The sequence below is a fragment of the Tamandua tetradactyla genome (assembly GCF_023851605.1).
Source record: "Tamandua tetradactyla isolate mTamTet1 chromosome 18 unlocalized genomic scaffold, mTamTet1.pri SUPER_18_unloc_1, whole genome shotgun sequence".
Lineage (NCBI taxonomy): Eukaryota > Metazoa > Chordata > Mammalia > Pilosa > Myrmecophagidae > Tamandua > Tamandua tetradactyla.
In genome coordinates, this window is record NW_027518250.1 from 699,901 (window position 1) to 771,989 (window position 72,089).

The 72,089-nt window shown below is 37.5% G+C and overlaps 1 pseudogene; it reads left to right on the forward strand.

The window, feature by feature from the left end:
• The first annotated feature begins 1,024 nt into the window (after nucleotides 1–1,024).
• LOC143672836 (eukaryotic peptide chain release factor subunit 1-like) lies at nucleotides 1,025–44,973 on the forward strand (annotated as a pseudogene).
• Nucleotides 44,974–72,089: the final 27,116 nt, after the last annotated feature.

Consider the following 72,089-nt stretch of genomic DNA (forward strand, 5'->3'; position numbering starts at 1 on the left):
AAAAAATTTCTCATGAGGAGCTTGGTGTCCTCTAACACATAAAGCTGAAAAGTTGGGCACTCAGAGCAGCACACCACGACAAAATGCAAATGGTATGTACACAATAAGCCTTTTGGGGAGCTCCTGAAAGCACAAATAAGTTACAGAAGTAAGTGGCCCAAACGCCAAGCCTTCAGGGTTACAATGTTGCTTTTCATCCCTGAGAACAACTAAAGTCTCTAGGGTAGTTCCTTATAGTCAATTGACCAAGGAAGTAAAAATTTGGGCCAGGTTCTGCATGATGTATAGTTGTAACTTGAAAGTGGGTAGTTAAAGGATTGCTAGAGCTATTTTGGGGCATCTATATAGGACAGCTTTGAATGGAATTTCTCCAAGTGTGCAGAACTTTTAGCAGTACACCTGATACATTTTGCTTTTAAAGAGAAATTGCCATAACTGTTTGAGGGGGAAAATAAGAGAAGTCAAAGCAACAGCAACATGGGTAGACTCAGAACATTGAGACCTATGGTTTATGGTGGATATTAACTTTAGAACATTAAGTTGAGAAGCATCCACTTTGTTATCATTCTTTTAAAGATAGAGTGAAAACATGCTGTTTGTGCTGTAATCATTACCCAAATAATGAAAGAACAGGCAGTCTCTTTGTCTGCACATACTGTTAGAGAATAACCATAAACAAAATATGTATTTCTGTACACACCCTGCTTTACTGAGGAAATAAATATGGTACTGAGCTAGCATCCAGGGCTCTTGTCCTTTGAGACATGAGTCCCCTGCTCTTATCTTAACAGACTCTTCTGTGTGACTGTCTTTATTTTCCAGTTTCATGGGGCCTTCCTCAACCCCTCATACTGAGCTGGTCTCAGCAAGTGGTGCCCAATATGGGCACAAAGAAGAAGGTTCCCTGGAGCAAAAATTGAAATTGTCACAACATTAAACCCCAAGTGAATTTAGAGGCCTCTCGCATCCAGGAAACAGAAATTAAAAGGCACAGACACTCCCAGGTAAAATGACCAGGGTAATAATGGTGAATAATGATAATGCTACTAAATATCAACCCTATAAGGAACAAGAAACAGGCTCAGCTTTTATAACTTTCACAAGTAATAGAGAAATACTGTTCCTGGTTTCCCACTCTTGGCAGCTTAGAGGTAGGTGACTGGGAGAGATTTGAAAAAGAGCTTAAAAATTACACGTACAGAGTGTGTTACTTCCTGTAGCTGTTTGGCCCACTTGGACTACAATCAAGTCAATCCTTGAGCCTTTGCAAACTGAGGATGAGAAGGAAGATGAAGAAGTAATTGACAACTTAGACAAACTAAAGGAGAACCTAGATTATTCTCTAAACCTCCCTTCTGCGCTCCCATGAATATTAAAGATTTTAAAGATGATGAACTCCCTTTCCCAGCTCCTCATTTTCCTTCTATGGAAGCAGGTAAACATCAATTAACACCTGTTCAACAGAAAATTTTGTAAGCTCTTGGGGAAGGTAATTTAGATGATCTTCAGATGGCTTTCCCTGTAACAATCCATGAAAAAACTGTTCAAAGCATAGATGCTAAGATTCTTGATGGGATTTATGAACTCAGGAATGAGACTTTTCCTTTTAAGATGTTAAAGGAACTAAAGGCAGTAGAGCAATACAGACCTACTTCTCCCTTTATTGTTCGATTGATACAAGGATTAGCTGAGGGCTCTCGCTTGCCTGTGGCTGACTGGGATAATCTAGCAAAAATCACTCTTGGGCCAGGAGAATATGTACAATTTAGAACTTGGTGCAGAGAACATGCAGATACTTTAGCTAACCAAAATTTAGCACAGAATATTCCAATTTTTTAGAACAGGTAGCAGGGAGAGGTCCCTGGGGAAGAAATGAAGCTCAATTAACCATGACAGATCAGGCCATTGACCAAGTTTGTAAATGCTGTGTTTAGGCATGGGAAAGAATTGAAAGCAAAAGGGAGCATAAAGTCTCTTTTCAAAAAATAGTTCAAGGAGGTAAAGAGCTTTATACTGAATTCATAGCTTGATTACAAGAAGCTATAACAAAACAAATTAGTAAGTGAGAAGCAGCAGATGTTATTCTACAACTTTGTGCTTATGAAAATGCAAATAAACACTGTCAAAGCTATAGCTATAATGAAAGAGAAAGTGGTTTGAATAGGCTATATTAAGCTTTGTCAGGATGTTGGGGCAGAAAGTCATAAAATGGAAATGATGGCTGAGACTCAGGCTAGTATGATGACTAAAGCAGCAGCAGGGTTAAAACTAAGTGTTCCCTTCTAGGGAAAATGTTATAATAGTGGAAAACCTGGCCATGTTAGGAAGGATTGCAGAAAGAAAACAAACAAGGGATTTGCTACAGAAGATAAGACAAAAGTTCTAAACCATCTGGATTATGTCTCATGTGCCAGGAGGAAAATCATTGGTCTACTCAATGTAAATCTATATTTCATAAGGATGGTAGATTACTGTGGGGAAAATACCTGCAGGGCACACTCCCAGCAATGAACAAAAACAGTGTATCTTCATTCAAGTCAATGATCAAAAGGTGTCACTGCTCAGCCAGTACTTCAACATACCCTGGGCTTATCCCCAGCCACTGTGGGAAGCACAGCAACAGACCTCCCTGTGCTGACCCTGTTACATTATTCCCCAGGGAAGCACCTCTTTGTGTTAAAACAGGCATTGTCAGTCCTTTGCCATCAGGAACTGTAAGCCTTATATTAAGAAGGAGTTGTCTCAACTCCCAGTGGATGAGATTTTGTACAGGCATTATTGATTCTGATTATGAAAGAGAAATCTGGGTTATGATGTCATCATGCACACTGTGGAAAGCTTCACCAGGTGAAGGTGTTATCCAACTTCTTATTATCCCTTATGTGCCTGTGGGTAAGAGTGATTGGGTACATAGTAGTTATGACATTGCAAGTATGGGAAAGGCTGGAGTGTTTTTAAATGAAAAAAAATTTAGAATGTAAACCCTTATGTGAAATAACTATTCAGAATAAGAAATTTAAAGGTATTATTGACACTGGGGCTAGTGTTTCTATTATTAATACTAAACATTGGCTGTCTTCTTGGGCACTACAAGAAGCACCAGTGTCCTTATTAGGACTGGGAACTCCAAGAACTGAAACAAAGTGTTAATACTTTTCATAGCCAGGGCCCTGATGGACAACCAGCTAAGTTGCAGCCATATGTTGCTGACTTAATTATTAACCTATGGGACCCTGATTTGTTGGAACAATGGCAAGCTGAGATATATATTCCTAAAGCTAATAATTGCAGTGAGTAGTGCCAACATATAATGCAAAAACAAGGGTATATTCCTGGATTAGGGTTAGGAAAATATCATCACAATATAGTGGACCTTATTTCTCTCCCCTCTTATAAAAACCAGAAGGGCCTGGGTTATTCACTTTTTCCATTGTGGCCACTGATCTCGCTAGCCTCTTAAATCTTCTCTGTCCATTGCCACTTAGCTGTACTTCCTCCACTCCTGTATGGATTGAGCAGTGGCCTTTGTCAGCTGAAAAATTAGAGGCACTTCAGTTACTAGTTAAGGAACAATAAGACAAAGGATATATCGAGGAGTCCTTTAGCCCATGGAATTCTCCAGTTTTTCCTGTTAAAAAGAAATCAGGGAAAGGGGGGTTATTGACTGAATTCAGGGCTGTAAATGCAGTAATTCAGCCCATGAGTGCCCTACAGTCAGGGTTGCCCTCACCTACAATTATTCCAAAAAAATGGCCAATAATAGTTATAGATTTAAAGGATTGCTTTTTTACTATACCTTTAGCTGTCCAAGATAGGGAGAAATTTGCCTTTTCCACCCCTTCTCTTATCAATAAAGAACCTATGAAGAGATTTCAATGAAAAGTTCTACCCCAAGGGATGTTGAACAGTACTACTTTGTGTCAGATCAGAGCTAGGTCACTAGAGTTTTGACTCCAAGAAGACAACAATATTCTCAATGTTATATAATCCATTATATTGATAACATTCTCTGTGTGGCAAAAACAACTGAGTTAATATCATTATGTAAGGATTTAGAGAAGCATCTAACAAATTCTGGGCTTAAAATAGCTCCTGAAAAATTTCAAACAGTCACTCCTATGTCCTATTTAGTATGTGAGGTAAATAGAACAACTGGAAAACCACAAAAGGTGCAAATTAGAAGAGACTCTATAAAAACTCTAAATGATCTACAGATGCTTTTAGGAGATATTAATTGGCTTAAACCAAAAGTGGGTATTGCTATTTATGAATTGTCTGTTCTCTTTGCTTTACCCTAAAGACATTCAAGCTTTAATATTCCTCATTCCTGAGTAAGGAAGCCAAAAAGGAGAAAGACGTAGTTGAGCAGAAAATTCAAAAAGCCCAGTTAGAACACATTCACCCTAATGGTTCACTGCAATTTGCAGTCATTCCCTCCAATCATTCTCCAATGGGATTAATCATGAAAGGTGATGGATAGTGGAATGGGTTTTTCTTCCTAATAATGTGGTAAAATCCTAATCTCTATATCTTGATCTTATTACATAAATAATTCTTAAGGACAGAGAATATATGGTTCATTATTACAAAAGAATCCTTCTCAAGTGATACTTCCTCTGACAAGGAGAGAAGTTAATGCTTGCTTTCAGAACCATTTGTTATGGCAAATTGTTTTGCTGACTTTGTGGGAAAAAATTGACAATCATTTACCCAATAATCCTGTCATACATTTTCTTAAAAGAACTCAATACATATTACCCAATAAAACAAAATAAATCCACATGTAGATTTTCCTATTATTTTTCACTGATGGGTCTGGACATGGCACTGTAGGATATTCAGGGTTTAAATCAAAGAAAAATTTGATCCGAGGACATTCAGCACAACAAGCTGAACTCCTAGCAGTGATTACTGTCTTCAGTTAATTTCCCAGCCAGTTAATATTTTATGATTCTTCATATGTGGTGTTTATGGTGCAATTAATTGAAACTGCTGTTATCAAGCAAAACCGAAATCCTACTTTATTTCAGCTATTTCAAAAATTGCAATCTGTTGTGTACCTTCATATCCATCCCTTTTATATCACTCACATTTGGTCTCATATGACTCTTCCTGTCCCTTCAGCCCAGGGAAATTCATTAGCTGATAAACTAATTACACTAGTTTTAAGTGATGCCATACATTTTTATAATTTGACACATCTAAATGTTGCTAAACTTACAGCCCATTGTCCATTAACTTGGACTCAAGCAAAAAATGTAGTCCAAACTTGTTCTTCTTGTCAAATCTTGAACAACCCAATACAAACTGAAACAGGAGTTAACCCTACAGGGTTAAAACCAAATTCTTTGTGGCAAATTGATGTTACTTATTTTGCTGCATTTGGAAAACTAAATTATGTCCATGTAACTGTGGATACCTTTTCTGGCTACACATGAGCTACAGCACAAACAGGGGAAACATCATGACATGTTAAACAACATCTTCTAGCTTGTTTTGTTATGGGACTCCTGCAGAACTATCAAAACTGATAAAGCCCCCACTTACTCAAGTGCAGCTCTTAAACCATTCTTGCAAAACAGGAACATTTCACATTGTTCCAGCATTCATTATAATCCTCAAGGACAAGACATAGTTGAAACAACCAACCAGGCATTGAAGGTTATGCTTAGAAAATAAAAAGGGGGAGATAAAGAAATGCCTCATACTCATTTACACAAAGCTTTATTTACCTAAATTTTTTTAAACTCAAAAATTGATGCTACTGCTGTGGAAAAACAATATAAGCATAATGAACAAATACCCACAATGCTAAGGACACCTCATAGATCTGGTGGAATGATCCTTTGACTAATATTTGGAATATGGGTAAACAGTTAACATGGAGATGAGGGTTTGCTTGTGTCTTACCAGAAACAGGAGAGAAATCTGCTTGAGTGCCTAGATAAAGAATAAAACTGTACCATGAGTGACAGGAAAAAGAGGAAATTCTGGGTCAAAGGATAATTCTGTCCCTGATTCTGGAACAAGACCCCTCCAGCCATCCAGATGGAAGGACTAAGTTTGACCACTACACAACTAAAACTGACTCCAGGCACTAGAAGTACAAGTCCACCAACATGGGGATAAATTCAGAATCTATGCCAAGATGCTGAACAGCAGCTAAAGAATCAAGGAAGCCTGTAACAGTCCCTAACATGCTTATCTCTATGGTTATAATCAGTGTGACTGTAAGTTTCCTACCTGTTGTTGCTGCAACTAATAATACCTATTTGGTTGATATTCCCAACCCTGCTCTGTTACACCCTGTTTCTTGAAAAGAAAGCCCTCATTTAATTTATATCAATGATTCCTCTTGGATGCTGGGACCTGAGGATTCTTGGCTCCCACCACATCCTGATGAAAATGGAACACTATTTAATTTGTCTTTAGGTTTTTCCATATGGCCTATGTGTGTGGGTCTGGTGGAGGGTTGTATTAACTTGTCATCCCAAGCATGGCTATCTGTTACTCCTAAACATGGCAATGTTTTAGTAGCTCAGTCATATATGCTGTCTGGTTTGACCTTAAAGATTTCTCTGAGTAATTTAACTAAGAATCCTTCTGATAGACCACCTTGTACTTCTAGCCATGTATGGACACCTGAAAGTGAACACATACATTGGAAAAAAATGTAGATGATCTCTTGGGGTGTGGTTACTTAATGGTTCCTATGGAATTGTTTTGGGCTGGTCTCCTAAAAGGTATACAGCCCAGAATTGCAACCACACATCAAAATGTTCTTCAAAATAGAAGCTTTAAGGTGGCATGTGTCACAATATAGCCATATTGTAATCTCCACACATGCAGATCACCCCATTACTGGCATGGTATGGGTATGGTTCCTCCATTACCTCAACTGAAAAATAGGCCTGCACAATCTTCTTTATGTATAATTCCTTTAAGCCTACAGTCTATAAAACTTAAGAATGGAAAATATTTTCATGATGAACTATACAATTTTTCCATCAAAAGTAGCAAAGCCATTTATTTACCAAGCTGTGTTTGGGATCCTTTTGTATTCATAACAGGAGAGTTCAATCTCAATGAAAGTTCTTCAGAGGTAACTTGTAATTCTTGCAAATTGTATACTGGCCTTAATAATACCGTATTCAATTCTAATAGTAGTCATATGATCTTGAGAAGACATGTTGGATTATGGATTCCTGTGAATCACACATGGCCATGGGAATCCTCACCAGATATGCCTGCATTATTATCTGTATTGCATCAAGTTATTAGAAGGACCAATTTATAGGGTTACTAATTGCAGTTGTTTTGGGTATTATAGTTTGAACACTGTTGCAGCAGCAGCAGCTGTTGCCTTACAACAAAGTATTTACACTACTAAATTTGTAAAAAAGTAGCATACAAATGCATGTCTTGCATTGGGAGAGCAAACTAAAATTGAAAAAGAAATTAATGATTGATTGGTTGATGCTGAAAATGCTGTAATGTTATTAGGAGAGGAAATGGGATTATTAAAGCTACAAATGCATTTGAAATGTAACTGGAATATATCTAGTTTTGGGTAGCTCTGTGTGTATATAGTGCTTCTGATATTTTCTGGGAAAAATTCACCATCATATAACTGGATATTATGATAATTTAAGCTTGGATGTTTCTTACCTCCAAGAATTGGTCTCTGATATACAACATGCCTATATAGAACTACTGTCCTTCTCAGAGACTATCAACAGCATAGCAGATGGGCTTCAGACTCTTAGTCCACCTATGTGGATTAAAGGATGGGGATGTGGGTTACTAAATAATATCATAATATTATTTATTTTTCTCCTTTTAACCTGCACAGTCTTCTGATGTGTGCAAAATGCCCTTGAATGAATATTGCAGAGAGAGGTCACCAAAAATGCTTTCCTGAGTCTTCAAAAACAAAAAGGGGGAAATGCAGGGAAAATAAGAGATGAAGTCAAAGCAAGACTCACAACACTAAGTCCTGTCATTTATGATGGACTATTAACTTTAGAACACTAAAGTTAGGCAAAGTTGAGAAACATCCACTTGGTTATCATTCTAGTAAAGATAGAGCAAAAAATGCTCGTTGTCCGGTAATCATTACCTCAATAATGAAGGAAGAGGCACTCTCTCTGTCTGCATGTACTATTAGGGAGTAAGCATAAATAAAAAATACTACTGTGTACTCACTGCTTTACTGAGGAAATAAATATGGTGCTGAACAAGCATCCACACTCTTGTCTTTGAGACATGAGTCCTCTACTCTCATCTTAACAGACTCTTCTGTGTAACTGTGTTTATTTTTCAGATTCATGACGCCTTCTTCAACCCCTCATACTGAGCTGGTTTCAGCAAGTTTTGCCCAACATGGGCACAAAGAAGAAGATTCGCTGGAGCAAAAATTGAAATTGTTACATCAAGAATCCCTAAGTGGATTTAGAGGCCTCTTGCCTCTGCGAAGCAGAAACTAAAAGGCACAGACACTCTCAGGTAAAATGAGCAGGGCAAAAATGGTGGATAATGATAACACTACTAAATATCACCCCTATTTCTGTATTATTAAAATATTACTTAAAGCAGGAAAAACAAGAGCCAGTGAGGCTCAGCTTTTAGAACTATTAATAGTTCTAAATAGAGAAATATTGTTCCTGGTTTCCCACTCTTGGCAGCTTAGGGGTAGGTGACTGGGAGAGATTTGAAAAAGAGCTTAAAAATTATATGTACACGGTGTGTCACTTCCTGTAGCCATTTGGCCCACTTGGACTATAATCAACTCAATCCTTGAGCCTTTGCAAACTGAAAATGAGAAGGAATGTGAAGAAGTAATTGACAACTTAGACAAACTAATGGAGAACATGGATGATTCTCTAAACCTCTCTTCTGCCTCCCCCCATGAAAATTAAGGATATTAGAGATGATGAACTCCCTTTCCCAGCTCCTCATTTTCCTTCTATGGAAGCAGGTAAACATCAATTAACACCTGTTCAACAGGGAATTTTGTAAGCTCTTGGGGAAAATGATTTAGATGATCTTCAGATGGCTTTCCCTGTAACAATCCATGAAAAAATTGCTCAAAGTGTAGATGCTAAGAATCTTGATGGGATTTATGAACTCAGGCATGAGCCTTTTCCTTTTAAGACTTTAAAGGAACTAAGAGCAGTAGAGCAATACAGACCTACTTCTCCCTTTACTGTTGGATTGATATAAGGATTAGCTGAGGGCTCTCACTTGCCCATGGCTGACTGGGATAATCTAGCAAAAATCACTCTTGTGTCAGGAGAGTATGTATAATTTAGAACTTAGTGGGGAGAACATACACATGTTTTAGCTAACCAAAATTTAGCACAAAATATTCTAATTTCTTTAGAACAGGTAGCAGGGAGAGGTCCCCGGGGAAGAATTGAAGCTCAATTAACCATGACAGATCAGGCCATTGATCAAGTTTGTAAATGCTGTGTTAAGGCATGGGAAAGAATTGAAAACAAAGGGGAGCATAAAGTCTCTTTTCAAAAAATGGTTCAATGAGGTAAAGAGCCTTATACTGAATTCATAGCTTGATTGTAAGAGAGCTGTGATTGTGTGCTTTCAGTCTCACAGAAGAACAATATGTAAATGTGAAATGTGCATTCTGATATGAATAAAAATTCATCTTCTGCCCCAGATCACCCAGATATGAATAGAATTTCATCTATTACCCCAGACTTGGAGGAACAATGTGGAAGTTTCATAGAGGATGTAGATTCTAAAGAAAGTAGTAATCAAATGAGATAAGGAAATTTTCACCCAATATGATTATCTTTCTTTTTCTCCAATGTGTCTAAAAGACAATTGAAAAATCACTAGGAGGAGAGACATTTGAGAATATTCCCCTGTTCTCCCACTGGTGTAAATAAATATTTTTTTCCTTTTTGGTCTATTTTGTATGTCACACATTATCTGAACCCAGATTTGGGGAAGGCTTATATACAATTTGGCACCCAACATGGGGCCCCATGTCTGAATGATGTGCTGCTTGGTGGAATTCTGGACCCCCAATGAAAAACATTTATGAGTCTTACCTCTATGACTGGTAGAGAAACTTTTCTCCAAGAGCTGGATGAGAGAATTTATTTCCTGGGGTCTCTAGGATGCCAGAAGTAACTGACTGTGGAGGAAAACAGGTCTTGTGTGTGAGTGCAGATTGCAGATTCTATATACAAATATACATATTTGTATGGGCCTCGTTTGATTTGTTATTCAGTGATACATGAATTCCTACCAAAATGTAAGTGGAAAACTACATTTGGAAATTCATTTCTGGAAAGGAAAATCTCCTGGTATAAAGGGAAAATCACTGAATTTAGTGCCTATGTTTAGATTTGATTATTGAGGTGTGCAGTAGCACACAAACTCCTGCCACAGCTGTTTTTGGAGGATATAGCCCTGGCATAGGAAAAGGTATTGAAACTTGATACTTACATTTTGGACTCATTTCTTGCTTTTTAGTGTTTCTGGCTTGTGTTTTATTTTGTCTTGTTTTGTTCAAAAGTTGCCTAAAGAGTATTTTAAAAAGAAAAATATAAGTACAATCTGAGTGAGAAATCTTGGGAAAAAAGGAGGTTAATCCTTTAAATTTCATTCTAGAGAATTGGGAGCAATTTGGGGGCAAGTGTTTGACAGAGAAAAGCATGAAACTTTTGTGTAAATTTGCCTTAATATAAAATAAAGGATAAACAAAAGTGACCAATTAGGAGGCCAACAGATTATAATACTATTTTGCAGCTAAATTTATTTGTAAGGGAATGAACAAATGGGACAAAACTCCATATATTCTGTGTTTATGGCTATAGCTCAGAATGGAAAACTGCAGGGAAAATTTGGGGGGCATGGCATTTTACCTACCAGCCAAGCTCCTAGTCTATTCTGCAGAGATGCTGAACATTCAGCTGTAGAGGAGATAAAGGAAAGTGTCAGCACCCAAGCTAGAAAAATGCTGGTTGAGATTTTCAGCCCACAGATGATTAAGACTTTTGAACTACAGATTGAAAAAGTGGTGACCAAGAGAACCCATTGGCTTCCTGATACAGAAAGTAAGAGCTAAAGCTCCTGTGCAGTTCCTTCTGACTCCTGCACTTCCCCTCATCCTCCTGTTAATCTGCCACCTTTGCACTCCCCTTTTCCTTCTCACCTAAGTCTGTGACTTTAGACACTCCCTCCTCTTCCTCTCCTTCTGTCTCCTTATTAAAAGCCTAAGTCCAGTGAAAGAAAGAAGTAAAATGATGTAAAATACATTGATATTGGAACAAAATAAAAACTGTCCCATTGCTTTGAGTTTCCAGCTTGTTATCTGCTCTGTGGAGTTTGGGTATTACCATCCCACAGTCACATGAGACAATTCTTATAAAAATCTTATTATATTTACATATATATTGGTTCTGTTTCTTTAGAGAATACTGACTAATTTGTAGGGTAGATTGTGGTGTTTTGAAGCTGTATGTATCCCAGAAAAACATGTTCTTAAAGTTAATCCATTCCTGTGTGTGTGAAACCATTGTAAGCAGGACATTTACCCACCTCAATCAGGATGGGACATAATCCTATTACTTGCAGCCAGTATAAATGAAATTAATTCAGACAGTGAGAGAGAAAGCAAAAGACAGAGCAACCAGAGGTTTAAATAAAAAGAACCCAGAGGAGAAGTGAGATACCAGGAAACACCACCATGTGCAATGTCATGTGCTATGCTAAGGACCAGGATTGTTGTCAGCCAGTCTCAGAGTGCCAGAATCTTGTGGAATAATCATTGTCTTGTTGAGAACTTAATTTGGACATGTTCTTGGCATCAAATCTGGCTTAAATTCCTTTTGTTTAAGCCAAACTATTACATGATATATGCTTAAAGCATCCTAGGAAACCAAAACATATTTGAAGAATGCATACAACTAAAATATTACACCCACACTATATTTATCTAAAATGAATAAATAAGAAGTTATGAAATCAATTACTTTCCATCAATGCATGAAATAACAAATGTGCCTGTGATAGTAAGAACCTGTTATACACCAGAGAAAAACATAAATTATATACCAGAGAAAAACATGTTCTTAAATTTAATCCACTCCTGTGGGTATGGACGCATTGTAAGTAGGATTTTTTTGTGAGTATTATCTTTACTAAAGATGTCACCCACCTCATTCATATTGGGTTTTAAATCTCTTTACTGAAGCCCTTTATAAGAAGATGGAATTCAGAGAAAAAGACAGAAACATTTATTTCTAAATGATATAATATGATACTTGCTTTTTTGTTTCTGGCTTTTTTTGCCTCACCAAATGTCCCACATGTTCAGTCACATCATCACATGCCTCACAACTTTGTTTCTTTTTGTAGCTGCACAATGTTCAATCATTTGTATAGACCATTGTTCATCAATCTTCTTCTCAGGCAGTGCATCTTTCAGCCAACTCCATCTACGGGGCCTCATGTATAATGTCCAAAGTTAACAGTCTATCAACACTCTAAATTCTCAATAATTTCATTGTTCCCAAGAGAAAGATAGCCAATAAACACACCCTCACCAAATAGAAAATTCAACCCCCCTAAACCTTGCCCCTCCCTGCATTATATATCCTTGATATTGCTGTGGCACTGTTGATGTTTTCCTGTTAAACATAGCTCATAGCATACAATTTTCTTCCTATACCCTGAAATCATACACTCTTTGTACAAGATTCATATCTTTACAGTAGTTCATACAAGAGGTCATTTATATTTGTAATACTAATCTGTGGGACACATTGGTCTATATAACCCCTTTTAATCATGTTCACTTTCAATATGGTAATATTTATAGACCTACCAGTGAACTACCTTCACTCCTGTCTATTCCCTTACAGACAAATCCATGATCATCATGGAATATTTTTACATATTTCTCACAGTTTTTATATATGAAATAATAAAAACATGATCTGAGAAAAACAACCAAATTGCTCTAATACAACTCTGCTTGACAAAGATATATTATTTCTGAAAATACTTGTAATACCATTGGATTCCATAACTTATATGTCTCAGGAGGAAATTTCAAATTGAAGCAGAGATTGGGGCCATAAAATGGGTGGCTATGAAAATGGTCCATCAGGAAATTTTTTACCTAAAAAGGCTAGAGATTAAAAAAGTAGAAGTCACAAATGTGTTTTCACAGTGAACTTCCAGATCAGGTATAGATGCTTCAGGTTTGGGAGCTGACCCTGTTTAGGTAAGAAAAAGGATGCAGAACTGATGGCAACTCACAAAGCATGTTAAGCCATGTTTATTGAACAGTTGTAATGTTGATGAAAATAAGGGAGTTACTTCAGTACCATATGCAGATTGCAAATAATATTGTTTTCTTTTCATTCTCTTAACTACTACTACAGGATCAATAGTAATGATTTCCTGGACTTTCTCAAGAAATGATGGAGATAGAGTCTGGAGGGAATACAGACATTCTATTCATTTTATAGTCAACCTCTGTCAGAGACCCTTCAAAAACTACTCAAATGTTCCAAACTTCCAAATAATGGATGCTAGATTTATTATGAAGCTCTCTTATTAAAACAGATTATTATAATGTAGGGACTGATGAGTTGACTCTAAAATAAATAACCCAAATAAGTCCTGCAACATAGAGGGATCAGCCTATCCAGAACATCACCTAGTTACATCTCCCTACCCCTTATTATTGACATCCCCTTCCAATATGAAAAAGTTAGAATGGACATAGCCCAAATACCCCTAAAGAGTGGGAAAATGAAGAAAAGTGATGGTGGAGTTATACAGAGAAGGTTGGGTTTAACAAATGAACATAATTGATGAATCATTATATTTATATTTCATTTAGACTCCTTTATCTTAGAACATCTAGAAGTAAAAACTTAATATTGTGGAATTATAACCCATACTAAACTCCAAAATCTGTTCTACACCTAATTGTTGTGCCTTGCTTTGAAAATTATGGGTTTTTTGTAAACATAATCTCTCACAAAAAAAAGAAAAAAGTGATGATAAAAAATATATATTCCTTCTAGCTTCCAATGTTCTGGAGCAGCTAGGAGAAAAAAATCTGAGAGGATGGTATGGTAGCTCATGATTAACTCTATAATCCTTCCTGTAACTGCTTGTTGAGGAGTACTTTGAAAATGATTGCTTTTTTGTTTCTTGCTTTGTATATATGCTAAAGTATACAACAAAAACGTTTTTAAAAATCCATTTATTTAAGCTTTCTATCACCTTTCATCTTTAGTTTTTATTTATCCAGACTGCATATAAGCAGAAAACAATTTGATAATAAATTTATAAAGTTTTTAACCTGTGTATTCCTTACAATTACAGTATTCATGAAGGGGAGAAGAGACAGAGATATTACAAAATAACAGAAAAAGGAAGAAATTTATGCTTTGGTTTAGATCATAGCCAGGCATCTATATATTTTATGCTCAGAACTCACAATTGATTACTTTAAAATATGCTCAGGTGGGCTATGGTGGCTCAGCAGGCAAAGTTCTCACCTGCCAGGCTGGAGACCTGGGTTCTATTCCTGGTGCCTGCCTATGCAAAAAAAAAAAATATATATATATATATGCAAAATATAAAATAAATATATGTATAAATATAATATATATATATATGTATTGAAATATATATATTGAAATGCATATATATATATTGAAATATATATATTGAAATATGATCAGCTTTCTGATATTTGAGGGATTCATATCCAGAAAAAACTCAAATTTTCAATAACATTATTTCCAACTACTAAATAACACCAAGAATATGTTAGTTTACACAATTAAGTTGTGGTTTCTAAAATCTAGTTCAAAGTTCTACTTATTTAAATGTAGCTTTTTAATTTAAAGTTACTACAAGTGTCATCTCTTCTCTGGCATCTTCTTAGGTCATTCATTATCTGTCGGCTCGTTACATTTTTCCAGCATTTATATTCCTTCATTACCACTGTCTTATACCATGCCCTAGTACATTCATATTCTAACTAGAATATAAACTTTTTGAAGCTAAGAATTAGGTTTTCCCTATTTATGATAGCATTTACTAGCAGATATATACTGATTGTCATTAATAAAGCCACTACAAATTCAAATTCTTCTTCATACTGAGGTAACAAATGGCCAAGTAAAAAGTCCAGATTCTTTGAAATTCAGGTAATTAGGTTTATTAAAAAATCCAGTTATATTTCATACTGAACTTAACTGATTTCTTAAATAGGGTATACATGAAACATTAGCATAGTCTTAATTTCATGTACTTTATGTAAGTATTATTATTAGGTACATTGTTTAGTTTTTGTAACTTAACTTGTTTAGTTAGGCTATCTTATCAGTAAACTTGTATAAATTTAGGGAGAACATATCCAAACAGAACAAAATCACATGTTTCAATTAAAAATGCATCATAAAATTCCTTTTATTGGAGGCTGAAAAAATCTCTTCATTTTCATAATATTTAAAATATACAGGCAATTTAAAAAGTACATAGGCTATTAAGTTCTGGAAAATAAACTGCAATTGTTTAGATTGTTCCAAACCCAACCCAGTAACACTTTCCCATATCTTTCAAAGATCTTTCATTTTACTTACTGAAATTTGGTAATCAGATTTTATTCAGTTACTCCTATTCCACAGCTATTTATATTTTAATAATGATCTGATCATTAGTTACCATTGCAAAGGTATTATTGGAAAAAATGTTAGCAAACCTAGCCTGTTCTGTGGCATTTTTGTGCTTACCATTTCTAATCTCCAGACCCAGTGAAAAAAAAATTCTAAACCACAATGCACCATATTTTTCCATGCCTATCCCTGTTACCATAACTGCTTTAGGTGGCTAAGCCTTAAGGCAGGGTTATGTTGGACAGAATGAAACCAGGCTTAATTTTGAGCATTGATTTGAAAGTTTTAGGTGATGGTCATGGAATTTTGAGAGTTCCTATGTTGTTCTTTAAGTATTCCCAATTATTACATTTATTTTATTTTAATAAAAGATGTGAATAAGACCATTGTAAAAGGTCTTTACTTTTTCCAGAGACAGCCATTTGACATTTTTCTACTGCCTTAAGGAAATTTCAGGGGCAGTTTCTTTCTAATGTCCAAGTTTGTTTATAATAATTGCAAAACTAAAGTTTTGAATCTTGCCATTCAGGGAATTTTTTCTCTTTTTACTTTTTTGCTTCAGAAGTACTAATTTACATGTTTATATAGATGTATCAGGCACCTAATTATTTCTAAGAAATTCAAATAGAACTTTTTAAATTTTTTCTTTTTTGTTATTACTATCTGGAGGAATGAGAATATACATTGACTAAGCAAACAGACACAAATAGAAAAAAAAGAAATTTGCAGAAAAATTGTAACTATAATATCTTCAATTTTAACTGAAAAGCTAGTATTTTCATTTAAATATTTTTGAACCCAGATTATGTTATGCTATGCTATGTTAGAAATAAACCCTTTTTAATAAACTCAACCAAAATATTTTAACATTTCAATATAGTCGATTCCCTTTCTTTAAAAAAAGAATTTCTGTAATCAGTAACCAATTAGGAACATTTGACCAAAACAAATGCAGGAACATACTGACAAACAAATTCAAACAGACATTTAATATTTATTATATTTAAGTTATACACCATTTAATGACTAGACCAAACATGCCAACTAACAAGTAGGCATTAAACACTTATCACACCACTTAACAATTAAACAAATATTAATTCTTACTGTGCATAGGTAACACACCAGCTAGTATTTAAACAGACCTGATTAATTTGATTAAATACCAATTAATTGTTGAATTATATTCTTTAAGGAGTATGGTCAATAGACAAATTTAGGTCAGGGCCTCAAACCCTTTATAGAATATGCACCAAACACATCAACTAAAAATTAAACAGACATTAATCATTTGGCACAGTAAACTAACAATTAAACAATACTTGTGTAATAACACACTAGCTAACACTTAAACAAACCTACTGTTTAAATTTCATTTGAAACCAACTACTTTTTCAAACAGATCAGGGCTTCAAACTCTGCATAGCATGGTACCCCAAAACAGAAGGTATAGAGGTTGGAGCAAAGGGAATAGTTCTGGAAGCATGATCCAGACCTAGGTCAAGGGAACACAAAGTGCCTAATCTTTCCCCAATCCAATTTTACCCTGATGACCCACTTACCCAGTCAGATGTCTGGACATGTAACTGGAGACAGTTTCTGTCTTTGGAGCTTTCAAGATGCCAAAAATCTCAGGAGTGCTGACAGAATAGAAAAACCCAGTTGATGAGCCTCTAGACTAAATTCAGTCCAGCAGCCATGGAATTCTTGATCACCTGAGTTCTCTGCTCTGTTGGGGCTCCAGACCCTTGGGCATCCACCCCATCTGGGTGATCAAATTGTTACTGGAACGAGTCCATGGATTCTTTTACCTGAGGCACTCAATAACCAATTCTCAAGACACCAGGGTTTCAAAGACAAAAATACTTTATTATTAGTCATGTAGTAGGAAATTAGATGGTCTAACAGCCCAAAATATGTCTTCCTGAATTGCAGTAATTGTGATAGTTTTATGAGAGAAAAGATGGGTAAAGCTTAGGATAATGAGTGCAATGGTACCAGATAATGTTGTTAGAAGTGATCTAATTATGCATAGATTGATTACATACTTAGTCACAGAATGTATGTAAGAAAATGGTGGAATGAGGTATAGGTGATTTTGAGGTTAAAGTCAGCTTCTGTTCATGTCAGGGGAGGGCATATTTTGGTTAGATCCATTCTTGGTTATACTTTGGATTTGGGGTTGGTTAGTTCTGGGCTGACCCAAGATCCATCATTAATAAACATTAGGGGATGTCTTCAGTGATTGCAAGGCACTAAAGTTGAAATACTGAATAACTGGGTACAAATGAAGGCTAGTCATATGGTTTCTACAATCACAGTGGCTGAAAATAAGGGCTGTACAATCATTATCAGAGACCAAGGCAGCTGGATTACAATTTAGAGATTGCAGTAATTTCCCTCTGTCTACCCCCTAATACACCAGAAAGCAAAAGGAACAACTATATAATGATTATTTAAACAAAACCATCCTTTAATTCCTGATTTCTTGGTTAAAAAGTGAATAAAGCAGTTGGTTGTGAATTCTTATATACTGATCATAAGTCAGTGTTGCCATGAGAAAACACAACCCTAAACAGTCAGGTCCACCTGATACCACATCAAACAGAGAAATAAGTCTCTTTATCTTGGTGAGAAGGTGACTTTATTTAAGATGGATTATCAAGGAACTGAAGGAAAATTTTCCAAGGCAAGTTCTGAGTGGGAAGGGTAAAAAGTATGGGATTTTATAACCCCAGTCAGACAAAGAAATGGAAAAGGTCCAGAAGAAAGCAAAAGAGGAAAAAAAAAGTAGAACAGCAAAAACTGTTTGATCAACAGCTCCTGTAATCTTGTAGACCCCTCTTGTTGACTATTTGGATTCTTTATCTCATCCTTCAAAAGAGGAAGATGCTGATATTAGTTCATATGATGTTTCATTCCCATAAACAGAATAAGGGAGGGTTTCAGGGAATGAGGGTAAGGTTTTGAGATAAGACCAATGACAAAGTATTTCAACAAGTGCTTTTTTATGCTTAAAATGATTTCAAGGCTGCTTGCATGGTGTGATTATGAAAAGAAATGTAGGTACTGAAGATTATACTAAACATTTTAACTAATGCATTATATGGAATATTTTCTATCTGCCCAATTATTATCTACCCCATTTAATGTGATATTTTCTTATTCTTAACAAATGACATTTTGTAGGCATTTCTTATAGAAAGGTAGTGGACTGAGATCCATTTTCTGTAACTGTTTCTTTGCTGAGCAAGGGCAAATTTCTTATATTAATCTGGAAGATGATCTGGACACAAGCCCACAGACACAATACCAGAAATAGCAAGACAAACTTATAGCAAACAAAATAAAATCCAGACTAATAAAGTTCTCTTCCATTTCATAGGTAGGTTCATTAACCAGCCAGAAAATGAATTCAGTTTACTATGATATTTAGCATGATCAATATCATCCTGCATATGATCTAATATTGAAGAGATTTTGTTATATTCATTTGGTATATATGTGCAGTTCTTAAAGCCAATGAAAGCACAGTTTCCTCCTTGACTACAGTCTGTAGATCTAAAACCATCCTATCTTGAAGGACAACTTTTCTTATTTGGGTGACTTCTTTATCTAACACACTCAGGCCTTTTTTGGTGGTATGCATAAACTGAGCTGTGACTTTTGGGAGGGTATTAATCTGTGAAAGGGCATCTAATTAATGCATCCTCTCCTGGGAGGAAGATAGTAAAAGGCCATTCCTACCATCATAAATCTCTTTTGGCCTGGATTAAGTACAAAGCTTTCTTATGCAAACTTAAACAGGACTCTTAAGGTTTTACATTACCCAGTGTTTCAGGTAGATGTTTAAGTATTTGCCTAGGCAAAAAGGGTATCCAATAATGTATCTCCCTATCCAATTCAAAATCAAGCATGTTCAACTTAATCATTATACCAGTTTAGGCAATTTATGGAAGAGTAATTTTAAATCAGCAGTTGGGCTATTTGAGTAGGAGGCATCTTCTTTCATCTCTGTCTTCTAGGGTTGGCTGTAGTCTTAAAGAAGAGTAAATGATTAGCAACACAATGTAAAGTCCTCCCATTTAGGGGTAGCTTTTTACCAGAAAAAAGCCTGTAGATTCTTTTGACATTGGTGCTCAATAACAAATTCCTGAGACACTCAGGTTTCAATGTGAGAAAAAGTTCATTACTAGGCATGTAGTAGGAGAGCAGATGGCATAGAGATCCAAAAACTGTTTTAGAAGTTCAAGGATTTTAGGATTTTAGTAAGGAGAGAGGATGTCATTTCAGATAGGAAGTTCAAAGCAGAAGAGAAGACAATATTATCATTGCCATTTCATTAAGAGAACACAATTTGAAAGGAGGAAAAGCAGAACTATCACTTCAATACTAAAGGTACAAACTGTAAGGAAGGGAGACAAGCTATATTTCAATAGCAGAGTCTAGCTGATAACCATTTACAAATATCCTGGGTTGACGGTAGTTTATGGCTGACTTCAAATTCTTCGGTAGCATTAGGTCTCTGCCCTAACAAAAATAGGACCACATAAAGGAAATTACAGCTCTTACAGTCACAAAGGCACAAGGTAAGTATTTTTTACAATCATTTCAGATATTAGGGCAGCTGAATTATAATTTAGGAATTTCAGGTATTTTCTTCTATCTTCTCCAATTTAACAAAAGAAAAAGGAATTTCTATGTATTCATTGAATAATCAAAATCATTCTTTAAATTCTAATTTATTAGTTACAAGCTGATCTTCAGATGATTACTTTTTCATGTTTTCAATAATACTTGATCTCTTACCTTGCAGGAATATAAAGTTATATTTGTAGGGAAAGAAAGTCAAGTGTCAGCAAACTTAGAATGCATTTTTCATAGTATTCCACATGAAAAAAAATACTGTTTCTCTCTGCAATTTATTAAACAAGATCTGAATAGACATATTCTCAGTTGCTTTCTTGAGGAAGGGCCTCCAATAAATAATTTTGGAAGGACTCAACCCTAGTCTCCTAAGGGGAAACCTGGATTCTGTGGATGACAATAGGCAATGTTTTTTCCCAGTGAAGTTAGTTCCTTTGCATGTTTAAGCAGTAGTCTTTTTAAAGTATGGTTCATTTTCTCAGATTTTTTTTGTTGATTGAGGCCTCCAGGTAGTGTGCAATCTCCAATTTAATCCAAGTGCCTGCAAAAATTTTGAGTTACCTTTGAAACAAAAGCACCATCATTATTGCTCTGAATAGTGTATGGCACACCGAAGCTAGCTTTTATTTCTTTTAGCAATACTTTGGTGACTTCAGTTGCTCTTTCAGCAAAGGCTTCTACCTACCCTGAAAATGTGTCAACTAATAATAGATGATAGTGGAAGTTTCTAGTTGCACAGGCCATCACAATAAAGTCCATTTGCCAATCTTCTGACTTCCTTCTGCTAAATAGCTCTTTGACTTCTGATACCTCCAACAATGTTTTTAATAAATCTAATATGGTCACTGGGTACTTAATTTCTTTAATATTTGTGGTCAAAAGTCCTCTCTCCATCTGGATTGTGCAATGCACATGCACTATAGAAAAGACATAGGAGAGTACATACAAATCCTTATTTTTTAACTGCATCTGATGAGCAAGGCTTGGGTCAGGGCAATAAGTTCAGCTTTCTGGGCAGATGTACCTCACAGCAGGAGCAACACTGTAAGGGTTACTGCAGCATACCCCAAGCATCAATGCCCATGATCCATAAAACTGGCTCCTTTAGAGGGTCATTACCCAAATATGGTTGATTAGAGAACACTTCCTCAATCACCTGAACATAATCATGTAAGGCAGGTCCCTCAGATTCAGATAACTGTAGTTGGATTTAAGTTCATAGAATTTAAGAGGTACATGTTCAGGTTATCTAATAATATGCCTTGATATTTTCTTAGTCTGCCAGCAATTAGTCACTAACCTCCTTTCTGCTTAAACAGAACACACTGTGTGGAGTGTGTACTGTAGCCTCCTGACCCAAGGTGAATTTTGTATTTTCTTATATCTCAAGTGTCAGCCTCAGTCAAAAGACAAGTTGGCTTCCCCTTCGTCACCAAGTATAGTTTCTTTGAAAAATATGTTACAGGTCACTGATGGCCCCCAAAGTTTTGCATGAGAACACCAAACCCTATTCTCTGCCTTGCATGTACAAACATATCAAAAGACTTGTGCACATCAGACAGTCCCAACACTGGAATGGTGTTCAACTTTTCTCTAATTTGGTGAAAGTCCTTATTATATTCTGCAGTCCACTCTGGGGCTTCTTGATCTGAACTTTGCAGAGAATCATACAAAGATTTCCCAATAACTCCAAAATTGGGGATTATGCTGGTTTAAAAGTATCATGCATGTTAGAAAAGCCATGTTTTAACACTGATCCAATATTTTGTGAGCAGCAATTTCTTTTAATCTTCATTCAATATTATAGGGCAGAAACTTTTGATTGGATTATCTCTACTGAGATGTGGCATCTCCAAGTATGGTTATGGCTTTTGAACAGATAAAAATGTGACTCCACCAATTCAAGATGGGTCTTTATTTGTTTACTAGAGTCCTTTCAAAGGGGAAACATTTTGGAGAAATCTCAGATGCAGATACTTGTAGAATAATTACTTCAGAGCTGACACAAGGTCCAGACATTTAGAAATTCAGGATGCAGCAGACATTGCCATGTGCCTTCACATGTGATACCTAACAGAGTTGTGTCCCAGAGAAGCTAAGCATAGGTCCACAGAAGCTTACAGAGGAAATCATTGACATCAGAAACTAGAATCAATGTACTTGGAACAAGGACCATGTGTTAGTTTGCAAGCTACCAGAACACAATATACCAGAACTGGAATAGTTTTTCAAATAGGGAATTTAACAAGTTACAAGTTAACAGTTCTAAGAAAGTGAAAGTGTCCAAAATAAGGCACCAACAGGAGGTCAGATTCACTCATGAAAGGCTAATGGTTCAGGAACACCTCTGTCAGCTAGGAACTCTCATGTTTGGCATCTGCTGCTCCCTTGCTCCTGGGCTCTGTTCCTGTGGGAATTCCTCACTTTGTTTCTCCAGGACTGGCTTTCATCTCTTGTTTTTTCTTGGCTTTCTCCAAAGTTCTGGTATGCTTAACATCTCATAGTGATGTCTGCCAGGCTATAAGCATCTCCAAATATCTGTGTCTCTGTTCTCTGAAACAAATATTCTCCAAGCATCTACTCTCTTTTGGTCAACAGCTCTCTTGGTCAGCTCTGAGGCTTATATCATTTCTATAGGCTCTATCTCTGTTGTCTCTGTGATTTATGTTATTTCTGGCTCTCCCCCAAATGTTTCCTCTTTTAAAGGATACCAGTAAACTAATCAAGACCCACTGGAGTGGGTGGAGTCACATGTCCATCTCATCAAAGGTCACACCTAAAGTTGAGCATGTCATATATTTGTGGATTCAATCTAATAAAAATTTCCAACCTATAGTATTGAACTAGGATTAAAAGAAATAGCTACCCCACAAGATTGGATAAGGATTAAAGCATGATTTTTCTGGGGTACATAATATTTTCAAACCAGCATAGGCCAGGATATACCAGCCACATGCCTTCCCAGATCAGCCTTCCTTGAGCCAAGGTATCTTTCTCTGGATTCCTTAGTTTGTACATATTTATGGCCTTAGAACTCTACACTTGCAACATAATAAATTATCTTCATAAAAGCTGTGCCATTTCTGGCATAATGCACTTTGGTAACCCTAGCAATCTAATACAAAGATCTAGCTGTGGCAAAAACCAATCATTCCTAAAGATCCCTGTAGTTGTCTCTTTGTCTTAACAGCTGAAATATTCATCAAGGCTTAGCACTTATCAGGCAGGAGGGCCATGTGTCCTTGGGAGAGCAAATACCCTAAATACTTTATACAGCAATTAATGATTTGAACCTTTTTTGAAACACTTTATATCCCTAGTATTAAGAAAGTTTAGAGTTTTAATAGTAATTGCATCTAAATATTTTACAGATTTTCTGGCTATCAAAACATTGTCTACTTTTTGCAAAAGGACACATTGTTGCAGTTGTAGTATGTGCACATCTTTTGCTAAGAATTTTCCAAAGAGCATGGGAGAATTCTTAAATCCTTGTGGCAAAACTGTCCAGATAAATTGCTCCTTAATTTTAGGGTTTGGGTCCTCCCATTCAAGAGTTAATATTTCTTGTGATGCAAAAGCCAGAGGTATGCAAAAGAAAGCATCTTTTAAATATAATGCAGGAACCATTTGAACTTACCAGTCAGAGTCATCATTAGAGCTTAAGGATTAGGCATAACTGGATAAATGTGATTCACATTTATGTTTATAGCCCTAAAATATTGGCCAAACTTATATTCTCAGTAACAGGTTTTGAGATTGGGAGTATGTTATATAGACCCTGGCAAGTTTAGATGAGGCCAATTTCCTTTAAAGTTTTCATTACTGTTTTAATGCCTTTCTTCATTTGTAATGACAAAGGATATTGACATACCTGTGTTCAGTTTGTTCCTACCTTGAACTCAATCTTTCCTGGACAAGCAATTATACCTTTTCCCACACTATCTGGGGACCATACCTCAGAATAATGCATTGTAATATGTGAGTTGGAAACTGCTCTTTATCAGATTTTTCAGCTTATAAAAGGGCAGCCAGCAGATGCAGTCCTTTCATCTGGAGGCACCTGGATTTGCATTTCTCCTTTTGTAAACACAACTTGAACATTTAATTTATATAGTAAATCCCTTCCAGCAAGTGTGTGTCAATTTTAAACTGTTATGTACCTCAGAAAGACCATGTCTTTTTTCTTGATTCGATCTTGTGAAGGCAGCCATGTATCTTTTAATCCTGATTCAATACTGTGAATTGTAAACTTTTGATTAATGTCTTCCATGGGGATGTGACACACCCACCTGTGGGTGGGCCCTTTTAATTGCATGGAGTTGTGACTCCACCCATTCAAGGTGGGTTTTGATTAGTTTACTGGCATCTTTTAAAATGGTAAACATTTTGAAGAAACCTCAGAAGCAACAGATCCAACTAGAGCCCAAGCATTTGGAGATACAGAAAGAAAATTCTCCTGGGGAAGCTGTTTGAAACCAAAAGTCAAAGGATGATCAGAGGCCAGCCACAGGCCTTCCCAGGGGACACAGGTGTTCTGGACCCATCAGCCTTTATTGAGTTAAGGTATCTTTACCTGGATGCCTTAGTTGGACATTTTTATGACTTTAGAACTGAATACATAGCTTATTAAATTCCCTTCCTAAAAACCATTCTATTTATGGTATCATGCATTCTGGCAGCATTAGCAAACCAAAACAAAGGTTATAGAACATTCAGAAACATACAGAAATCACTGCAATACTTTTTCCCAATTCTACAATATAAAGGCTGCAGAAGCACCCTAGATGTATTTTGGCCATATATTCCAACTACCATAATTTTCTCATATGTCTCAATGGCCGTTTGCTGGCTTATCACAGAATAAGTTGATCCTGTATCAATGACAAAGTACACTAATTTGCTTCCGACACTTATCTTCACCTGAGGCTGTTGGTGGGAAATTGTTTTAGCAGATGAAAATGCTGGCAATGCCCTTGGGCACCCCTAATCAGAGTTTTATAGTTCAGATCCATGGGCTATTAATGCCATTGCATTTTTCTTCTTTTTTTCTTATTTGTCAGGTTGGGGCAGTTTTTTTTTCCAATACCCTTCCTCCCTAAAGTAAGCACATTGATATTTACTAGATTTCTCCTTCCTATTCTACCTGCTATGCTTTCCTTATGACAAATTTCTACCTAGGACAGAACATCTTCCAGAAGGTCAGTTTGTTGCTTTGTTTGCCATTTTTGCTAAGCTTATTCCCAATAGTTGAATATCTTGAAAGCAACATCTATAAACATTGCCATGGGCATTCCCAGCTGTAGTAGTTAGATTCAGTTGTCAACTTGGCCAGGTGAAGGCACCTAGTTCTGTTGCTGTGGCCATGAGCCAATGGCATGTGAACCTCATCTCTTGCTCATTACATCTGCAGTCAGTTAGGAGGCATACCTGCTGCAATTAATGATGTTTGAATTAATTGGCAGGTGTTTAAATGAGAGAGTTCAGTGTAGCACAAATCAATCAGCTCAGCATACCTCATCTCAGCACTCACAGCTCAGCCCAGGTCTTTGGATATGCATAAAGGAATCACCCGGGGAAAGTTGTGGAACCCAGAGGCCTGGAGAGGCCAGCAGAGATCATCCTGTGCCTTCCCACATAAGAAAGAACCTCAGTTGAAAGTTAGCTGCCCTTCTTCTGAAGAACTAATGAAATAAATCTCCTTTTATTAAGTTCCAAACATCTCTCACATGTTTTATTCTGGCAGCTAACAAACTAGAACACAAATCCACCCACTACGTTCTGCAATGTATGCTGAATGTCTGGAGCACTCTAGCTAATACAAGTCATGTTAATTATTCTGGTATTTTCTGCACTTTCTGGATCCATATCACAAAATCTATGGTATTCTTTAGAGGTTCGTTTTTTTACAAAAACAGAGATCTGCATTAGTCTCCCACTGCACCTCAGAGATATTTGTTTTAGGGTCCCATTCTAAGGCCAACCATAATGTAGATCTTATAGTGCTCTAAGATAATTCATTCCCCAGGGTCACTAGGATCCAAGCAAGTATCCACTTCAAGGACTGCAGAACTTGCAGAAGCTGTATAAAGATTCCTCAGGTGATGCCTCTCCTAAGCAGTCTGCTACCTGTCTTGCTTTATCTATCACCATCCCTCTTTCTTCCAAGGTCTGTACTTCATTCATCAATGTCTGATTTGGCCAGTTTGGGATGTGTGACTAAAATATACAGTATTTTTCTTCTTTGGCCTTGATCAATCCTGTAATCAGGCATGCTATCGCTCCAATTTGACAAGTCTGATGATTAAAAGAGTGTGTAGAACAACATTGTTCCTCAAGAGTGTCTCACCTCACCAACTCCTATAAGTACCTGAAACATTGAAAATTGCCCTGTACCAGAAGTCATCACACCTTGTCCAAATTGTACATCACTGTGGGTGTGAAAGGGGGTGTCATTCATCTGACAAGATTACATGGGAGTGCTGGAGGAGCACTAGGAGGCTCAGATAGGCTCATAGGTGTCAGAGGGGAAGGTACTACAATGCTGTCAGACCTACTTAGAGAGGTGTTGCTCCACCCCCAGTTGCCAGGACTGTGGGAAACATGCTGTTTCTGCACCCACAGGTGGAGAAGGTAGAGGGAATGGGGAAAAAAGAAAGTTATCCAATGTGTTCTTTTCACCAGTGAAAATTTCATGGAAGGCTTTTAATATCCATTTCTTTTCCCCTTGGACCTACCTCATCTCAGGGCTTCTTTTTCAAAACCTCATGATGTTTTAAGTTCTCATATATTTCCTTTTATGTTGTAACAGTCTCCTCCCGTACAGCTCTCATTTTGAATACTCAAGGTACAGTAAATTAAATCTTTTTACAGTGTCTTTGTCTTTACACAACCCCATAAATGGTTGAATATATGGCACTTCCTCTAATTTCCTGTATTTTTTGCAATACATCTCTAATTGATAATTGTCTGGAGACCAATTCTCTGGCCACTCCATCCCTTTGCTTACTTATGTCATGGCCACACAGAGATAAACTAATGTACCAACAATTCCTTCTTTAAATGATATTCTAAAAACTTAGATCAATCACTAAGAACAATTCCTAAGGAAAATATAGCTGGTCCACTTTGAAAGTTTCCCACGCCTGGACAATACCAACAGAAATCATTAACACAGAACATCAGAGTAGGAACTCCTTAAACACAACTGGTTCTCCCACACAAATGCAAACTGTATAAGTGTGCAAAATCCAATCCAGGTCATCAATAGTGGAGCTCAGATCCACCAAATCCACTTGCATTACCACTGGATCAACTTATACAAAATCAAAAAGAGAATTACAAATATGTGGTCTTGGATAGTGGGGCTCACCCCACAGAGTCTACATGCATGACCCCTTGATCAACTTAATAGCCTTTTATATAAAAGGCTAATTGAAACAAAAGAAAGCAAAGAAAACATGACAAACAAAATATCACACACCTAGCACAGGGAAAGTCTTGATTGCTAAGTCACCTTCACCCAGATAAGTTTAGTGTCCATTCATGTCAGGTGTCTCCTCCCACACCCTCCAGTCCCAGACCTTCAAGAAAGTTTCCTGGGTAGCTAGTAGGTACAGAGCCATGGGACCCAGAAAAGAGCCCTGTGGCTGGAAAAACATGGATCTAGGCTGCATCTAAAGCAGAGAGGTTCCTGCTGCAGTCATTAAATTGTTACCATCAGAAAAACATGTTCCTAAGTAGTCAGGTCCAGCTGATCCTGAACAAAACAGAGGAACAATTATCTTTATCTTGGTGAGGAAGTGAGTTTGTCAAAGACGCATCACCAAGGAACTGTTGGAAAAACTTTCCAGGGCAAGTTCTGAGTGGGAAGTGTGGTTTGGGCTTTTATAACCCCAATCTGACAAAGAAATTGCCAGGATCCAGAAGAAACAAAGGAGGGAAAAAAAGTAGAAGAGGAAAAGCTGCTTGGTCAACATGTCCTGTACTCTTATAGGCCACTCTAGTTAACTATTTTGATCTCCTTCACAAGGGAGGGAGGTGTTGATATTAGTTCGTATGATATTTCATTCCTGAAAGCAGAGCAAGGGAGGGTTTCTGGGAATGAGAGTGAAATTTTGAGATAAGGCCAACAATGAAATCCTATTTCAAAAAGTTTTTCATGCTTTAAATGACTTCAAGCCTGCTTGAGTGAAGTGACCATAAAAATAACAAATACTAAGCATTTCAGCTAAGAGATTTTATTGCATATTTTAAAAAATTCCTCCAGCTTTCAACTGCAGCCATGAGTAAGAATTCTTTGGTCCCTAAAGGAATAAAAACAGAGGGATCTGGTGTCATAGGAAAGACAGAGGTGCCACTGCTGTGGACCTACCTCTGGGGGAAGTAACTGCTTCCACTTAGGACTAGGCCCTTAGGGAGGAGGAGCCAAGAAGTTAGTGGATGACCACAGTGCTGTTGACAGGGACCTGTTTATCTGGACGTTCAAGAAGTTCATCAACAGCCTGGAGACAGCCTGCAGCAATGGAACAAGCATAATTTTGTTGATTATTCCTCTCAAAGACAGTTTTTCATGAGTGGCAAAAATGTTAGCATATGAGTTGTGAACTACATATAACATTAAATCACAGGTAAATTGCCTTTCTGTCCTCAGAGCCTTTACATCTGTACAAAAAAGTCTAAAATTCTATGAACAAAAAAGTCTAAAATTCTATATACAAAGTATTTCCAAATGGTCTGCTTGCTTACTGTGGGACAATTATAATGAAAGAAGGAAAGGGAAAAAAGTCAACACTGACTTTTGGCCTTTAAAACCAAGTAATGGGCCACTGTATTTGTGTGACAAAATCCAAACAGGGATTCTTACAGTGCTACTTTCAGCTATTAGCAAGTTTTACTTCGTTGTAAAGGCTGGTAATGGTGCACTTTTTGGCACACACCAAGGAAACACAGGAAAAGTCCTGCACAAATTCACTGTGGATCTCCCAAAGAAACATGGTAAAGTAGGTCAGTCTGCCTTGCATTTTGACAGTTTAAAAATGGAAAAAGAACATAATTATTTTGGGAAATTAACTGAGACTGCTGTGAAGCTGTTTTTTTCTAAGGACAAAATGAATGTGACCAGTCTCATTTTTGTTGGATCAGTTGACTTTAAAACTGAACTAAATCAATCTGACATGTTTGATCAAATATTGAAGGAAAAGTTAAACATAGTTGATATCTCTAATGGTAGTGAAGTAGGGAAAACTCTGAACACCACACAAGAAATCACCAGAGCCTCTGAGAAGTGGACAAGCTTTTTATTGCTGGCAGGCTCAGAGGACTTCTGTCCAAAGTCTGAGTGCCAAATATTCTTTGTCTCCAGATTATACAGGCTAGGAAGCAGGAAGTACAAATCAAAACTTACAAGACAGGAGCTACCATGGGAATGGACAGGGGTAGTTGTATAAGCTCAGGGTCAGAGCTGATTTTTCTTCTTTGGAAAGATTTCATCTTGCTATGTAGGCAGGCCTGGACATTCCTGGACATGACTAGGCAGGTGCAGCAGATATTTTGTTTCACTAACACTTTTAGAAAGCATGTTTTTATATATTTTTGAGAATACACAAATTCATAAAGTCATTTCAGTAAGGAAATACAGCAATAATACTGAAATTCCTCTTATGAATTATCTTATTATCCCCTTTTGAAGATATCATTCATCACACTTTATTTCATAGATGGGCTGGGAGCTGTGTGATTTTCACCTGATCCCCACCATAAGGTAGTATTTTTAGTCTGATTATAATGCTGTTGCTCTAGACAGATGAGGTTCCCAACTGGGACTGGGAAGTTGCTTCCCCATCTAGCTATTCAGTAGTTTTCCAATTATGAAAGTTGTCAGGTCCCATCTTCTAGGTCTGGGCTAGGAGGTGGTTGCATTTACTTTTTCTGTTGTCATCATTTCTCTTGCTTCCCATGGCCATTGGTCCTCCATATTTGTTCCTGTACAGACATAGCAGAAGGAAACACTTACGGAGGAGCCTATATGTTCTGCCAGTTGAAAGAACAGGTTTTGTGTGCTTACAGGAATGACTGAGGATTATTTTGCATTTTGTTACAGAAAGAATGGAATACCTGTAATATTTCTGAATCATAAGAGTTCTTGGTTCTTTTTATATAAATGGTGGGACCAATGATGGCTTTAGGGGACCACTTTACTATGAAGAGCACCTGAACTTCTTTTCCCTACTGGGCATTGTGAATATTTAAACTGGTAAGATTAGTGAGATTGCAGTGTTCTGCCCTGAAACTGGGGGGGTACTTGATGTTACTTGAGGGTATCTCAGGGGTTTTCTGTTTTGTATAGCATACAGCAACTGGTGGTACTTAGTGCTTTATGTAGGAAGGTACCTCAGGGGCCTCCTCTTCATTGTAACACACAATGTGTAGCCAGGTGAATGGCAGGACAAGCAACAGAAACATTAAAGAGTAGAGATAGTACTTGTTGACTGTTGGAGAAGTGGCTCTGCTTATTTTTATTTCTTTTTCCCATTCTCAGAATTTTAATTCTACCACAGTTTTGTGCTTGGGTTTCTTAAGGTCGTGGCAGATGCAGTGATGGTCTTCCCCAGGGTCACAGATGAAGTATGTGGTCTTATTGTAGGTACAGAAGCCCTTGGGGATATCCTGGCAAGTGTAATGGGTGTGGAATACTAGGGTGAAAGTGACTGGGCCACCAACAATCAGCATAGATACACTCGTGGCAGGAGTCCAGGGTGGTAATCCTGAAGGGACAAATGGAAAAGGAAAGAAGGTTTAGGGATAAAAACAGTATTCTGTAACTTATATAGGAAAGGAGAAGTCACCTGGATATGGATAATGCCACAAAATTAAAGTGAAATTAGTTTTGGGGAAATAATGAAGATGGATTTCTTATGCAAGTGTTAAAATTGCTAGATGCCTGACAAATGGAAACACAAGGATAAAGATGTTAAGTTACAGGTATGATAAACTATATCACTCATTTCATGAAAGACTAAGTACAGGACTACTAAAGCAGCTTCTCAATTTTCAGGCATGTATAGATCAGTCAGCCCTGGAGTGACTGAAGCAAGTCTCAGTCAGAAGATTTCTTCATGCTTTGACTGTGCATAGACTAGTCAGTTCTGAAGTGGCTGGGGCAGAGTAGGTGGGTTCTTTATGCAGGGTCAGACATACCAGGTTTTCTGTGTTAGTCTGGCACTTCAAAGATGGGGTTGAGCTGTTTCCAGGTTTAAATTGGAAGTGGTGAATCCAGAGGACAATCTCAGCAATGTTGACAGCTGTAGGCCTGGAAAGGAGGACCATCTAGGGCCCTAACCAGGTGGGCGTTAGTACCTCATTCTTCCAATCTTTTACCCAGACTAGTGCCCTGGGGAAAAGGAGTTCACATGGGGTATTAATTGTAGTTGTAATCTTTCATTTACCCAGGTATGCAGCTGAGACATGGTGGAGCTTTACCTCTGGAGTTGCTTTCTTAAGGTCAACTCTGAATTGTGCAATATTTCCTGAGAGTTCTTTTATCAGTGGTGGAGGCTCTCTGTACAAAACTTCAAAAGGGAAAAATCTGGTTTGTTTTGTGGGACTACATCTTTCTCTTAACAAGGCTATATGGAGAATATTAGTCCATTTTAGGTTGGTTTCCTGACAGAGCTTCTTCAGATGTGACTTCAGGGTGCGGCTCATTGCCTCCACTTTTCCTGAAACTTGCAGTCTAATGCTGTGTGGAGATTCTACTTTGTGTGGAGGATTTTGCTGAGATTTTCATATAGTTTGGGTCCCAAATGCCTGTCAGTTGTCAGAGTCCATGGAGCTCAACAGGCCATACCATGGAATGATTTCTTTGAACAATAACCAAATTATTTTCTGGGCTTTTTCTGATTGAGTTGGAATGGCTTCCATCCATTCTGAGAAAGTACAACCCCTACTAATAAGTAATGGTATCCCCTTGCCCAGGGAAACCCTGAGAGGTCTACATGGCAGTTGTCTCATGACTTGAATTCTGGGGGGAGGGAGGGTTTCAGTCCTTGTTACAGGTTGTTTTGAGCACAAGTTACACATTTAGCACAAACTGCTCAGGCGAGTTGATGCAGTCAAGGAATGTAAAAAGTACCACTGAAGAAACTGCTCCATGGCTGAATATTGACTATTTTCATGAACTTGCAAAACCACCACTGGGCTGAGTGCCTCTGGTATTGCTAATAGACCATCCTTGAATTTCCCCATCCATTCAATAAATGGACACCTCCTTCTTGGCTTAGCCAGGTATGTTCAGCCTTGGAATATTTTGACTGTATGCAACTTATAGGTTCAGGCAGGAGTACTGCTGTTAAGGAGGAGTGGGTTCCCTTAAGGCCACTGCCTTGGATATTTTATCAGCCAGATTGTTCCCATAGGCTTCTATTGTGCTTCCTAACTGATACCTGTGGCAGTGGATGATGGCAACCTTTACAGGGGCCCATGCTGCTTCCAGGAGGATCATAATCTCTAGACTATGCTTTATTTCCTTTCCCCCCAGCATTGATCAGTCCTCTTTCTTTTTCTTTACAGGGCCCCATGCACCTGAGCAATGTTGAAGGCATACCTCAAGTCAGTGTAGATATTGATGATGGGATTTGATCCTAACAGCAGGGCTCTGGTGACTGCTATGAGTTTGACTTTTTGAGCTCAGGTGCCTACTGGGAAGGGCCCAGATTCTACCATTGAGTTCAGGGTTACTAATGCATATTCTGCGTTTTTCATTCCATTGTGGACAAAACTGCTGCTGTCCATATAGTATTCTATGTCAGGGTGGAAGAATGGCTGGTCCTATAGATCTATTCTGCTAGAGAACACTTCTTACAAAGCTTCTATTCATTCATGCTTAGACAGGCCTTCTCCCATTGGTAGGAGTGCAGCTGGATTTAGGCTGTGTATGGCCTCCACTTGAATGTTTGGGTTGTTGCATAAAAGGGCCTGATATCTCAGCAGCTGGGAAGTGGAGAGCCAATACTGTACCTTTTGTTGGAGAACTACGTTGGCTGTGAAGTCAGATGTTGGCCAAAAGCTAATTTTTCAAATCATGGGTGAGGATGACAGTGGTGGCTATGGCCCACAGACAAGGGGGCCATCCTTTGGTTACCAAATCTAACTGTTTCAACAAGTAAGCTACCAGAAGACCCCAAGAGCCTAGTTTTTGGACAAGGACCCCTGTGGCTGTTCCCCATCATTCATGAATGTACAGGGTAAAAGGTTTGCCAATGTCTGGGAGACCCAAGGCTGGAACTTGGATGAGTTCCTTTTTTAGAGATTCAAAGGCTTTCTGTTGTTTGGTTCCCAAGGGCAGGGGTGAATTTTCTGCAAATCATGTAGCCTCATACAGAGGATTGACAACTCCAGCAAAGTTAGGGATCCAGATGTGGCAGTATCCTGTAGTCCTTAGGAACTCATGGGCTAGTCACCAAGATGTGGGTGTAGATATTTAGCAAACAGCTTGTTTTCTTTCAACTCCCAGGTGCCAGGTACCTTAGGCAATGGGAGATCCAAGGAACTTTACTCATCTTTTGCAAATTTGGACATTTTTTCTAGAGACCTTGTAGCCTCTATGATTCAGGTGGACCAGGACTGCCTTTGTACCTTCTAGACAGTTTTGTGAGATTGTGTTGGCTAAGAATAGGTCATCCACATATTGGAGCAAAATACTATTATATTTTTTGTAGTGAAATTCTTGCAAGTCCTTCCCTAGGGATTGACTAAGTATAGTGGAAGAATTTTTTTAACCCTTGAAGCAGGCATATCCAGATGAATGATTGTTTTCTTCTAGTGCATGGATGTTCTCATTCAAAGGCAAAAATGGATTGGCTGACTAGTGCCAGACAAATGCAGAAGAAAACGTCTTTCAGGTCAAAGCAGGAGAAAAATGATGTTGCAGGAATTAAGCTCAAGAGGGTATATGAGTTTGGCACCATGGGATGTAAGGTAAACACTTTGTTGATGGCCCACAAGTTTAGAACCGGGCAGTAATCATTGGTGCTAGCTTTTTGTATTGGTAACAGAATTGTGCTCCACAGGGACTGACATTCCCACAGAATACCATGAACAAGTAAGCAATCAATATGTGCCTGAATTCCCACTGGAGCTTCTTGGGAGACTGGATATTATTTAAGATGCACTAGGGCAACTCCCAGGAGGAATTCCATGAGGGACAGAGAGGCATTTGATGCTAACCCCAGTGAGCTGTTTTCTTCCCAAACAGAAGGGTCAACTCCTGGCATCTGTGGATGGTCAGGCTGATTTCAGTTTTCTTTGGCAAGAAAGAGGTGTCACTCTTCCATATGGGGGCTGTCAGGGTCACCATGGTCTTCCTCCCTGGGTCCTGGGCCCTTTAGCATTAAGAGATATTCACCTTCTGCATTGAAGTATATTTGAGCCTGGAATTTTATCAGGAGATTTCAGCTCAGTAGGGATACTAGGCAGTCAGGAAGGTAAATAAATTGATGAGAAACTTCACTGGGTCCTACAGACACTTACAGGCTGTTAAGAGGGAATGTTGAGCTGAGCTACCAGTGGCTCTAACAATTGTGGCTTGCCTATTAGTTTTTGGTCCAATTTTTTTGTGTGACAACAGAATGTTCTGCACCTGTGTCTGTCATAAAGTCCATCTTTTGGCCCCCTACTGTCATTATGACCATGGGCTCTCCAGGGCTGAGTGTGAAGAGGCCCAGTATGTCTCAGTCTGAGTTGTCTTCAAGGGCTGCTAGACTTACAAAATCAGTAGCTCTGGATTCTCCATGGCTAGTGGGGTCTTTGTCACCTTTTTTCCCATCATTTGTTGGAGAAGTCTGCTTTCCAGTGTTCTTCTTCCTTATAGTAAGTACATGGCTTCTTCCCGGTGGAGCTGCTCTCCCATGTTCTCTGGATGGCCCCCAATAAGTGGGTGTTTTATCTTCTGGCTCTAGTCACTTGAAGGTTGTGGATTTTGAGAATGGGGCTTCCTGGTGCCATGGGTGGGCACCACAGCAAACAGATCTGCTTTTTACTTTAGTTAGCAATCTGCTTCTCTCCATACCTCCTGATTTCAGTGCATGTAAACTTTGGTAACTACCTCAGGGAGCTGAGATATATTCATTCCAGGAAACCCTTGTAATTTTTGCAGCTTTCTCCAGATTTTGGGTTGGGCTTGCCTGACAAATGCAGAGTTAACAAGTCTTTAGTTTTCTGGTACCTTGGAGTCAAAAGGAGTGTACAATCTAAAGGCTTCACAGAAGCATTCATGGAACTGGCTAAAGGCTTTGTCTGACTTTTGCAGGACTTCAGTGATTTCTGACATATTTATTGTTTTTCTGTTCCCCTTTTTCATGCCTTGAAAAGTGCATCTTGATAGAGATTTAAATTGTTTTTGCCAGCTTCAGTGTTTGTGTCCCACTGTGTGTCGATATCTGGGAAGGAGTTTTGAGCATATTGGGATCTGTTCATCATCTCTGCATGAGCAGTTTCTTCTAGCCACTTCAGGGCAGCTTGTGAAATCTCTCTCTGCTCTTCTGTGTTGAAGAGGGTAATGCAGAGCTGATGGCAATCTTGCCATGTTGGCCAATGGGTCTGTATAATTTACTGAAGTAAGTCTATCATAGCCTGAGGTTTCTCAGTGTAGGAGGGAGTGTGTTTTTTCCAGTTTATGAGGTCAGTGGTTGAGAAAGGCTAGTAGACAAATATTGGCTGACCTCTCTACAACTGGCCAACTGGATTGTGTTAAAGTGACCCTAGAGTTTATTGCAGGGGCAGTTACAGACCTCCTGAGGTGCCACACATTTTGCCAATTCAGGATCAGAGGTTCCAAGTTTATGGAATTTCCTGGAAGGGGTTCAGGCAGACTTGGACCAGGAGAGATGGGAAGCAATAGCAGAGATCTGGCTGGAGTCCCTAATGAGATGGAATTTTCAGTAGAGGGCATCAGGGAACTGACATTGTTTCTGGAACCACAGCCAGTGCTTGAGCTGAGTACAGCAGGGGTAATGGTTTTCATTGGCAGCAGGGAGGAATGGTAGTTTTTCTGGGGTTAAGTATTTAGGAAGGTGGGGGTAAAGAGTCTCTGTCAGTGATGGGGAGGGTGTCCTCTTTAACCCTTTATCTTGGAAGCCTGAGGGTGGATCTTTCATTGTTGACAGTGGGGAGTTCTCCAAGGTCAGAAGTTTAGTGGCAGCTCAGACTAATTGCTTTGTGACAACTCCTTCAAGGAGTGGGATGTCCAGGTCAGTACAGGCTACCAGGACTTTTGCATGGCTTTCAATGCAAGCTTTTAGTCCTGGTGGTGAATTATGAAGAAGTTGGAGCCAGGAATCAATGTACAGAAACTGTCAGGGTGGCCAGGCTGTCCTGTGACAACTTAGCAGACAGCTCAGATCAGTTGGGTCTCAAACGACCCCTCAGACAGTCATTCAACTCCAAAAGTGAGCCAGTTCAATTGGCAAAATTTGCACAACTCTTAGGGCATAAGCTCCACTCCATTGTCTTCAGTGAATCCTTTTGTAAAGTTCTTAAAAAGGCAGGCTAAGGGGGGTTTGTTTTCAGTACCACCCATAGTGATACTCCCAAGGCACCAGACAACAGACAACTAAACAAGATGACAATTGCTTCATCCATCTCGGACTACTTCTCTGGAATTTAGGGAATTTAAGATCCTCTTGGTATGAGGCAGGTTGGTAGAAAACCCCAACCAAGACTTCATTTTGAGAGGGCCACCTTAAGAGCTATATGAGGACCCACAAAACTGCAGATTGGGACACACAATTTGCTTCACCGGTGACACAGCACTGAAGCCTCAGGACAGAGCCATGTCCATTCACATGCTTTCACATACCAGGCACTCAAAAATATGACAAGTTATGTTGTCTCCCAACACCAGAATGAATCTAACTGCTGGGATCTTCTTCTTCAGCTTCTCCTCTGTCCAAAGGGTGCTCAGCCCAGTTAGGGAGGTACAGTCTCCTCTTCTGTCTGAGAGGTGGGGCCTGTCAGAACACCCATTCTTACCAGTCCAACAGGTAGAGCTCCAGTTCAATTCTCAGGGCTGCTGAAGTCCCTACTGAGTCCAGAAAAGCTGGCATCCCATTTCAATCAGGTAATTTTGAACCAGAAGAAAAGTTTCTGGGGATGGATTAGGTCTCTCTATAGATGGGAAAGGGGCACAAGGGTGTCTCTTCCTTGGGGTGTGGAGCTTCATGGCCAATGTTCCAGAAATGAAGTAGGGAAAAATTCTGAACAATGCACAAGAAAGCACCAGAGCCTCTGAGAAGTAGACAAGACTTTTATTGCTGGCAGACTCAGAGGACTTCTTTTCAAACTCTGAGCATCAAATATCTTTGTCTCCAAATTATATAGGTTAGCAAGAAGGAATTACAGAAACAGAAGTTGCAGGATGGGATTTACCGTGGAACAGACAGGGGCAGTCCTATAAATTCTGGCTCAGGGTTGATTTCTCTTATCTGAAAAGTAAGACAGATAGAAAAGTAGACAGATGCCTGCTATACAGGCAAGCCTGGACATTCCTGGGCATGACAAAACAGAAACAACAGACATTTTGTTTCACTACCTCTTCCAGAATGCATGTTTTCACACATTCTTGAGAGTGTAAAGAAGGATTTTATAAAACTTAACAGTAGCTAACTTTTCTTATGTAAAGAAGGATTGTAAAGAAAAGAGTTATGGGCCCCATCAGGCTAAGAAAAACAACCCGGGACTTCCCAGAGGCGGTTATCTGCTGCTTTTGTTATGCAAGGTTTTCTGCTGCCTTGGTTATGCAAGGTTGTAACTGCCAGAGGAAGTTTATCTAAGAATGCAACTGAGAAGGTTGAGTAAGGGAGTTTTGCACAAGACAGCTGCTTCTTGCATGAAGCAGCTCCCATGACTCATGCATGAAAAATGTTTGTTATCTGCTTCTTGCAAAATGTTTGTTATCTACTTCTTGCAAAATGTTCGTTATCTACTTCCTGCATAAAGCAGAACCTGTAACTCATGTTCAACCCTCAAACCCCACCCCCTTATCCTGGCCCTCAAAAAGCTTCCCAAAACCCAGGCTCAGGGCTCTCTGTTCCTGTGTGTTCAGTGAGCCCCATGCATGTGTGGTAAATAAACCCCTTGCGTGTTGCATGAGAGAATGTCTCTTGGAGTCTTCCTTTGCGTGGCAAAACTCTCGAATTCTCGAATTCTTACATTTGGAGGTCCCACCGAGATCGGCTCTTCATAAGGGGAGGCTCCAACAGCTCTTTCTCTCAGGGTAAGTGAGGCCTTTTTGTCTGAGGTGCGATCGCTTAGTCTGTCAGACTGGCAGTGACTGTCGGAGAGTCGCGTGAGCACTCCCTGACCGCAACCGGCAGACGTGTCCAGGGGTTGCAGGTCACTCTCCCGAGGGACGCCTCGGGATTGGGGGACCTCTGGGGACACCTGGAGGCTTACTACAGGGCCGACTCTGATTCTGTTTCCCTTCTGACTGGGGGAGACTCGATCAAAGTCATCAGACCAGTCTGAACTGTGTCTCTGAAACTGTGTAAACATGGTGTGCCGGCTCTGTGTGTGTCTGTCTGTATTTGTGTGTTAGGAATTGTTTTTGTTTTACCAAAGATGGGTCAGGGAACGTCAACTCCACTTTCTCTGACCTTAAGACACTGGTCTGAGGTCAGGGAAAGAGGTCAGAATCTATCTCTTATTGTAAAAAAGGCAAATGGCAGACCTTCTGCTTTGCCGAGTGGCCCTCTTATAATGTGGAATGGCCTCGTGAAGGAGCTTTTCATCTACCCTTGATTTGGGCTGTCAAGTCAGTCATCTTCTGCCCTGACCCGTATGGCCACCCGGACCAGCAGCCCTACATCATGGTTTTGCAGGACCTGTGTGAAAACCCACCTCCATGGGGAAAGCCGTTTCTTACTCCTCTTGATCAACATGACTCTCCCTCTATACTTCCAATCAAGGAGCCGGGTCCTTCTCAAGCTCCAAAACTCTATCCTTCTTTGCCTCCTGCAGTCTTACCAGAATTCCAATCGGATCTACTCCTCTTCGACACAGGTCCTTCTTCCCCTCCTCCCTACCCTTCAGCTCCGGTACATCACCCCCCTTCTCTTAGCTCACCTTCTCCCTCCTCTAGTTCTCTCTCTCTGCCCTCTTACATTCAGGCTCACCAACAGATGATCCCAGATGAACCAGGACCGGCACATATTACACGAAGCAGACGAGCACAAAGCCCATCTGATGTGGCGGTCACTCTCCCCCTCAGACCGTACGGGCCTCCAGTGGATGATAGACATGGAGGAGAAATGCCCGCTCTGCAATACTGGCCCTTTTCCTCCTCTGACTTATATAACTGGAAAAATAATAACCCTCCTTTTTCCGAGGCTCCCACTAGGCTGACTGGATTGGTGGAATCCCTTATGTTCTCTCACCAGCCCGCTTGGGATGACTGTCAACAACTCCTGGGGACTCTCTTCACCACGGAGGAGCGAGATCAGATCCTACTGGAAGCCAGGAAGCAAGTTCCTGGACAAGACGGGAGACCCACCCAACTCCAGCATGTCATCGACGATTGGTTCCTGCTGCACCACCCTAATTGGGACCCGAACACTTCTGAAGGTAGGGAGCATCTGTCCATCTATCGCCAGACTCTAGTAGCGGGTCTCCGAGCAGCCGCACGCCGGCCCACCAATTTGGCCAAGGTAAGAGAGGTTATTCAGGGAGTGGACGAATCGCCCTCTGTCTTGTTAGAAAAACTAATGGAAGCATACCATAGGTATACTCCCTTTGACCCTCAATCAGAGGATCAAAGAGCCTCAGTGGCCATGGCCTTTATCAGCCAATCAGCTCCAGACATTAGACGCAAGCTGCAGCGTTTAGACAGGTTGCAGGACCTAGCCTTGTGAGATTTAGTCAAAGACTAAAAAAAGTGTTTTATAAGAGAGAAACAGAGGAGGAAAAAGAACAAAGGAGAGAAAGAGAGAGAGAGAAAAAGATTAGTAAGAGAAAAAAAGAATAATACAGTTAATTAAGGACCAAATTAATTCTGCCCTAAGCAGGCCCATTCAAGTGCATTATCACTGGCTTCATCTTGCTAACCAAGGTATGAAACCAAAATATCTGACTGCTATCCACCCTCTCGGGTAAGAATCCCCACTCCTATGGGAGCAGCATACAACTCGAAAATATGCTTCTAGCTTATGCTATGATTGGTACCGCTGGGTGCAAGGCAAAGCACTGCAAAGGAGGGCCAAAACAATTAAAGGCCATTTTCAAGCTCCTTGAGAAGTATGCCTCATCTTGCGTAGAGGTTCACTCTGCTAAAATTCCTCTCCCCAGAAAAACAGAGCCACAAACAACCTGGGGGATGAGGCCTCTACTTCCCCCAGCAAAGGTTAATGCCAAAAGAATGCTGGATCAGCATTCTTCCTCCATCCTTTAAAAAAAACAAACAAAGGGAGGAAATGTTGGGGAGAATTAAAATAGCATGTATAAAATCCACCCTCAGCGATGCCGGAAACATGCAACATGGCCGCCAGGGCTGAAACAAAGAACTAGCCATTGTCCACTGTGCTAGCCACCAAAGAGGTTCTGACCCAGTAACCATGGGTAATAGGCGAGCAGACAAAGAAGCAAAAGTGGTAGCATTAAGGGACCGTATAAACTTGGTCCTAATAACGAAAGGAAACCAGCAACCCCCTGAGACACTATCTGAGGTTACACCCCAAGGAGAGTCGGAAGCCCTAGCTTACATACAGCAGGTCCACCAGCTCACTCACCTGGGGACAGGGAAACTACAGCAGCTCCTGCAAGACCAGAGGGAATTGTACCCTCTGGCAGCCTCAAAAAGGAAAGAACTGGCAGATCGCGTAGCCAGAGAGTGTCAGGCGTGTCAAATCGTAAACGCCTACCCCACCAAAGCTCCTAATGGAAAAAAGACTAAAGGGAACTCGACCTGGGCAGTTCTGGGAGTCGACTTTACTGAAATTGAACCTACAAAATATGGACTTAAATACTTACTAGTTTTTATAGACACCTTTTCAGGATGGGTTGAATCCTACCCAACTAAGAGAGAAACGGCCCAGGTCGTAGTCAAGAAGATTATGGAAAAATTTTTCCCCGGTTCAGTCTACCAAAGGTAATAGGGTCAGATAAAGGACCCGCATTTGTAGCCCAGGTAAGTCAGGGTGTGGCCAGGATATTGGGGATTGATTGGAAATTGCATTGTGCATACAGACCCCAAAGCTCAGGACAGGTAGAAAGAATGAACAGGACAATTAAAGAGACCCTAACCAAATTAGCTATAGAGACTGGCTTCAAAGATTGGACCATGCTCCTGCCTTATGCCCTGTTCAGGGCCTGGAATACCCCCTCTGCTCTCATGTGTAATCTAACCCCTTATGAAATCTTGTATGGAGCACCACCTCCAGTCAAAGACATGTCCTCCATTTTAGAGATTAATAGTTCCCTCCATACCCCCTTGCTTGACAGGCTGCGAGCCTTGGAAAAAGCCCAGTGGTTCCTGTGGTGGCAGCTCTCCACCTTCTTCCAGCCAGGAGATAACAGAACTCTGCATCGATATCAGGTAGGAGACTTTCTCTACGTCTGCTGCCACCAGGTACAGACTCTTGAACTTCGCTGGAAAGGACCATATTAGGTACTCTTGACCACCCCCACCGCAGTCAAGGTCGATGGCATCGCATCCTGGATCCATGCATCTCATCTCAAACCTGTGCCTTCGCCCTCTGAGTCCCAATGGAAACTGGAAAGGACTGACAATCCTCTCAAGCTGCAGGTTCGTAGGGTTACTACTCCTTCTCCTCCTTCCCCTAGGGGAACCCAATTCCAACCCACATAAGCCTTGGAAACGGACAATAACCAGATGGGATGATGGGAAGACTATAAAAACTTGGGAGGGAGCAGGGGAGCCTTCTTTTCTAGTGACCCCTTGTAATCTTACCACTCTGGGGAACGAGCCCTGTTGCGACCTGACCCCCTTCTACCTATGTCCCGTGTCCAATCAGGGAAAAAGTTACTGTAACAGCCCAGGACACTATTATTGTCCCTACTGGGGCTGTGAGACTTTAGGGTCAAAATGGACAACCTTAGGCGACCCCTTCCTCAAAATAGGGTACCAGAAAACCTGTTCTAATCCTGGAAGCTGTGGGTCTGATGGATGGCCCGGGGCCCACCATGGAACACTCATGACCGGTGGTAGGCCTACAATAGATTTCTCACAAAGCCCTTGTGCTAAAATTTGGCTTAATATCACTAACCCCTCAGATAATAGTTGGATATACCCCCGAATTCTCTATCATTCAGGGACAGAATTAGAAACTATACTATTAAGCCAAACCAGATACAGAAGGGAACCAATCTCAATAACCCTGGCAGTTCTTATGGGGGTAACCACCACTGCTGGTATAGGCACAGAGACTGCTGCCATTGTACATAGCAATCAACAAACCAGTCAATTACAGGCTGCGATAGATCAAGACTTAAATGAAATAGAGAAATCTGTCTCAGCCCTTCAGAACTCTCTAGCCTCCCTTTCATAAGTAGTTCTGCAAAAATAGGTGAGGACTTGACTTACTTTTCCTTAAAGGGGGGGACTATGTGCAGCTTTAAAAGAACAGTGCTGTTTCTATGCGGATCACTCTGGTGTTGTTAAAGAGTCCATGACAAAACTCAGAGAGCACCTTCATGAAAGACAAAAAGAATGAGAGGCGCAACAGGGGTGGTTTGAATCTTGGTTTACTAAGTCCCCCTGTAAGAATTTGAGAGTTTTGCTGCGCAAAGTAGGACTCCAAGAGACGTTCTCTCATGCAAAACGCAAGGGGTTTATTTACCACACATGCGTGGGGCTCACTGAACATGCAGGAACAGAGAGTCCCGAACCTGGGTTTTGGGAAGCCTTTTGAGGGCCAGGATAAGGGTGTGGGGTTTGAGGGTTGAACATTAGTTACAGGTTCTGCTTTATGCAGGAAGTAGATAACAAACATTTTGCAAGAAGCAGATAACAAACATTTTTCGCGCATGAGTCATGGGAGCTGCTTCTTGCAAGAAGCAGCTGTCTCGTGCAAAACTCCCTTACTCAACCTTCTCAGTTGCATTCTTAGATAAACTTTCTCCGGCAGTTACAACCTTGCATAACCAAGGCAGCAGAAAACCTTGCATAACAAAGGCAGCAGATAACCGCCCCTGGGAAGTCCCGGGTTGTTTTAGCCTGATGGGGCCCATAACTCTTTTCTTTATAAAATCCTTCTTTACATAAGAAAAGTTAGCTACAGTTAAGTTTTATAAAATCCTTCTTTACACCCCTGGTTGACAACGCTATTATCTGCTCTCGCTGGGCCTTTAATTGTGTTACTTTTAATAATAACTATAGGACCATATATTCTAAATAGAATTATACAGTTTTTACAAAGGCAGATTGGAAATGTCAAATTAATGCTCATCAGACAACAGTACTCAGTATTAAATAACCCAGAAAATCTCTAAGATTAGAGATATGTACAAAAAGGAGTGGGGAATGTAAAGAAGGATTTTATAAAACTTAACAGTAGCTAACTTTTCTTATGTAAAGAAGGATTGTAAAGAAAAGAGTTATGGGCCCCATCAGGCTAAGAAAAACAACCCGGGACTTCCCAGGGATGGTATCTGCTGCCTTTGTTATGCAAGGTTTTCTGCTGCCTTGGTTATGCAAGGTTGTAACTGCCAGAGGAAGTTTATCTAAGAATGCAACTGAGAAGGTTGAGTAAGGGAGTTTTGCACGAGACAGCTGCTTCTTGCATGAAGCAGCTCCCATGACTCATGCGCGAAAAATGTTTGTTATCTGCTTCTTGCAAAATGTTTGTTATCTATTTCTTGCAAAATATTCGTTATCTACTTCCTGCATAAAGCAGAACCTGTAACTCATGTTCAACCCTCAAACCCCACCCCCTTATCCTGGCCCTCAAAAAACTTCCCAAAACCCAGGCTCGGGGCTCTCTGTTCCTGCGTGTTCAGTGAGCCCCACGCATGTGTGGTAAATAAACCCGTTGCATGTTGCATGAGAGAACGTCTCTTGGAGTCTTCCTTTGCATGGCAAAACTCTCGAATTCTCGAATTCTTACAAGAGTACACATATTCATGAAGTCATTTCAGTAAGGAAATAGAGCAATAATACAGAGGTCCTTCTTATGAACTACTTCACTAGTGAAAATAGTTTCAACTAAGCTATTGAGTAATCTACTGAAGCTCTCTTTAACATGAAATTTATTTGAAGGAATACATTATCAGCATGATATTGTGAGGAAAACAGCCAAGACACAGGCAAGTACTGTTTGGGAGTTGAATATACACTAAAGGCTTTGGAAATTGGACCTGTATAGATTCTAGTAATCTGTGAAAATCTGAACATAATGAGACACATTTTTTGCCAAGGCACAGAGGAGGAGAAAATCCTCTATCTAACTCCAGAGCAAAAGAAGGATAAATACCATTTCACAAAGTTACAGGACAGAAATAAGAGCTGATTGAGATCATGCCTTTGCTGGAATGGTTTCCTTTAAGCTATAAAAATTTTGGAGCTACCTTGAAAACTGTCACAGACAGGTCATAAGATTCACCTCAGTTTATGAAAGGATTTGATAGAATTGGAGGTATCTTGTACTGACTCTATACTAGGAAATGAAATATGAGGGAAGGGACAATATATATTTTTTAACCTTAATAATTACTAGAGAGCTAACAGGGGTCTAGCATACTGTGTCTCAACAATCCAACATCCAATGCAAGAAGCATTGCTGCAATGGAAACCAGAAGGAACCCTGCCTTAGAATGAGAACATTTCCAGAATTTAATCCATGAACACTGGATAGTGAAAAGGAAAACTATACCCAACCCTACACTTTGGTTTTGTCATGATGCAAATACAATAGCCTACCACTAAATTCCTAAGACCTCCCTTGAGAATAATTTTAAAAAGAATACAAATGTTTACATTTACTCTATGGTAAAATTTAATGAACTTGTATTTTATGGAAAAACTATTTTTTAAACCTTTATACATAAAAACAGAAACCTTAATTGCTGTAAACCTTCAAAACTTAATAGAACTGCAATCATGTTGTTTACTTCTTATTTTGATTGAAGAAAATTTGAATTGATGTATCTTACAGTGAACCATTTACATGACATTCTCAGTTTAGACTGCATAAGAAGAAATATATGTAGGAAAGCATTGAGACTAATTCTTCTGGGTCTCTGTTTAATATTGAAAGGGTGAGATAATAGGAGACAATTTGAATTTCACTCCCTTTTACCACCTTACCCCCCAGACCATCAGTTTCAAGGATATAAATTGTATTTGCAAGTTAAATGACTTCTTGATTATTTGGGCCAGTGCAGTGTTTCTTCCAACTGTTTTGCAGATGACTTTGTGCCTAGGGGTTGGAAATCCTTAGTGTCAATTGCTTTGCCAAGTGTTCCATAATCCTAGAATCCTAGAAACCAGTTTGAGATGGATATGATGGGGTTTCTGTGCTTCCACTGGGGTTGTGAGAAATAAAATATGCAATTTAAACTGAAGTAAAGGAATTTAAAGGAAATTTTATTTTAATTTGCTTGGGTCTATCCTTGGTAAAAGGGAGGTAGTGATGTTTTCCATGTGTTGGATAGCATGAGAATATGTGAATGTTTTTATCTTAAAAAATGAACTACAAGGTTTTCAAAGAAATGAAATAGAAGACATGTATTACTGTACATGTAATATAAACTGTGAACCCTTTGGTGGGGTTGGAGATTCTGTTCAAATATGAAACATATAAGAACCTTTCATGAGAAATTATGGGAAGGAGTGGTGGAAAGGGGAGGGGTGGGAAGGGATGGCTCACTGTTACTTGCACCAAGGAACTAACCATATTGGATCCAAAAGTGGGCCTGAAAACCTGAAACTTCTGCTTCATGGTCAACCTGTAAGTTGGGCTTGAATTCAGAGGATATGCAAGGTCATGACATGGCTGAGATAATGACAGTGAACAGTGTATAGGGTGTGCCCAGTGTTAGCAATATAAAACCCTACCAATTGGACTTTGAAGGGCCAAGAGTTTAAAAAGTCAATTGGTATCACCCCAACACTGACTAAGATAGTGGAGTTTATTTGGATCTCAAATTGGGTACTTTTAACACTTTAGTGCTTGACTACTCTTCTTAATTGACTCTTGACTTAGTCACTTGTAGATTTATTGGTCTGAATCAACTCTTTCATCTCAGGCTAAAGACATGTTATCATTCCAATTACCCACTGAACTTGAATGAAGGGAGTATGCCATAAAATGTAAACCTTTTCTCCCTGTATTCTGAAGACCAAATGAATTTTTCTCAAAGTAGTAACCTGATATCTTAACCCTTAATGTGAAAAATCAATGCTTTGGTGTTCACCAATGCAGGAAGCTTCACTGGAACATGTTTTTGATTTTGGTTCTGCTGTTTGTTTGCAGAAAACCCAAGAGCAAGCAAAAATACTCTCTTCACAGCAGTACATTAAGCTTTTGCCATTGAAAATAGTCTAATGTGCTATGACAAGACCAGAGAAATTGGATGTAAATTTACATTTTTGAATATGTTTGTATATTTAAGGTATGTAGCTCCTTTTGTACTTTTAATTTTTATTATTCCAATTTGGAAAAAATGCCAAATTTTGTATTTCTTAAATCAAAGTATTCTTTTTCATGATATATTTTGCATTATATATTGATGTGTATGTATATATATACTAATAAGTATTGCACTTAAGGGAGTGAAAATGTTAGTTTGCACTCTCTGTAGCCTCTGCAGATAGATCCTATGCAGTGAAATCTTTGTGTTGTACAAAAATGGCGAAGCATGTTAAACCATATTTAAAAATTAAAAAAATAGTAATTAAAAGAAATATTTAGTGGCACATCCAATAAATTGAATAGTTTTATTCACTGTCAGGATATTGGTCAACATTTTGAGGCAAGAATTAAAGAATAACAGATATGCAAGAATTACAACACATTCAAAAAATAGTACATGGCATTAGAAGGACATAATGATATGCTAGGCAGTGATGAGATAGGAAATGATAATGAATTTGGGCTGAAGTGAAAGCACATTTCTGTGTAAAATTAATGAAGAAATGTTCATTCAGTTTTGGCTTAAATGTGTCATGTAATACAAGGAAACAAACAATCTGGAAATTTACATGGTTTATTTTTCAGTTAATCTTATGTTGAAATTCTTGTCATAACTTTCCCCATTAGGTAATATTAAAATTCACAAAGATAAATGAATACTGTGATATTTAGAATCAGCAATGTTATAATGGAAAAAACACACCTCAGTACTAATCTTAAATTTGCTATAATGTTCCTAAAATGCTTTTCTTTAATAGACAAATTGTAAAATGGAAGTAATTACATGTCAGTACTAAATATGAGAATTAATGGAAGAACTATTAAATTTAAAATGTTTTCAGATTTCTTAGGCATTGGTTAAGTTAGACACACATTTAACTTGTCTCATAGGACTTCCTTTTCACGCCAATCTATTTTGTGTTCTTTTCTGGCAATGATTCCATTCCAATACTCCTTTGGGAGAAGAGACAAAAAGAGCAGTAGGAGGTATGCTGGAGGTAGATGCAATTTATGTGCCATCAAAAGCAGTGCTGCTTTGCAAAGGCTTGGAAGAGGTGAAGCTGATGCTCCATCATGCACTGAAGAGAAAACATTGATCTAAAGATGATTCTCTCCTCTTGAAATATGTTGAAGTTTTCCCTGCTTGTTTTCAGAATTGTATGGGGACTTTGATCCTTGTTTCCTTTCCAGTTTCCCCCTATTAGTATAGGAATGGTCATCCTTTTCCTGTAATTCTATTGGAAAAGAAAATCTTGCATACCCTTTTAGGGTCTAAACAATAAAGCATGGTGGTGTGGAGCTGGATGTATCACTGAGAAAACACATTCTTAAACTTTATCCAGGCCTATATGTGTGAACCCTTTGTAAGTAAGACTGATCAAAGTGGTTATTTCAGGTGAGGTTTGGTCTGCCTCAATCAGGATGTGCCTTAATTCTGTTATTGGAGTCCTTTATATGCAGAATGAAATTCATACAACTCCTGGAAGCAAGAAGCTGAAGGTCAAGTGAACCAAGAAGGTAGAGTCCAGTAGAAGCTGCCATATGTATTGCCATGTGAAAGAGAAGGCCAGGACTAATAACCACCAGCATCCAGCCATAGAATACTACTGTCTAAGGGAGAAAAATTCAGATTGTTTACACTTGATTTCAGCTTTTTCCCAGCCAACACATTATATGCTATTTTTTGACTAGTCAAATAAGTGAAACATATTTAAAATTTTCCATTTTAACCACATTCAGACATACAAATCAATGGTTTAAATTATATTCATAATGTTGTGTTGCCTTCACCATCATCCATTACCACAACTTTTCCATCATTTCAAACAGAAGCTATGCTCCAGTTAAGCATTAACTCCCATCTCTATACCTAATTCAGCTCATAGTTACCTGTATTCCATTTTCTGACTCCATGAATTTTCATGTTCTAATTATTTCATATGAGTAAGATCATGCAATATTTGCATTTTTGAATCCTGTTCATTTGAGTTAACATGGTGTCATCAAGATTCATCCTTGCTTAGCATGTATCAAAACTTCATAATTTATTGGTTGAATAATACTTCATTGCATCTGTATACCATGTTTTGTTTATTCACTCATTTGATGATGGATACTTGGGTTGCTTCTGTTTTTTGACAATCATGTATAAATATCTTTTCTAGTGCTTAGTTTCAATTCTTTATAGTCTGTACATAGCAGTGAGATTGCTGAGTCACATGGTCATTCTATAATTTAACTCTCTATGGAACCACCAAACCATTTGGCATGGTAGCTGAACCAACTCCATTTTATATTCCCACCAATAATGAACAAGTGTTCCCTTACTTCACATCATCTCAAAAAAGTGTCATTTTCTGTTTCATCATAATAGGCATTCTAGTGGATGTGGAATGGTGTATCTCTGTACTTTTGATTTTCCTTTTTTATAGTGGTTAATGATTCTGGACATCTTTTTATGTGGTTATTTGTTATTTTTGTCTTTTCTATGGAGAAATATTTATTCAAGTTTATTGCCCATTTTTAATCATTTTTGTCATTTTTATTGAGTTGCAGGCTTTATTTCAATATCTGGGTAATAAACCCTATTATGATATGTGATTTTCAAAGGTTTTATTCATTTTGAAGAGTTTTTAATTACTTTCCTGCTAATAAAGTTCTTTGATGTACAGAAGTAATGAATTTTGATGAAGTCCCATTTATTTATTCCTTTCATTTATTGCTTATGTGTTTGGTGTAAAGGCTAAGAAAACATTGCCTCACACAAAACACTGGAGGCATTTTCATATGTTTCATTGTAACAATTTACTTTATGTTCTAGTTTGCCAGCTGCTGGAATGCAATATACCAGAAATGGAGTGGCTTTTAACAAGGGGAATTTAATGAGTTTCTGGTTTACAGTTCTAAGGCTGAGAAAATGTCCCAATTAAAACAAGTCTATAGAAATGTCCAATCAAAGGCATCCAGGAAAGATACCTTGGTTCAAGAAGTCCGATGAAGTTCAGGGCTTCTCTCTCAAGTGAGAAGACACATGGCAAACAAAGTCAGGGCTTCTTTCTCGGCTGGAAGGGCACATGGTGAATATGGCATCATCTGCTAGCTTACTCTCCTGGCTTATGGTTTCATGAAGCTCCCTGGGAGGCGTTTTCCTTCTTTATCTCCAAAGGTTGCTGACTAGTGGACTCTGCTTCATAGTGTTGCTCTCTCTGAATTTCTTATTCCCCTTTTATAGGACTCCAATAAACTAATCAAGACCCACCCAAATGGGTGGAGACATGTCATCCCTTAATCCAGTTTAACAACCACTCTTAACTAAATCACATCATCCAGGGAAATGATCTCATTACAGTTTCAAACATACAGTATTGAATAGAGATTATTCTACCATTATGAAATGGGATTTATATTAAAACATGGCTTTTCTTAGAGGGAATACTTCCTTTCAAACCAGCACACCCTAGTTTCCTGGTTGCTAAAACAAATATCATAAGGTGGCTTGCCATAACAATGTAAATTTATTTGCTCAGAGTTTTAAGACTCAGAGAAGTCCAAAATTGGGTCACCTGCAATGTGATTCTTTCTCCCCTTACTATGACATTTGGGGCTGGCTGCCAGTGGTCTCTGATTCTTGGCTCTTGTGATACATAGCAATATACATGGCTATATCTTCTCCTTTCTCCTCAGAATTCCACTGACTTTCAACTTCTCCTGTAGCTTTATTTCTATATCTGCATTTCATTATCCCTATAAAGGACTCCAAATATCAGATTAAAACCCAACCCTATTTGTGAAAGCCACATCTTAACTAAATGTAACTTCTACAAAATATCCTATTTAAAATGGGTTCAGAGCCATGGAAATGTCTTTAGTTTAAGAACATGTTTATTTTCTTTTCAAATATTTTCTTTTCTGTATTTTTAATGCAGCCCTTAAAAAGTTATATTGTTCTGGTTTTCATATTTTGGTGTAGAATACTTTTTAGTTAATTGTATATGGTGAGAGGTACAGGTCCACACTAATTCCATTGTCTGTGATATCCAGATTCACCAATGCCATTTGTTAAATGATTCTTTCTCAATTTAATGGATTTGGCACCCTTTTCAAAATTAATTGACCATAGATATGAGGTTTTATTTTTCAACACCCAATTCAACTCCATTCATCCACATGTCTGCCCTTGTGCCATTTCAATGAAATAAATTGAAATCCTACAGTTTGTACTCTAACCAGTGTGGAATTTATTTAGATACAAACAACAAATATAAATTTAATATTCTTATATAGCTTTTTAGATAAAGTACAGGATATCATTCAGGCTTTTCAGGGTAATTTGTAATATGTAGCTGAAGCTTGCATAAGTATACTCTCTAGAATACTCTTGACTCTTAGAAATCTTTGTCACTAAAACTTTATTTTGTTTCCTTTGTTTTCTCCCTTTTGTCCAAAGCATTGTCAGTCCCATGATGCCAGGGATACTTACACCTCTGGATGTCATGCCCATATAGGGTAGTTATTTAATTTAATTGCAGAGTTTGGTTTAGAGAGAGGACATATCAGAGAAACAAAAGAGATTATCTGGGGGTTTCTTAGGCATAAATATAAATCAGCTTAATTTTGCCATTATGGAAATAACCAGATAAGCAGTTTTTAAAATTATCATTTTAAAAATTATACTGCAATTTATCAACACATTTTTATAGAAAGATCCCAAGTATTTCTAAATTTTTTCCAGGCTCTGCACATGATCGTGATGTGCATTCAAATTTGAAATCCTCAGAACTAGTGACCTACTTTTTCTACTTAATTATAATTTTCCTTGTATTTTAATTCAGAAATGATCCTTATAATTAGAAAACATAACAGTACTCTCAAATATTTTAATAAGTTAGAACATTTTTTATAATCTTAAATTGTACTTCAGTATTTTCTACATATCTGAATCTTGCTATGTATGTAATAATACCTTTAAGATGTAAAATCTCTGATGCATAACAAGGCACTCAACTAATTGTTGCTCCTATACTGAACTATATTTTTATTGAATTAATATTTTGATATATAGGCAGGGTCTTCTGGAATTATTTTTCACAAGTTTTCACTAGTCTCTTTGTTCACTGGGACAAGAAACACTAAGTAATAACCACCCACCACCATTACCCTTATTCAAGTCAGTTCTCATGCCATTCATTTTGATACACTTCTGGCTTCCCATGAATGAATGCTAGGGGTGGAATAGTAAACATGGACTGTGAAACCGGAATATTTGTGTCATGCCGGTTTATATTTGGTTACTGAAATTTTTTCATTTGTCATCTACGATTAAGTGCTGCACTTGAAACATCTCATTTATTTGATCTAATTGCTCTCCATAAAAATTTCTGCCTGGTGTGTAATGGTTGAATATATTGTCAAAAATTTTTCAGAACCCATATCTTAGTAGCCAGACTGGATCAAAAGTCCACTATGAATCACAATCTTACATATCTAATATCTGAAATTCTAGTGTGAATTATTCATTCCCTTATGTTCCTATGCCTTGTTGAATGGAATTCCTGCAATTTCATACTCTACTGGCAGTATTTTATATAATAGAGAAGTGTTAAATACAAGGAAATCACTCCTAAAATGGAATATTACTTAAATCTGATGCTGATGTTGTTGTAGATAGCAAGGACATGCATCTTAAATATTTTTTAGTGCTAACTGTAGATTCTGAGACTTAATTTGAGTGATATACAGGGATACTTCAGGACAAAATTAAACAGAGCACATCAGAGGCAAATTGACATTGAAGATCCACATATTCAAAGTTTCCATTTCTCAATATGAGAAGAAAATCAAGAATCACCACACATTTGAGGAGTGGATCTCTGAAAGGTAGAGACTAGTTCAAGCATACAAGAAAATGGTGTTATGTGCTTGGTCTTAGAAAAATAATTTCAAAAATCTTTTTGGAAGATTAGCATAGATTAGAAGGTTTTTCGTATATTCCTGTGTGGAATGGATGAAAAGATAGAAGTTCATATGCTTGAAAACAGAAATAAATACCTAAGAGAAGCAGCCAATGTAGTTGGAAATGGATAATTCTGTGGAAGGAGGAATGTGGGTTGATACTAGAAAAGAAATATTGCTCACTTTTACATTGAATATTATAAATCACTTTTGTTTGGATAATTTAGTTACCATTTAAAAGAGATAATGGAAGTAGTACATAATGAAATTATATGGAGTAGGTGGTTTGATTACAGATAATTGATTGTATCTGCAACATTTCTGAGGGAAATGTCCCCTTAACCCTTCCAAACACATTCATCCATAAAAAAGAGCAGAACAGAGTGGCCACTTTGTCTTGTCCCTTCTTCAGCTGTCTTGACAGGTGGAAGGGATCTTTCCTTAAACAGATCAGAGGGAGCACAGAACACAAAGAGCATGACTATGATCATGGGAATGATACAGTGCTCTGTGAGTTTACCTGGTTAGGGTCATTGCTTTACCACAGAAGGAGATACACTTCTGCTGGTCATTCCCCTATGAGGAACCAAAAGTGTGGATGCCTGTGTTACTCCTATGCTTTGGCAGAGAAGAAAATATACTGAGTCTTTTAGTACTGAGCATGCATTTTTCTCTGTGCTTATGCAGATACAGAATCTACAATGATGTTTTTATTAAGGTTTTGAGGTTTTTTTTTTACATGGGCAGGCACCAGGAATCGAACCCAGGTCCTCTGGCATGGCAGGCAAGCGTCCTTGCCTGCTGAGCCACTGTGACCTAGGTTTTGAGCTTTGTTCTAAAACAAAGCATGTTTCCTCTCAGGCTTATGCCAACAAGAGAAAACCTATGTCATATTTCAGTGTTTTTAAGGGTTCATCTTCAAACATGATCCCTCCATTCTCTTCTGTGGTTGAGGAGGCCTTCATTATTTGCAAACCATTAAAGAGTTAGTTTGAGAAATATCTGTCATGTGCGCCTTTTGAGGTTTTTAACTTCCTATGCTGGTGTTCTGCCAACAAATTGCACTGCATAGTGCACTCTCTCAAACCTCATTTCTATTCCTGTCAGCCCCGGGTTACAAGATTTTCTGGGATTCCCATATTATTCATTAGGGTCACTGAACTCCTGAGGTTGCTTATTCTTGTAATTTTTCTCCCTATTGTCACTGCTGTAAGCATGTGCATTTTGTCGTTTCCTTCCTAAACTCAAAATGCTTCCTTCCTTCTTGAACTGCCCCAAGAATATAGAAGGTAGATGTGGATTGGAAACAGAAGACCCAAGTCTGTCTCTGAAAACCAGGAGAGGCATGATAGAAACCACTTCCTCAACAGGTCAATGTTGAAGGCTAAGTGAAGGAGACAGCAGAAAGAGAGAAAAAGAAATCTCTTCTGTGTGCCCAGACTACTCTGTTCACATCAGACCTTACATCCCAGGCTTTTAACTCTGCCTCCACCCTCCTTGCCAAACTCTGCCTGAGATTCAGTTTGCATCACAAAGGGGCCTCTGTAACTTTATGCTAATCCCATAACTACAGGACAGGCTTCTGACTCCTTGCCTGGAAGATATTGCCCACCAAAAGTACCCCTCCATCTTACTGATATTGATCCCTGTAAAGCTGGGAGATATTCACAATTTGTAGCAAAATTTATTTGCTTTATGATGTTTTGACTATTGTAGCTTTGTAATAAGTGATTTGAGTTTCCCTATATAACTTCCTTATAAGTGGTTTTTCCATTTCTACAAATTCTTTCACAGCTCAGCAATTATTTCTACCTTATTCTTTTCTTTCTTGCTTGTTACAATAAAATATAAGCAAAGAACACTAAAAAATAAGTTGCACAAACATTTTCATTGATTAATATAGCTTTACAACTGCTGTGTCAATGAAATTAGTTGAAACTGTCAAGCCTGAATGGGGAAATTCCTCTATATGTTTTGATGTGATGCCTTAAAATGCTCTTTCATCAGCTGGTGCATACTCCTGAAAAGAAATCAGTTATGCTTCACAAGCCAATGCAAAACATGAAAGTGTGGGTTTTTCAAAATTCTTTTATAAATTTGGTCAAGGTATGTTATAAATATTTAGTGATAAAACCTAAATGTGACAGAAAATACAGCATAATAAAAATTGTGGGAATCCATAAATATACATATAAATAATTAGTTATGCTCAAAGGAAATTTATTGGATGAAAATATCAAGATTAATAACAGGAGTGGGTTTCATTTTCTTCTTTGAATTTTGCTGTTTTCTAATTTTTATAATGAACAAATGCTTAATCCTATGATAGTTTCATACTTTTAAGTATAAATTTAATTTTATGGCAAAAAATGTACTTTTCCATCCCTGGTCATTAAACATATTGCTATTCAGCACAGGGTAATCTTCACATTTCTCTATAGAAAATAATGTCTGCATTATCCAGTCAAATACTACAGGACCTCTAAAGAAAACCAAAAAGGAAAAAAATTGTCAAAATTTTGCAGTTTCTAAGAGAGAAGGAATTCTCTGGTTTAAATGTAACATTGGTACATTAGTCTTTGGAATTATGTCAAGTAACCTCTTTAGAAATCAATCCCAGAGATGCTGACTAGGGCAATATAAGCAGTCATCAATATAAGAAGTACTTTGGTATTATCAGAGTTAAAGGCAGGAAAATGTTTCTGTTCTTTTGTTCATAGAAGCTCATTCATAAATTTGTGAGGCATGATTTCAGAGGAATTGTCCTTTTGATCAGGATCTGAACAAATTTGGTATTGATTTATTTTACCTTAGGAAAAAAACAAAAATGTTTGTACAAAAATTTAAAATAATTTATTTTAAAGAAAACAAATGTTATAGCATAGAAATTAGCAGTTCCTTAAATGTTTACATATTGGATATGTGGGACAAATTTGATGTTGACAAATTTCTTAAACAGATAATATTTCAGGAAGATTTTTATCTATTGCATTATTTTTCCAAAGTTAGAAGGTTTTAGATTTGAAGAAATAAATGAGGATAATATTAGAAAAGTATTTATATCCATAAACATATCATTTAGAACTTACCTAAATAATGCCAGAATTATGGAAAGAGTGATATAGAATTTGTGGAATCAGAATGTATCAAGAATGCACATATGTTGAAAATATAGTTTGTTGAAGAAATTTGACTTTAAGCAAAGTTGAAAAACATATAATATCCTTTGAAAACTAATGATGATACATAGACTATAATAATAATGAATTAATATACCCAGTAATGTGGTGCATTAAATGATTATTATTTTTACATATTTATCAGTGTTTTTTTTTTGTGAGAGTAATTTTAAATAGGAATAGAGTCTGATGAAAATGTTCTTTGGATTCAACCAATTATTGTAGAATTAAAGAGCCAACACAATAGTCGATAGATGTTTGGAGGTGCTTACAGTACTGACAGAGAGAGCAGATGTCTAGACATGGGCAGAACCCAGCAGATGTAGATGTTTCCATGAGACACTAAGCAAACCAGAACCCAGGGTTACATCCCAGAGGAACTAAGTGAAGGCCCAAAGATGCTTATAGAGGAAACCATTGGCATCAGAAGCTGGAAGCAATGAATCAGGAATTGAATGTTTGGCTTATTTGTTTTGACATTTTTAATAGATAAAATTTGTAAAGGTAAGAATTCATAATAAATCCTCTTTTGTGACATCTCATAAATTTTCATCAGATATTGTTGCTAATATTTCCTTTAAAAATTCCTATATAAAATCTGGGGTTGTGATTTTACCTTTCCCTGCTATTCAAAGTTTATATAAGAAAATAGTTTTCCCCACTTTCCAAGTATTTGATTATAATAAAGTTGAACCTATATTTTAGGATTGACAGTGTTTAAAAACTCTTAACTAACTCATCATTTGTGATTAATTTATTCATATATAAATTAAAATCTGTACTACTTTCCTTCATATTCCAAATTTATGTGAAAAATTTAACTTAGCAGAAATAATACCATATACATTATTTCATTACTACATCTTTTATTTGAAATGTATGTTTCACAGGTATCTATATCTTTTGTAATTCTTCTGTATTGTTTGCAATGAGACTCATCTTTGATAAGCATTTAATTTTAAGTCATATATTTTGCAAAAATATTTTTTACTATGAACTATAACATATATACAAAAAAGCAATAATTTTTAAAATTCATTTTAACAAGTAGTTACAGAAAATGTTTCAGTTTGGTATGGGTTACCATTCCACATTTGTATTTTTTCCTTCTAGCAGCTCTAAAACACCAGAAGTTAAATGAAATATCTTTAATGAGTCAGCTGTCATATTTGTTTGTTAAATTCTGTCTTCCCCTTATAACTCCTCCTTCTCTTCTGATCATATTTTCAATCTACAGGGGTCTTTAGGTTATGCCTATTCTAAATTTTTCATGTTGAAAAGGAGTGTCAACAATATGGTAGAAGTTGGTGAGGCTGGCCCCTCTGGTTTCATAATTTATCTGGATTGGGAACTTTCTGGAAGTTATAGGTTCCAGGAAAGTAAGCTTAGTGCATGAAACTTTTACAGAGTCTCAGTTAAAGCTTCAGGACTTCTTTAAAGTTAACAGGAATGAAGTCAGTTGGGGTATGGCAAGCCATAACAATTAGCAATATAACTTGAATAAGAATAGCCTCCAGAATAGCCTCTCAACTGCATCTGAACTCTCTTAGCCACTGACACCCCACCTTGTAACATATATTTACCTCCTTTTACTTTGGAAGGCATTGTCAGGAACTGAGTGCCAGGGCAAGACTGTCACTGGGAGTCATGTCCCATGTTGTCAAGAGGCTTTCACCCTTGAATGTGATGTCTCACATAGGGGGAGGGTAATAATATTCTTGCAGAGTTAGGTTTATGAAGAGGCCACATCTAAGCAGCAAAAGAGGTTTTCATTAAGCATAATGATAAGGCAGTTTGAACTTCTCCACTACAAAAGTAAGTTTCACAAGGGCAAGCCTCAAAGTCGAGAGTTAGACTTATTTTCTTGGGAGTTCCTAATGTTTGAGAGACTATCAGGGGTTTCCCAGGTGAGAAGATTTAACATTTCCTTATTTTTCTCCTGTTTCTCAAGCGACTCTTGAAATACTTCTTAATTATCAGCCCACCATAGTCTTGGTTTTTCCAGATATTACATGAAACTAACCAGGATTACCAGGCTTAGAGGTGTAAGGTAAATCAGAATTACCTTACACCTGGTAATTACCTGGTAACCAGGATTACCAGGCTACAGGTGTAAGGTAAATAAAAATATAGTGCAAAAGATGATAATGCATGTACTCTAGAGATTCAGCTACCATATCAGACCAAAGATAGGGAGATTTATGTTTCTAGAACTTAAATTTTCTGTAACACACAATCGAACTCACCCTGTATAGACCTCATTTAATCAATCTAATCATACACTTTTTAAGCTAATTTTTCATCTTGTACATGTATTGTGCCCATTGTTATATATTTTAGGCTACACATTTTCTGGCTTTTTAATGCACAGCACTGACCATACTTTAATTATGTACATTTCATTGACTTAGAAAACGTATCTGGTAATCTGTTTTTGCAATGATGGTCAACATATTCTATAATTTTATAGGCAATACTAAATTCAGGAAATGTTTAATTTTTCATTAAATTAGGAATACCCCACCATTTTATAATATATTCCAGTGAACAATTATATTGCATGCAATATAATGTTTGAATAATAAAAAACTAGACTATTTGTATTTTCCCTCTTATCCCTCTCTATATATATTCAGAAAATATTTTATGCAAAATATGGTCTGAATTATTGTTGCATATATAAATACATATATATTCATTTATTTTTATTAGAGATGTTAAAGTTTTAGAGAGAAGTCATGTGTAAATTGCAGAGTTCCAATAAATCCTCCATTAACACATTGCATTATTGTGATAATTGATGTGGTAATATTATTTCAATTGCGATATCAATTGCAGTCCAATGGATTACTTTAGGATTCAATGTTTGTATTGTAAACTCCTACTTTTCTAGCAATATATATAAAACTGAAAATTTCCTCTATTTACATTTGAAATCCCTTTTTCATAGTAGTATGTCATAATTCTATATATTGCAAAATTCCAACTCTTTAAATAATGACAAAAAATAAGTAGTTTGACAAAATATGAATAAGTTTTGTTTACAAATGATTGATTTTCCATAATAATGTTAAAAAATAAATTATGTTTACTGAGTATCTAGTGAGTGCCAGATATATTCAAATATTTTGAGGTCTATAATTAACCTGGCTTATTCTCACAAGATAACTCTCAGATAGGTATTGGCAGTATCTAAAATTTAATCTGAATGAATGGAAGCACCATCCTATTTGTTCAGACAAAGACGTAAAGGTAGTCCTGGTATTTTTCCTATGCCATACATCTCACATTCAGTCCATCAGCATATCACTGATTGTCTCTATAGAATGTATTTGGAATGTGACTTTTCTCAACATCTCCTTTGCCACCACCCTGGACAAAAGAGCCAATATCTCTGTCCTTGAATTATTAATGATGTCTTCTAGATCCCTGCTTTCTGTTTATTTCCCTTGTGCTTAATCTTTTAGGAACTAGAGTGACAGTAACAAGAAACTAACTTGGATCATGTCATTTATTCAAAAAGCCTATAAGATTTACTATCATACTAACAGTAAAATTAACTATTTTGCCAAGAGCCTCCATACCTAATATTACCTCCCCTTCCTCCTTGCTCCTATCAACTCATCCTTTATCACTGAATGTCTTACTCTCACTTTGCAGCAGCCACATTGACTTTCTCAGTCTTCCCTATGTATGTTAGTTCTCATACTACCTGGAGTTTAAAAAAAAAATTTCCCTGAAATTCACTTCTGCCAGATAACTGCAAGGATCTTTTCTCATTCTCTTTCTCTTGAGACCAGGTCTTACCATCTTATTCAAAATTGCCCTTGCTGATATCCCTCAGCCTTGTTGTATTTGTTTTATGTAGCAGTTACCCCATCTAATATTCTACAGATTTTGCTTATGCCTTTTGTTTCTTCTCTGCTTTTCTCCACTTATTAAAGCTCTATTAACCAATTATTTCAGTTCTGTATCCCTGTTCTAGTTTGCTAGCTGCTGGAATGCAATATACTGGAAACAGAATGGCTTTTAAAAGGGGAAATTTAATGAGTTGCTAGTTTACAGTTCCAAAGCCGAGAAAATGTCCCAGTTAAAACAAGTTCATAGACATGTCCAATTTAAGACATCTGGGGAACAATACCTTGGCTCAAGAAGACCAATGCTGTTCAACGTTTCTCTCTCAGCTGGAAGGACATATGGCAAACATGGCAGCATCTGCTGGCTTTCACGTGGCTCTACCAAAAAGGGACTCTCTCCAAAATGTTTCCTCTTTTAAAGGATTTCAGTAAGCAACTCCATCTTTAGTGGATGGAGACACACCTCCATGGAAATCATCTAATCAAAAGTTACCACCCACAATTGGGTGGGTCACATCTTCATGGAAAAAATCAAAATGCTCCCACTCAGCAATATTGAATGAGGATCAAACGGCATGGCTTTTCTGGGGTCCATCACAGATTCAGACCAGCACAATCCCCAACATCTAGAAAGATGCCTCAATAAAAGTATTTGAGTGGCTGAATTTTACAGATGATAAGGCAGGCACAGGGAGATTACAGAACTTGTTCATAGTCAGGCAACAGCTTCAAGAACATAATCACATTATATCCCAGTCTGTTTTTAGGGCTCAAATTCTTCATCCCCACTCCATGGCATGACATTTTTCCTATAAAAAATTACTCTTATTAGAATACTTATATCAGTGCATATACTATATTATGTAAAATTGGGTCCTCATGTTTTAAACAAAATTTAAACAGAAGCCCTCAAAGCATGCTTGTTTGTGTTTTTTTAGTGAATTTGAATATTTACAGAGCAATCCTGCATAATCCTGCATAATATGCAGATTTCAAAAAAATTCCCCTGTTATTAACACCATGCATTACTACAGTAACATTAATTTTAATTATAGTCCATGGTTTACATTACAATCAATGTCCCTATTGTACACACCTCCTTTTAAAATTTTATATATAAATATAATCTTAAATTCTCCTTTTCAACACATTTGAAATCCTTTTGTTCTTGATGCTATGGTACAATCTTTTGCATTGTAAAATTCCAACTATTTGAATAATGACAAACAAAGTAAGACTGGCATATTCTATAATAAAATATGAACAAGAGTGTTGTTTATTGCAAATGATTGATATTATATAATAATCCTGAGTTCCAGGTTATATTTAAAGAGTTTAAGATCTGTAATTAACCTGGTTTATCTTCATAAAATAACTCTCAGATAGATACTGGCCATATCTAAAATTTAATATCAATTAATGGAAAGTCATCCTCTCATTTCAGGCAAAGACTTAAAAGTAATTCTGGCATTTCCTTTATGTCACACACCTAACATCCAGTCAATCAGTATATCATATTGATTCTTTCTACAGAATGTAGTTGGAATGTGACTGCTTTTCTACACCTCCTGTGTGGTGTGCACACCATCTTAAAATGGGAATAGCAATATGGGGAATTCTTTATTATCAGTTGAATGAGGAAAAGAAAACTCAAGTCTGGTTTATAAAGGTAATAAAGGTATCACTCATAAGTTCACTGATGTAGCATGTAGCTCTTCCTGGGGCATCCCAGAATGAAAATTGTGAAGGCAAATCCTCTGAGTTGGCAAGACTTTGAGGAGAATAACACCTTGTTCTCTCTTCTTGTAAGGTGTAATGGCTGGAGTTGCATTTGTTTGCTGATTCATGATCTGTCTCTAATGGTTTGGCCTGATTGTCACCAACATGGAAGCAACATGATTGAAAAAGAAGTTGCAAAGAGATTTAGAGAGAGATAAGTTAATAGATTTCTAAGTGGGAAATAAACATGTGGATATTTCTATCTCATGTGAAAGCTCAGTAGAGAGTGATATCAACAGAGAAGGACTTTAATGATTAAGTGGATAGGATGGACCATTCTGTGGATACCAGTCTGTTTTTTACCCTAGCTCACTCCAGTCATTGCCCAGTAGGATCATAAAAAAAGTAGCTATGGTGGTAGGGATAGAGTTTATGCATGTGTTCAGCAACATGGACTTACACTCACTAAGGAAGACCCAGCTAAAGTCACTGCTTATTGTGTGATCTGCAATAATTAGAGACAAAAATGTGTCTCCAGTATGGCAGCATCCCCGAAGTGACCAGTCTGTTAAGTGGTAGCAAGTTGATTGCATGAGACCACTTCTATTATGGATGGTACATCATTTATTCTAACTGAAAAAAGAAAATTGCTCCAGACAGAGGTTTAATTTCCCTCTCCAAAACACTTATGGCAAATTTTCTATCTGTGAATTACAGTATGCCTTATTCTCTATCATACTATTCCACACTGCATTTGCTTCTAAACAATGTACCCAGTTCATGGCAAATAAATGTAGTAGAGGCATTTGGTCATGGAATTCAGTGGTGTAACCATGTTACGCATCATTACTGATAGACAGAATTGTGGAATGGTCTTTGAATACTCAACTACAACACAAACTGGGTTGCCATAGGTTTCAGTAATGAGAAAATGTTCTCTTGAGGCTGTACATGCTCTAAATCCACATCCACTTTATGGTGCTGTTCTCCCATAGGCAGGATTCAAGTGTCCAGGAATCAAAGGGTGGAAATAGGAGTGGCAGCACTATTATCCTATTCCTTCACTAGAAAAATATTTGTTTCCTACCCCTGTAACCTTAAGCTCTGCTGGTCTATATAGGTCTTACTTTCAAAAGAAAGGATGTTTATACCAGGAAGTACAATAATTCCATTAAACTGGAATTTATAACTGCTATCCACTCACTTTCTGTTCCTCATGTCTCTGAATCAATAGGTAAGGAAGGGAATCAATGTAATTCTTGGGGTGATTGAATCTTATTATCAACGGAGGTAAAGAAGATTTGGCTGGACTGTAGAAGATCACTGAGGATATTTCTTACTATTGCCATGTCTTGTGATTAAATTCAATTGAAAATTGCAACAATCCAATCCAGACAGGACTTTTAATGGTCCACATATTTTAGGAAAAAAGGTTTGTCAGCTCTCCAGTAAAAGAACTACTATCAGCTGAGGTTCTTGCTGAGGGTAAATAGGAATCATGTAATAAGTAGCAGAAGAAGGTAGATATAAATATTAGCTACAACCATCTGACTAGTTATAGATAAAAGGATTCTAATGTTTATATTTCTTCATTGTTTTGTTATAAGTTTGTTCATAATTATACATAGAGAAATAAATTTTTCTTCCCTATCTTATTGTCATATCACATGACATGTTATATTAACTTCATGTTGAAGTATTTAACTTATAGAATATAAAGTTTGAGTGAATACTACCCAAAGCCTTGCACCTTATTCTGAAAATGTAGTGTATTTCAGCATTTAAGGAATATGGTTAAGTATTGTTATGGAAACATATGGCTGTTCTTAACATTCTTAGTTAGACAGTTTTGGTTATATAATCTTTTAGTTAGAAATTATGTATGAGTTAAGGAGATGTGGATGAGTACCAACTTGTGAAGTGATGGAATTTGATAGTTAAGCTTATGTGTCAACTTGGCCAGGCCATGGTGTCCAGTTGTTTGATTTTAGTGAGCACTGGTCTGATTGTTCCTATGACAATATTTCATGGAGAAAATGATCAGTAAGTTGATTGCATCTTTGGCTGATTACATCTGTAACCAAATGTGAAGATTACCTTCACAATTAGGAAAGTCTCATCCAATGAATTGAGGGCCTTTAAAGGAGAGGTGGAAAATTTCCAGCAAAGATGACAGAGTAGGGAACTGCAGCACTTACTTCTTCCTTCCAAACAGGTAGGAAACAGGCAGGAACTGTCAGAAAACAGTTCTGGACCTCTGAAGGGGAGAAAAACACTGTGAAGCATCCAGGGAAGAACAGCAGGACGAGGTTGAGAAGCTGTGGCAAAGAACTGTGAGTAGCTTCTTCTGCAGGAGCAGCTGGTACTCTTCCCCTTCTCTTCAGTCAGATTACTCTTGGGTCCAGTCCCTGATTGCTTCCTGTAGACAGAAAGGGATATAAAAGTTCTCTTCCTCTAGAATTGGGGTAGGACAACTGAGCATGGAATACAGCTTTTGATTAGCAAATTCAGAGCACTAGGTCCTGGCTCTGAGCCATTATTTCAATATGCTGTGGAAAATATGAGCTCAAGCCATTGTTTCAACAACACCCCTGACAGAGGTAGTTGAGAATTAAAGAATCATTTCTTCTGTAGGGCTGTGATGAACAACATTCTGAAGGGCACCATCTGCATGGCAGGCCATGAGTGTAAACCTTTGGATAGCCTTCACAAGAGCCCTTTAATTTCTTTCCTGACACTCTTCCCAGGGCTCTCTGGGCATGATCTGCACACCTTTTATGATTTCCTGGCCTGCATTAGTAAGGAAATGCTAACTTAGGAAAATTTTTCCTGGGTGATCCTTTTCCCAGAATTTGTCCTCCAGGCAAAGCAGCTAGAGACAGTGAAAGGAGTATTAAAAAAAAATCTATGAAGGCAAAACCAAAACAAACAGAACAGAGATTTTCAGAGAAGGGACAGAAGAGAGGATAATTCAATTGCACAAAAAGCCCAATCTTAAAAATTGTGCCACATATCTAGAGAAAGAATCAGATGAAGAGCTGAAAAAATCTGATCAGTTAAACATGAGCAATTTTAGAAGTTTAGAATAATTTAAAACAAATGCAAAATAGAGCTTAATACAAAGCCAATCAAACACAAAACCCCAGGTAAGAGAGAAACTGACCTTCTGAGTAAACTCATCAAGATAATCAGATACCTAAATATCAACAAAAAGTCACAAACCATACAAAGAAACATGGAGATATGATCCAAAGGAACAAATTGTAACTTCAAAATTTGGAACAACAAATCAAAGTTGTTCAAATAAATGTCCTAAACCAATTCAAGGAGATGGTATAATATATGGTTAAAGAGAAAAGGATATTAAGAAGACATATGGTAGGCATAAAAAATGAGTTGAAAGTATAAAAAGAAGTATAACAAATTGGAGAATGAAATGCACAATAGAAGAGATTAAAATGACACCAGATGAATACAATAGCATAACAGATTTGAATAGGCAGAACAATTCAGAGACAAGAAGACAGGACTACTAAAAACCTACAGACAGAAGAACAGATAGAGAAAATAGTAGAAAACTATTTTAGCAGAATTTCAAGGATTTGGATGACAGCACAAAGTGCATAAACATATTCATCATGGGTGATCCAGAAGAGGAAAGGAGAAAAGGGGAAGGAAGAATGTTTGAGGAAATAATTGTCAAAAATGTACAAACTCTTATGAAAGACATAAATATTCATGTCCCAGAAGCATAACATACCCTAAACAGAGTAAATTTTAATAGACCTACTGTGAAACACTTACTATTCAGAATGTCAAAGAAGAAAGGTAGAGAGAGAATCTTTAAAGGAGTAAGAGAAAACGGATTCATGTAGAAAGGAACAATGATAAGACTATTAATTTCTCAACAAAATCCATAGATGCCAGAAGCTAATTTTATGATATATTTAAGATATTAAAAGAAGAAAACTGCCAGTCCAGAATTATTTTCTGGCAGAACTCCCTCAACAATGAGCAGGAGTTTAAAATATTTACAGATAAACAGAAACTGAGTGATTCATCAACAAGAGTACTTCCCTAAAGGAAATGGTAAAGGAAGTTCTGCAGGCTAAAAGTGAAAAAAAAAAACAGAGAGGCTTGGAGTTGAGTGTAGAAATGAAATTTATCAGTAAGAATAAGTAAAAGGGTGATAAGAAAGAGGAAAATAGGATATGGCACAAAAACCAAAGGATAAAATGTTTGAGGTAAGTACTGCCTTTCCAATAAAAATGTCAAATATTAATGGACTAAACTCCCCAATCAAAAAATAAAGATTGGTAAAATTGATAAAAAAAATGATCCAGCTATTTACTGTCTAAAAGAGACAAGCTTTAGACCAAAAAACACATTATTCTGAGTGGACTAAGTCAGACACAAAAGGGAAGATATTATATGATTCCATTTTTATGAACTAATTGTAATAGGCAAGCTGATAGAGTCAGAATTTAGAATATGAGTTATCAGAAGATAGATTTGGGTGAGAGAATTGTGAGTTAATGTTTGACTTGTATGGAATTTCTATATAATCTGATGACAAAGGTTTTGAAATGGATGGTTGTGATGGTACTACATTATTTTGCATGTAGGCAACAGCACTAATCTATAAAGGTGAATATGCTTGAAAGAGGATACTTTAGGATATGTATGTTACTAGAATAAAAATTAAAACACAAAACATAAGACTGCACTGCACAGTGCACTCTATTGTAGATGATGGACTATAGTTATTAGCACAAGTTTAAGAATGTTCTTTTATGAATTATATTAAACATATAATATCAATAGAAAATTGTTATAATAGAGTGGTATATGGGGAAACATCTACCTAAGGTAAACAATGGATGATATAACTAGTTTAATAACTTTTCATCAATTGTAACAAAGGTAACTACTGTTAAAAATGAGCAAGTATTTTTAAATGTATTACAATTAATAGTAGCAAATGATCCATACTGATGCAAGTTGTTTTTGGGGTAGTGTAGGAGAATCCTGCATTTTATGCATTATTATTTTTATGAATTCACAACTTCACCATTAATAGAACAAAAATAGAGCTGATGAATTCAGTAATCAGAAGAGAGGATTTCCATCTCAAATTCAGTCAGTTTTTCTCCTACGGAATTAATCGAAGATCTTCATTGGCATTCCCATTGACAGAGGAGGGGGAGCAGCATGAACAGTAGGAGGAGAAGGAGAATGACATGATGTGGATGATGATGATGGGGAGGTGATAAAGGGAAAAGTGAAGGTTTAACAAGAAAATTAATTAGATTAGCTATATCTGCAAGATTCTTCAGTTCCATTATATTATCAAGGTGCAAAATTTGAAATTCAGTGATGTAATATACCGTCAACTGTAGAGTTAGCTAGAAAGAAATTATTTGGAGCCACTGTAGTGAATAAGATTTAAAAGAATATATAGAACTTCCATTTCTACTTAGAATGTAGAAATCTACAAAGAATATTTCCTTAACCTTAACAATTTTAAAAAGCCAGATTATCTACAAAATTAAACTTTCCATGAACTCACAAGATAAATGAGGTTGAAAACATCTAAGAAATCAGAATACCAATGAGAAACAAGTATGTCATAGAGGAACAGTCAAAATGACTTGTTTTGCCTTTGGCAGAGGGTGAAAGAAGAATGTAGACAGTACAATAATATAGACAATACAAGCACATAGGAAGAATGCAGACAATCATAAAGTATAGCTAAAGACAAGTGTGGCCTGCAGGGTCAGTTGCATAAAGCAGATAGTCCTAGAACCAAGCAGGTTTGGTTTCATTCCCAATATATTCTCTGTAGTTCTCTACCAAGTGTTTATAAACAGAACATAGGGTAAATTGGGAGTACTTCAGTCAAGATCATTGTGCAACCTACAAAATAAAAAAGGTTTTCATCCTCTCTTATTAAATGAGGAAATGCCACTAATTTACAAATTATAATTTTATTCTGCCCTAATAATAGGTAAAATTTATTGAGATACACATCATAGAATAGTTTCTGCTTCCTGAAAGCATCAATGTAACATTAAATATTGACATCATTATACCCTTTCCCTAGTTATCGAACCAAAGCCTAAATTCTGTAATAGATTCTTTGCAATACCCTCTTACTCATAAAATACTTACTTCTACATAGCATGTGTTCATTCTCTCTACAATGAGAAATGAAACAAAATTTTTCAGCTATATGTGGTCCTGAGGCATTTTTCTAAAAAGCATTGACCATTACTAGGCCAAAAGATCTAGTGGAAAAGACAAAATCACTTATGGATGCATGAGAAATTTCATCTCAATGACATAATCTATTAGCTAGTGTCCAAAGTAATTTTATAAATAGAGCTTTTAAAAAGCACAAAAACACAAGAGAAGAAAAATATGCAATCAATGAGATTATCAGTAGAGCCAATATAGCTGAAGACAGATTTAGTGAGCTTCAAGATAAGCCAAATAGAATTAACAAAACAGAAAAGACTTTTTAAAAAAATTGTGGGGAATAGCATCTGAGTTCTGTGGGACAATATCAAACATTCGATATTCATAGAGATAGAAAGTTATAATAATAATAGAGGGGTATTTCCAGGGAAAATGGCAAAGTATGTAGCTCCAGGACTCAAGTTTATCAAACAAAAAAACTATTAAGCAGACAGGGGCAGTATGTAACAACTATTCTGAAATTCTAGAAGCCAGAGCCAGAACACCACAGAATATATAGGGAAGAGGAAAAGGAAGTGTCTGATAAACTACAGTAAAGGACAATTAATTATTCTCTCTGTGCAGCAGCTATAAGCACCTGACCCCCACTATAATAGCAGGCTGCCTTGGGATCCACTCTGTGTATAACTCACAGGTGAGAGAAAGGGACATAAACCCTCTTCTTTTAAAACAGTGGTGGGCACATTTTTCAGGTTCTGGTTTTGATTAGTGTTTCAGATCACTGGGGATTTAGCTCTGATGGCAGCAACTGTTTCACCCCTTCCCAGGCAAAGACAGAGACTCTCTTGTTTCAACCTTCCCTGGATGCAACATTGGCTATTCACTTCAGGCCTATAGAGATGGTTAAGTGAGAGGCTGCATTTATTGGCAGATCAGGAAAGCTCAGTTAGCGATCTTTTCTCTTGGAGTCTTTTGATCCCATCCTGGGGTATTAGGGCTAGTCAGCACCTTCATGGGTCTCTCGTCCTAGTTTTGACTGGGATAATGCTGACCTGGAAAGTTCTCTGAGGTGACCCTCAAACAAAAGCAGCTTGACATAGTGAAAAGAGAATAAATTAAACCATAAAAGCAGACACACTTGGACAAAAGCCTGCTGGCTTCAAACAGAGAAGGTAGGCTGTCTCTCAAAGAACAGAGATGACAACAAAACTCCTGTAAAGAGAGGAATACAAAGCAATTAGCAAGCAAAATCCCAAGACAATACAGAACCTGAGAGGCAGTTAAAAACCTGCACATTGCATTCACCACAGGCCAAAGTTCTCATTAGCTGGCTAGAAAACCAAGGAATAGACAACTAAGAAATAAAAAAGATATAAATCCTAAGGTTAGCATTTTAAATATTAAGAATATACACTGTGCAATAAAAGAGTGTAAAATAAAGAAAAAAAGGAGTCCTTGGCCCATTCAAAGGAAAAGGATAAAAATACAGACAACACCAATGAAGAAGTTGAAAATGTGGATATACTGAAAATGCCTTTAGTATTTATCTTAAAAATGCTTTAAGGGGACATCTGGGAAGATGGCAGAATAAGACAGGCTGAGTTCACCCCTGCCCTAAGGAAAAGCTAGAAAACTGGCTGAAAAATGAATAGAAAAGCAATTTCAGGCTGTAAGTGACATGTGAGGGTCTTCTTATATAGTGAGGCCCTAGCTACAAAAGCTGAAGTACTGAGATGCAGAGAACCAAAGACCACCAGCTAGTGCCAACAGCCTGATGTTCCCTTTCTAAGTGGAGGCCTCAGGCCCTGAGGGTGCACAGACAAGGAGATGGGGACTAGGAAGTAAGCAAAACCATGCTTCCTTGGACATATCCTACCCATACATACCAATCCATCCCATGACCCATGATCCATGACCCTCCACACCCCATGCAAATAATCCCACTACTGCATGTTCACTGCACCCTGTGCACCCAAGCTCTACCTCTTGGCACTCCAAGCACCCACACCCTGAATGTTTCCATGTATACTCATCCCAAACCCCTGCCTAGCACATGTACACATGTGTTCTGTGCATGCACAAAACCCCAATGAACCCCAAAAAGAATAAATCCAAATAGACCTACTCAATACACACATAATCAGTCTGTCAAATGTTGAAGAGAAGCAGAAAGTCCTGGAAGTGGCAAGAGAAAAATTATCAACTATGTACAAGGGAAATCATATACGAATGAGTTCAGATTACTCAACAGGCACTATGGAGGCAAGAACACAGTGGTATGACATATTTAAAATGCTGAAAGAGAAAGAACTTCAAACAATAATTCTAAACCAAGCCAAATTTCCTTCAAAATCGAGTGAGAGTGTTTCACTGCAATTTTCACAGTGAAACAAATGCTGAGAGAACTTCTCAAAAAGAGACTGACTCTAGAAGAAATACTAAAGGGAAATCTGTCATCCCCAAAAAAACAAAAAACAAAAACAAGCAAACAAACAAAAAAGACAGGAGAGAGAAGTCTAGAAGAGAGGACAGAATTGAAGAGTACCAGTAAGGGTAACTTAAAAGACAAAAAAAGAAAGATGGAAAGGAATATAAAGATTTGACAAACAAAATCCAAAGGATAAGATGGTGGATTCAAGAGATACATTTACAACAATAACTTTGAATGTTAATAGACTGAACTCATCAATTTAAAAATGCAGGTTGTCAAAATGAATTAAGAAATATGATCCAGCTATATGCTGCTTACAAGAGACTCATCTTAGACCCAAGGACATAAATACATTTAAAGTGAAATGATGGAAAAAGGTATTCCATGCAAGCTGTAATCCAAAGAAATCAGAATAGTTATACTAATATCAGGCAAACAAGACTTTGTATGTGAAGACATCATAAGAGACAAAGAAGGACTCTACAATTAATAAAAGGGACAATTCATCAAGAAGAAATAACAATCATAAATATTTATGCTCCCAATCAAAGAACTCCAAAGTACATGAGACAAACATGGGCAAAACTGAAAGGAGTGATAGACATTTCAACAATATAGTAGGAGAATGCTCTATCTTTTATAGATAGAACACCAGGCAGAGAATTAAGAAGAAAATAGAGCACCTAAATGATTTGATAAATTAATTAGATGTATCAGATATCTATATGTTGTTACACCAGGATATGCATTCTTCTTTAGTGCTCATGGAATGTTCTCCAGGAGAGATCATATACTGGGGCAAAAAGAGGTCTTTAAATGTTTAAAAAGTTGGAAATTATTTTAAAAAACTTTATCTGATCACAATGGAATGAAACTGGAAACCAAGAATCACCAAAGAACCACAGCTTTCACAAATATATGAAGATTATAATTAACTCTTAAAATAATGGGTCAAAGAAGAAACTGCTAGAGAAATTGGTAACTATCTGGAGACTAATGAAAATGAGGATATGGTATAACAGAACTTATGAGATGCAGTAAGTGCTGTGCTGAGAGGGAAATTTATTGCCCTAAAATGCTATATTAAAAAAAGAGGAAAGAGCCAAAATTGAGGGCTCAACTGCTCACCTAGATGAACTTGAGAAAGAACAGCAATAAACTGAGAGCAAATAGAAATTAAAATAGAATTAAATAAATAGGAGAGGAAAAAACAATAGAAAGAATCAATAAAATCAAAAATTGATTCTCATGAAGTGAATAAATTGATGGAAACATAGGAAGGTTGACAAAGACAAAAAGAAAGAGGACACAAATAAACTAAATCAGAATGTGGGGACCATTACCAAGGACACTGAAGAAATAAAAAAATCATAAGATGATACTATGAGCAACTACATGCCAACAAACTAGACAACTTAGATGAAATGGAAAAATTCCTGGAAACACACAAACAAGACACTGACTCAAGAAGAAATAGAAGATCACAACAAACCAATCTAAGTTAAGAAATTCAATCTGTCATAAAACATCTTCCTAGAAAGAAAAGCCCAGGACCAAATGGCTTGACAGGTGAATTGCCTCAAACACAAAAAGGACTAACACCAATTCTGCTCAAACTTATCCAAAAAAATAAGGCAAAAGGAACACTACTTAACATATTTTATGAAGCTAACATCACTGAGTACAAAAACTGGGTAAAGGTTTGTGAAAAGGAAAACTGCAGGCCAATCTTCCTAACAAAATATGTGCAAGAATTCTCAACAAAATATTTGCAAATTGAATACAATGACATGTTA